We start from the raw sequence: 72,089 nt of genomic DNA on the forward strand, positions 1-72,089 counted from the left end.
AATTATGTGCATCTATGCTAGTGATCATGTTACAAATGTTCTTTTTGGTGTGTGTAGCAACTGGCTCTTTATTATATTTCTGTATTTTTTTGTAACAAACATAGCCATCAAAAGTTAAAAAAAAAATCAGACACCTTATCTCAATTTTTCACTTTTGTGAGAAATTTTTAATCCCCCAGAACCGTATGAATGGAGACACAAACCATTTTCTTTCTAGACCATAGAAAAGAATGGAGATGAAACCAGAGCTCCATCTGTGCTCATGTGATGTGAGACCTAAAATCAGTCTGGATTTGGGGAGTGTGGAGAATGGGGATCCCCCAATATTTTGATGGCAAATATTTAAAACATTTCATTCTTATTAAGAGTTTTAAACTACGTATTTTGGAGCCATTCAGTTATTGCAAAATTTAGGTGTTCAGTTGTCACAGTTTCTTAGTACCCTCAAGCAGCTCAGCATTCTCATAAATGTCACTTAAAATTTACAAAAAGAGTAATAATTATGTACTCCTAAATAAATCATAGCTACTGAAAACTTGGTTCTTCTTATATTTGACTACAGATAGTCTATTATTCAAGAAAATCCATTTTAAATTAGAGCCCTGTGCTTATGTTCTCATGATGTAATTATTCTTTCTGTTTCTGTATTTTCAGGTGATGCAAGCACACATGGTCTGTTGCTCACAAGACACCAGATTTTGATTAAACAGAAAGTATAGGCAATCTACATGTTACGGAGGAACACTTAACACTATTTCAGTTGAAAAAATCAGACTATGAGGTCAGTAAAAATACTGAAATGCTCTAGGAAATGTTTATCAGAACTTTGCCTGGATTTACAAGATCAGTACATTGCTACCAGAATTAATAGCAGCAGAGTGAAGAGGTTTATAGATTTGTTTTGCCAGTTCTAGAGATTTTTTTTTTCCTTTCTGACTAGATGTCTAATGATGGCAACTTATTGATTATTTTCAAGTTTGTATATGCCTTAAAAATCCAATGCCAGATTTGTAAGCAATTCAGGTTCAGCATCTTCTAAGTCAGAAGCAGGTAAGTTGTTTTTTTTTAAATTGTGGAGTAATGCTTCTTCCTTAAATCACCACCTTTAACAAGAGCATCTACAGTTCTACTTAAAGCCAGACAATCCTTGGAATCACACTCAGCCTTTCTGCCATGCTTGGACTTTCAGCTGGCACCAAATATATTAATATCATGTGACCTGGAACAGAACCGCTCAAGTTAATGTTGCATTCTACTTTGAACAAATATCCCTTTTAAGCATGCAAGTGGAAGGATGCTACTTAACATTGCTTCTCATACTCTTGCAGAATCTCTGATGATTCCAAGATGGTGAGATGCTTGATCAGGTCATGCGTATAAAGCAACAGCATGCTAAACTGGGTAAGAATATGGTGCTAATTTCTGTTAGCAGTGGAAAGTCTAATCTTTCAAAAATAAAAATAAAAGTAATAGTTGTTTTCCCTGTCCTAAATGCACTTCGGTGTACTGAAAGAGAGTAGAAGTGGCACATGCATTGCTACAGTGATGAAAAGTGAATTAATAATGCATGCATCTACTGAAGCTATTACAGGTTTTCTGAAGACTAAAAGAACTGTATCTATTCAAAATTTAGTTATGTCTAGAGAATAAAGAAATCTTGTATGAACACACACTCATGAATAAAGTTCCTTATATGTTCCTTCTGCTTTCCCAGTGCCAACAGGTCTGTAGCTGCTTTTTACATCAAATTGCACAGATATCTTTTCTTCCTGGAAACTTGTTTCATCTGACCTGCAAGCCAAGTTTCCTTTATGATTCAGGAGGCCATAAGAAAAAGGCTTAATGCCCTACAGAGGACAAGAACTCAACACTTTCTGACCAGTATTATTACTAAAGCGTTCTTTTATTAAAAAAAAAAAAAAAAAAAAGATAATCCTTTCCTTTAATCGTATGAGATTCTAAAGAAAATTCTAAAACCAATTAATATTAAACCTATCATTTAAGAATAAACAGAGAGGTACTTTTTGCTAAATTATAATAAAGACATGTCTCAGCCCAGTGTGATGAAACTTTCAAATGTGAAAAAGTTAGCACAATTTCAATTGATCTCTGTTGTTTAAATTATTATTATTTCCACTCATCAAACCTGCAGATACTATAAAAAGTTTTTAATAAATCAATCATGGCAAAATTTTCTTTAGAATGTTTAAGTAATTAACTGACACCTTTATTGAATGCTCTGTGGACTAAAAAGAGAAGGCATCAAATGAGAATGGCTTGAATGGAGAAAACAGTAAGAAATACTTCTCTGCCAAGCACTGCTTCCTCTGCAGTTATCCCTTGTGAGAGGGCCTCGCCAGAATAAATATTTTGCTCACATGAGGAATAGATTGAGTAATGATGCTGCTGAATCAGAGTTCTGCTGGGCTTAGTGCTCCAAAACAAAAATCCTCCCCCTCTCCCTTGACATTTTGTGTTTATCACCGACTCTGAATTTTGTTGAATTCATGCCCTCCATGTACAAACCACCAGTCCATAGTTTTCATTGAATGAAACAGCTGCCAATACCACTTACCCTTGAAGATATTTAATGTTTCAGGTGTATTGAAAAGCCTTTTTGTGATGTTTTGCATGGGCTATTGCAAGCATTTCTCTTGGCACTTTAAAGTCTAATCAGGGGAAAAATAAGGTGATATTTGGCCTTCCTGCTTTTGAATGCACTTGACTATAAAGCTTTAAATAGCACTCACGATATGCCAAGAGATGTGAATTAGGTCTTTATACTTCATTCAAATAAGGTCTTTAGAAATTGTGCTTATTTTGAAAAATGAATATAGGCTGTGATCAATGAAGCCAAACTCCAGCATTCTTTCACTTCCAGTTTTGAAAGTCCAGCAGATTCTCCAAAAAACCCCAACAAAAACCACGACCCGAAAACTGTCTAGATTAGGAATATAGAGCCATAATAGTATTTTTGGAGTGATTATGAGGCTGATGATCACTTTAGTATGTTTGTATGCAATTGCTAAATTTAACTGCCTCTGAATGCTACTGCATCTGTGCATTTATACCTCACAATAATTTGCTGCTGTTATTTGAGGGACTGAACATATTGGCAGTGTCCTTCATATTCCTCATTCTCTCCCTGCCACACATGAGTTTGGTGGCTTCTCTTGTTAGTTTTGGGTTTTGGGGTTTTCTGGATGGGTTTTCTTATGTAAAAACTTTAAAATGGTTTTAGAGTACTGAAAAGGGTTTTGTAGGCTTGTGTTCCTTGAAGAGGAAACTTCTGGGATATAGACATTTTCCTATGTATGGAAATTATTCTACAGAGGTTCCAAAATGTTGCTTAGTTCTGTAATCAGAGCAACTTGCTGTATTTATTGATCAGATTAAATGACTAATAACTGTATCAGGTAAAGTAATAAGCAAGAAGATAAGCACTTGGGAATTTGCTCAACACATCAACTAATGTTTTCAAATTCAGGCAAAGTTTTTTTTTATTTTTTCATTCAGAGCAGGACAGAAAGAGTGATAAGTAAGTGCTGCAATGGATTATTGCTTTGCAAATTATTCTGAAGCAGATCAGCAGTGGTTGTTGTCTTAGTCCTGGTCCCAAAATCACCAAGGGAATCAGATCAGCTTCTTTTACCCATGCCACCACTAAGTCATCAATCTGTTCAGAAAACAGGACCCATGATGCAAAGCTTCTAGCAGCTGTAACTAATGAAGAATGGTACTGGGACTTGGCATATACCTAAGAACTCTGTTCTGACCAACTAGTCTTCAGACAAAGGTAGCACAGAAAAAAATACAACTTTTCACTCAATTTTCTTCTGTCGATCAAGAAGCTCGAGGATGGAATGGGTGAGTGATAACTCCATGCCTGTTCCCAGGCCACAACATCCTGGGCAGCCTGAAGAAGAAAACGCAGCAATTTGCCATTAGAAAAGGAGACCAGTAAATTAAAAGATGGGCAAGATAGGAGGACTGTGACTCCAGGGTCTAATTTTAGTGCAGAGTAAGCATCAGTCTTATTCAGTACTGCTCCAAAAATTGACAGACCCTCACAAACGTTTACTTAAAACTAATAAAGTCTATTGTTCTTAATTTCATCTTATGTTTTACTTAATGTGTTTTTAATGTCCAGCATTACTAATAATAAACTGGAAAAACTTCTGCTCATTTCATTAAAGAAAATACATTATTTTTTTCTCTTCTAATACATTAGTTTTGTCTTGTTTCCAAGTTTATTTGCAAGCTGTTTGAATCTGTCCATGACATCTCAACTCTGGAATTATTTGAAATAACCTGTCAGTTGGACAATTGCAACCAATTTAAACACTTAAGCAGTTCCTAGTTTTCTATGTTCCTTGAATGTTGCATGAAACTATTTATGCCAACACTTAGGGATAATAGGATGCTTGGCTTTGCAACTCTGTTTCAGTGTGGATCTTGTTTTCTGTAAGAGTCATCTTGGTAGCCTCTGACTATGGCTCTGGACAAGTACATTATGCATTGTGTTAATATTTCTATTATTATCACATTAGACCTTCAGAGAATCTTTAGATATGTTTATACATGCATATGCACTTTTAAGTCCCATTTAAAGCAGCAGAAAATTGCCAAGAAATTTCTGTACCCATTAAAGAGCTCTCACTGTATTAATATTTTATTTAGTGACCTTTCTAAATCACATCTTCTATTCAAGAAAACACAAAAAGCTTCATTCTTGTGACAAAGTATTGGAAAAGCATGGACAAAAGAGAAGAAAATCATGCATATTTAGAATCATATAATTATTCAGACTTTGTTTATAGATGCATTAACAGTATTGCAGAAAACATACTGTTTGTAGCAGTTGTGCCTGGGAAAAGATATTTAGTGTATCTCTGTAAGTCACAAAATTACAAGCTCTGTAGTTGTGGGCATGCTTTTTTCTTTTTGACCTCTTGCTAACTGTCCTTAGTAAGGTGGAATATCTGCTACAGTCTCATATTCCACAAACAGTTCTTGGACATGTCAAACTCAGCTAAGATTAACTCCTCTTTGATGCTTACATGATACTAAACTATATTTCAGCTCCAGTTTCCTCTTGCAGCTCTCGTTTTCTTGGGCAATGATTACTTGCCTTGTTAGGGAAGACCTGAGAAATCTCTCACTAAAGGCTTTATTGAGACAGATCGTCAGCTTGCATAAATCAGACTAATTCCACCAACGCAATGAAGCTTCAAGGGTTTACACACCTGCAAAATCACACCAAGTTACTCTGTAGGGCCTGACATTCTAAGGATCTCTGTACTCAACTCTAGGATTTACCTAGACCTGGAAGTTGAAAGATTTGCTGGAGTAAAGCTGGACTGTTCCTCAGGAACAAGAACCCACATATATTTCCAATTAACCCATGGCTCATGTCTCTATTCAGAATGTTAAAAATAAATAAATTAAAGCCCCATAGTACAGTAAAATATGCGTAACTCTCTGAACTCTGTGTGACTGTTAAAACAATAACCTGATGTACTTGCTCCATCATTGCACTGGTAGTACATTTATATTGATTATGTATTACCAATGATTAATTTAAAAAGAAAACAACTTCTTTTTGCTGTAGTAGGAGTTTTTGAAGGAAAGGGTAGATCTAAGAGAAATAAGAAACACTGTTGGAAACTGATAACATTTTTACAGATGCCTGTTCTGCCATGTGTTCATGGGTGCTTCCCTCCATTTCATTTATCTTGAGCATGCAATTTATTCTCAGCTACTAGGTCTCATATGGTAGGACCAATCCTTGAAAAAACAAGCAGCACCTGTAAAGGAATTGAATAAATGTAGTTTGTTGAATTATTTTCCCTCAAAGCTCAAATCACTTTTTCTTCAGCCAGTCTCTTAGTACCCAGACTATTTCCTTTAATTCAGTCTTACCTAATAAAGTTTTAAGGATTGTTTTCAGGATGTGTTCCTTCAAGAAAGGAAAGCACATGTTATTTTCTTCCAACACAGTTATGGTAATATATGTTTGTGCTCTCAGTAAATTACTAAGCAGTGTTCTTGTGAAGGCCACCAGTTTAACATTACTCAAGAGCTCTGGGTCATAACTATTTGGCTAAAGTCCAAAAGTGACATTTTTGTGTACACATCCGCACACTCCACATTAGCAAAATATGCTCTAGACTATCGCTCCAGACTGCATACAAAAGCCAGAGGTGGGATCTAGTACCTGAGTCTTCAAGAACTTCCAGTTCAGTGTCCTGATGAACAGCGTCAGAAGCACTGCACCTGGAAAAAGTTCTATGATATAAAATCTTCTGCCTCTCAGCCTAGACGAGACTGCTCCTTCCAGCTAGGAAAAAAGAAGCAGCAAAGGTAACTACCCTCACCATCATATTTTTTGGGACTCCTCACATGACTCACAGGCCTATAGAGCACTATAAGATAAAGCCATTTTACTGGCTAAATCCTGTATCTCATGCCTGTGTTACACAGCCATAAAAAGTAACATTCAGTAATAGAAAAAATGGACAAAAACTATTCAGAGAAGAAAAGGCCTGAATTTATAACCAAACTTCAAACCTCCTGTGAAAACTTCCCATAAACTCAGGTGCAGATTTGTTTGTTTTCTCACACATCTCTGCAATGACTTTCTCACTGAGTCACATTTTTTCATTGAAGACTCAATGTGATAATGCAAGATAGACAGACTTAGTTGTTCATTACAGTGGTGTGTTTGGAAAGCAAGGTAGTGCTGATTCTATTTCCTAGCCGTACCTGCAGAATTACCACACCATGACTGACTGTCTGTAGTTTCTCCAGCTGACCTGTCCCTACCATCAGAGATGTAGTACCTCCATATCAGCAAGATTTTCATTCCACAGATGCTGAATTGGGTTATTCCAAAGAAATAACTTTCTAATTTCTCTTTGTTCCTTTCTCACTAATTTTAATGTCTGCTTAAAAATACAAAATATGGTTATTATCACTGGTGTAAACCATAATCTCACAATCCTCCAACAATGAAAAGATTTCATATTCCACTTAAGATAAAAATAGTCATCGCAGTCCCCATAATGAGATTTGTCAGTAACATGTACACACTTTACTGTCTTATCTTCTGCAGCAGTAGAACAATTACAGCATTAAGTGAGGGAGTTAAATAATTTTTATTTTCTTGTTTTATATTACAAACATAGAGCTGAAAAAAAGAAGACTGAAAATAGTGAAAGAACAGTTCATATTCATCCCTAAAATTTATTGTGCTTGGACTGTATTAGTAAATGCATTACTTGCTCATGTTCTTTCCACAGTTATGTTTTTGTGCTTGTGATAATATATAAAGAATCTTCATCACTTCAGTCCTACTTTTCTATGTGAGTCATATTTCCTCTGATATACTTGACAGTACAATTTTAAGTCCTATACGGTTATTTTTTAAGCTGAAGCGAACAGTGCTGTTTCACATGGATATTATTTTATTCACCAAGCTTTTATTTCATTCTTCATAGTTTTTAGTTTCAGGTAACCTTCCAAGTCCAGCAAAGTTATTCAACAGAACTTCAGGGCTGAGGTAGCTTAATGACAGATTGATCAGTTGAACAAGCAGCACAGTTGACACATATGTCTGAAAAAATTGTCAGGATTCATTAATAAAAAGGAGTAGATCATTTATAATACATCAGATACTGCCTGGCAGGAACAGAATGTGGGTTGGTTTGGTTGTTTTTTTAAATTATGTTTTTGGTGAAATTAGATAGTGAAAGCCAAGTGCTCCTCTCTCAAGCAGGATTTCATTTGGGTCAGTCTTTCCTTACTGTCAGTCTCATATTTATTTTACATGGATTCTTAATAAAATTGTGAATAAATCGTACCTAATGCATACCTGTAGAGTACAGTCTGGAGCAAAGTGAGCAAGAAATACAGCTAGTAATAGTGTCTTACTGTTAAATACATTTTGGAATGCATGAAAAATAAGAAGTCTGCAAAGCTTGTTTTCCAAACCTCAGATCACAAACAGCAGCTTGTAGTTGCTGTACATCAGTTGCACAAAGGATTACTTTAACTCAGAACACAAAGTCCATATTAGCTTGATGCTGTGTAAATGTAATAAGTTACTAGGCTATCGGGAGTTGTAGAGTGGAATAGTTCTGTTTTGGTGCTGCTGCTTCATCTGGTGTTAATAACTTCATCTCTCACTAGGACATCGGTAGGAACATTACATTCTCATCCAGCAGGTCAGGGAGGGCAGATTGTTAGAATATTATGTCTGCCTTACCTCTACATAAGAAAGGTGAAAATGCTATTGCAATTCTGCTCCTAAACTCTGCCAAATAAACAGAAACTTAAAATCACTGATGAGATGACCAAGGCTAACTTTTCTGTACACAACATGCTCACCTGAAATAGTTTACTTCTTTTTGCCTGCTGCTGTGAACAGCCAGGACTATAATACTGCCTTAATTAAGGCATTCCTAATTTCCAACTAGCAAAGAATTGCAGTAGCCAGAATTATGACCACTACTAAGTAATGATCTCTAGTTCCAGCATAAGAAGTAGGTAAAGTCCTTTTCAAACACATTCTCACCAGCCTGAATACTGAGGAAGATTGTACAGCTGCTAGTACTTGGCTTGAACACATCCTTTGAGTAATCCAAACTATAATTAGAATCCAAATATTATCTTCAAACCAGTATTAAATATTAATCTACCTCTAAGGTACTTCTTACTCATGCATCATGTAGTATCATGTAGGTCCCTATTTTAGTGTTTAAAAGTCTAATTCTGTGACTCAAGGCAGTAAAATAATAGATTACTATCACATAAATCTGACAACAAGAATAATAAAATAAAAACTAACTTGATGTAATTAATTTGAGAAATTAATGTAATTTGGAGCTTATAATATTCGTAGTTGATGAGAAAATCGTGGCATTCCAAGACATCATGAGCATGGAAGAGCTTCATGGATAAAGAATAAAATCTATTTCCTTCTCAGAATTAACATTAACGAAACAAGTTTCTGTTCTAGTGATTGGGATATACCAGTGGATATCTGTCTCATGTATTCATGAGACCTATCTGCATACTCTGATGGGCTAACCTCAGCTAACAGTCAAATTCCCACTTGGCTGCTAACTTTGCTCTTCAGCAGGAAACGAAGAAGAGAAAGCCTGTGGACTGAGATAAAGACAGTGGAATCACTTACCAGTTACTGTCTTGGGCAAAACAGATTCAATTTGGGCATAATTAGATTAAATTTATTTACAGTTGAAATAGATACATGTAAATAAAAACAAAAGGACAGGGATTAAAATAACACAACCTTGCCTCACCGTATTTCCCCAGTTCAAATTTCCTATTGTACTCCTGACATAAGCAATGGAAGATTATGGTCCATATGGGATCATTTTGCAGTGTCACTCCTTCATCTTCACACTTTATCTCTGCTCCAGCATGGGCTCTTCACAGACTGCATTTGCTTCAGAAAACATGCAACTGGTCCAGCATGGGGCTTCTCCACAGGCTGCAGTATGGATATCTGTTTCACCATGGAGCATCTCCATCTACTCGACTAAACTTGCTGTTGTCTCTTCTTTTTCACATTCTCTCTCCCTTTTCCCCCTTCTTTTCCTTTCCTTGCCATCTGTCTTCTGGTTTTTGTTCCTTCTTAAATACATATTCACAAAGGTATCACTAGTTTGATTGATGGGCTTAGTAATGTTCTACGGTGGCTCTTTTAGAGCCAGCTGGAATCATTGTGTCTGGCACAGGGCAGCCCTTGACCTCTTCCTGCAGAAGCCACCCCTGCAGCCTGTATATCCAGTAGACATACACTAACACGTGTATGTTTCTCTGTGCATTGCATTACATGCATTTCAAAGTGTACAAGCAAACTTGTTCCAATATTTGCAAGTTCAAAAGCAGAAAAAGGCGGGCCTTTTCCAAATATATTGTTCTTTTAAAAAATACTCTGGTAAATGGAACTAACTAGCTCCTAGAGTCTGTTATTTCTCTAGCGGCATTTGCTGGAGCTGTCACCAGGTGCTAGTGTATTAACTCCAGCCCTGGAATGGCTGCCTGAGTGAAGACTGACACTGTTTCATTCCCTGTGGAATGGTTTTCCCTCAGTCTGGAAATCTCCCTGCATTGGTATTGTGCACAATGAGGGGGTCCATACAGATGGGTTCTTTATGGGGATGGTAGCTGATGGTAGTGAGGAAATAAACACAACACACCCTCAGAAACAAATCTAGAATGTGAGCTGCTGTAGGATGGTTGCAGGGTCCGTGTGGGGGAGCAGCACCTTAATCTTACTTCTGCTCTTTCCAGCTGTGCCGAGGAAGTGGGCAGGTGGTAAAATAGCAGCAGATGTTGAATAAGGAGCTGAAGGATATGCACAACAAACAACATTGAAAGACAGATTTTTACCAGTTAATCAAGACATTAAACTTTCTGGGGTAGGTTTCAAAAATCTTATTTCAGCTTGTCTCCTCGATACCACTATCTCATGTTTCTGTTGTCCTTTCCTTTTACAGATTACCAGTTTTATAAACGGCCTAGGCTAGGAAACAATAAAAAGATTCTTTTCTCATTCTCACAAAACTTGCTATCATTCCTGCAAGTGGATCAATTTGAGATTTCTTTATATTGTCTAAAGCCACTTCTAACAATGGGGAATGCAGCTACATGCCCTTTTCCATCAGAATGACTATATTCTATCAGTATGTAGTTTCTATACAGAGTATGTTCATGAGGTATCAGATTAGAGCATTTATTTTATAGCTGAGGTTCATTCTTTACAATTGTGAAGCTGCTATTCTTCTATGAAAGGGTTTTTAGTTTCCAGGCCATGTTGCCTAAAACTAATCACTGCTGTCCTGATGGTTAAAGGAGAACTATGCCAGGGAAGCAGAGAGGAAGAATAATCTGAGAACCACTGGGAACATTCTTAAAAACATTTTTATATCATATGCACATATGTCAAAAACGTGTGAGGTAGGGGCTGAGGGATTTTTCAGTACTCTTTGTCAGCCTTGGCCAGTCCCTCCATCCCAAACCTACAGGAACAGAATTAAATTACTTATTACATTGCCCTGTATTTTTTCCATGTCTTTTCTGCAAGTATGTACATACACGACTATGGAGGAATTGTGTCTTTCTGTGTACAATGTTTATATGCATTCATGCACTGAATATCATTTCTTTAAGATCAGACAAAAATCAAGAACCTTATCCTCAAGGTTCCTATTATCCGTCCTGCAAAAAACATTACTGGAGATCAAAGGAGAACAGGAAATATTTGGCATATTTGTCAGACCATCTAAAGGACTAATGAAAAAGAAAATTATTATCCAACTGTCAAGAGGAATTATTTCTTAAATTTTTAAAGAGCATTTTATATTTTTCATGGTTTGATTTTAAAGTATGCTTTTAATAAGTAGCTTTAAGATTCCTTATTGTTTTAGAAATCTGGCTGCTTTTCACTGACATGTTTTATCTTTCTGCTGATATTTAGCTAGTGGCTAGGAGAGATTATTTTAGCTCGATTAAGACACAAAGTTAAATGCTGGAAATAAGACTTTGAGCCCCTGGCATTACAACTAGAAGAATCACTTCTCTAAATCACTAACTGCCTCTAAGTGGTTATTTTAGCTCCTTCACAGATACTCAGATTCACATATGGCATTAACTTTGCAATCCAAATCTAAATTCAAGATGATTATGTGAAGTATGATTAATTTTTAATGCAACAACAAAGCAGAAAACACAGGGAGAAAAAGTAGAGTATGTAGCCTGGCCTAACACTTTGAATTATCTTCTTTAAAAGAGAGAAGAATCTGGAAATGTTTGCAGTGGTAAAGAAATGCTTGTGATAGCATTTTTAGAACAACATGTCTTGTGGAAAGCGTAAGAAAAAAAGCAAAAGGCTTTTCTGCCTTTTATGTGTTGAGGGGTACTGATATCATGGTGGTATCAAGGTATATTTTAAAAGAGGTGTTCCTATAGCAAAGAGATATCTCCTTCACAATACATTTCTAAATGATTCTATGGCAGTAGTAGCAGCCAGCATAGTTTGGGCTGATACAACAAGAAAGAATTCTCAGACAGAACTAGGTCCAATCTGTTCGACAAACAGGGCAACTTTCTGTGCATAGAGGCTCTTCCTTATATCTGAAGTGATAGTATTTTTTTATGCAGCTTCTGCTTTAGACGTGAGAAAGCTTTTTTATCCCAAAACTTGTTCTGTTTTTCTATCCATTCTTTGGACTATGAAAACTGAATTACTTCTCTTTTCAAACTGCTACTTGTGAAAAAGTGAAGACTTTTTCTTTATCAGTGTGTATTTTACTATGTATTGTTTCTTCCTGCAAAAAATAATGCAATAGACTCTCTCTGGGTTTACAACTATAGAGTATTTATATATGTAGTAGTGTGTTAGACCTTGACCTCATTTACGCCAATCTAGATCCAAAACAAAATTTAGCTGAGATTTCAAAGAGAAAATATTTGAAGAAATATACAGAAATCCTCAAACAGACATTATTGTGGCATGTCTGGAATAGGCAAATATATGTGCTATTTCCCTTTGGAGGAATTAAAAATAGAAATAATGGAAATAACCACAAACTTCGGACTGGCACAGGCTGTGGTAGCTGAAATACTGCCAATGTACGGTGTACTTAGAGAGCAGTGGACCAGTAAATCCAACACCACATCTTATGTGCATGGAAAAAAAAAGAGAGAATAAGTAAATGTTCTTATGAGAATGAAGAAATGTTCAGTCCACTGGTATCAGGCAGCTTGTTTAGTCTTCCTGTAATTGCTTCCCTTGCATTTCATCCTTGGCTCAGTTTTGGGCTCTGATGCATTCATGTGAAGATGTAGGTGGAGCTTCCTTGGATTGGCTGGTGGGACCAGTCCTCCTCATGTTTCCCCCTGACCCACAGCCCCCAAAAATTGCAGAATGTATTGATTTACTTCTGTGTATCTTCTTGTGAAGTGTAAGACAAATTCATGGATGTGTTGTGGAAAGGGTACACAAAAGGCTAGATTTAGAGTGTGTGAACAAGAATACATATAAGCACCTCATCAAGGTCAGGTCCATGCCATGCTCATGGTGCAGCATAGGTAGACTGCATTAATTCATAGGACAGAGATTGATTAGGGAACAAGTGTTTCAGAAAGGATTTATTTCTTTCTTATGACATCCATTGGTACCTTATCAAGACAATGACTATAGAACTACAAGTCTTTTAGTCGTCTTTTCAAGGTGCTGCAGTATGGGTTGCCCATCCAGTTGTAGATTTGAGCCTGAGGAGGCTGAGGGGAGACCTCATTGTTGTCTGTGGTTTCCTGACAAGGGGGAGCAAAGGGGCAGGCACCGATCTCCTCTCTTTAATGACCAGGGCCCAAGAGAATGGCACGAAGCTGTCACAGGGGAGGTTAGGCTGGATATAAGGAAGAGGTTGTTTACTAACAGGGTAGTCGGGCACTGGAACAGGCTCCCCAGGGAACTGGTCACAACATCAAGTTTGACTGAATTTAAGAAGCATCTGGTTGATGCACTCAGTCCCATGCTCTGACTTGGCTGGTCCTATGTGGAACCAGGAGTTGGACTCCATGATCCTTATAGGTCCCTTCCAACTCAGAAGATTCTATGATTCTATGATCTGTACTTTCATAAAGTTATATTGTGGAGGCAGGAAATAGTTTTAGAAATTTTACATTATCAGGTACATCAGATCTTTCCTCTAAGTCTATGAATAAATACAAAATAAATTAAGACAAACAGAATTTTGAGCCATTTTTACCTCCTTTATTTAAATTTTCAAAGAATATGCTGTGCTCACACTTTCAGCTTTCTTTGCACATCTGAGCTTTATCTGAAAGTACCAAGTTTGTATATGGAAAGAATTCTCCATAGGTGCATCAGCCAAGCCAAAATGAGACTTCCAGCCTATATTGAAAAGGGATGTGTGCCCATTTGAATACAATCAACAGCCTCCTAATGTCTCTGCCATACATGTGAGCTTGCATCATCATTTCAAACAGTCCCACATATATTTTGTTCTCATTCCTGAGTGTGAACATGAACAGGCTTCAAATCAAACTAAAAAGACACTTCCTGGAAGCCAACCAGATGAAGAAAACATGAAATCTAGCATGTTGAAGCAACCTAAAGAAAAAAAAAAGTTATGTTGTAAAAGAAATTTTTTATCTCCTGATTGTTCCAGAGCAAAGTCAGCTCATTAAGGTTAAATATACATTTCTGGGACAGTCTTAATCTCTTTGGTTCCTGCAATAATTTTGCCTCAGTTCTCTTATCCTATAAACATAGAATCCACCCTATTTGCCTTTATTCTTGGAAACAAGATTTGCATCCATTTATTTACATGCTTATGTAGCATATCTATTTTTACTGCCAACAGAGACTGAGTAGAAATAAATTGGGTTATGAATAGAAGACAAAGAAAGATGGGTAGACAGACTCCAGTATTAAACCTTACATATTGCTGATTAGCCCTATAATGAGCAAGAACTATTCTATGAATGCCTTTTAGTATTATCCTCTTTATTTCTAAACAAACAAACAAACAAACAATCAAATTCTAAAATTTCTTAATTTCCACCAATAAAAAGTTGAGAATTTTGAAATGTGGACCAAGTCAATTAATGTATTTTATTTTTTGAACCTTTCTGTGTCAGTCTGTACACTACCAATGACTTTTTGTGACAAAGAGAGTTCTGTTTCAGAGCTCTTCTGTTCTAGAAAAATTTTGAAATACAAAAGCTATGGGAAATAAGGCCAATTATATTTTTCCCAAAACACAGTGTCAGAACCAACAAAAAAACCCCAACAATAAATAAAACCTATAGATAATTCTTAAGAGTCTTTACAGTTTTTGTTTGGTTTGGGGTTTTGTGTGTAACTGCTAACCAGTTACTATTAGCATCCTTTTTGGAATATACTATCTTATAAAGTTATTGTCATGACATTGAATGAAAAATAATAGAATTGCAAAATAGTACCTACAAGATATGTGACGGAGATAGTTAGATACTTTAGTTTTATATTATATGCTACGTAAACATGTAAATAAACCTGATCTGTACTATTAAAGTGAATCCATGTGACAAGAACAAGTTCACAAAGCATTAAGGTATTGCAAATGCCTGTTTTACAGCTGAAACCTTTCTAGGATGTGTGTGATTGGAATATAGATAACATCACAACAGTTAGAAACCTGGAAGCAATGAAAACATTTTTTGTTGTGATGATAATTGCACATTGGAACCAGTTGCCCAGAAAGGCTGTCCAACCTCCATTTTTGGAGGGTTGCCCTGAACAGTGTGGTCTAAATTCAATATTGATATTACTATGAACAGCAGGTTAGACAAGAGATCCCCTGAGGTCCTTTCCCATCTGAATTATTGTGCAATTTTAAGTCACAGGAAATGGATAATGCTAGGAAGTCATAGGTAAAATTTGGTGTATAAAACTAAAATTGAGAACATTTTTCTATGTTTTATAATGCAGGACAAATTTGGGCTGTCCAGTAATGAAATCAAATAGTTGAAGTATGTTTTCTTTCTAAACAGCTGACAAAGAAACTTAATTTGAAGAATTTTGAAGGAGGTTATTTCACTTGAAATTCATGTGATGTGTGAGTCTATCTTGAAATCATTTTTTCCCCTAATCATTTTTATGACACAGAGTACTCACCTTCATATTAAATACCAGAAGCAGATAATCCAGTAATCTTTTAGCCACCAAGGACAACTCTTTCCCAAAATCCTAAGTGTTATTAGGGAAAATGCATTGCTATTAATTTAAAATAATAAGAAAAAAATATACTTTGCCAAATAAAACATATATTAAGAGCTTGCCTTATGCTACTTGCTGCTTTCAGGTGGCCATGACTTTAAAAGGGATGTGCAAAGATTCTAGAGGTGTCCAGTATTGAGAGACCTTAAGAGACAAAAAAAAAGGAAGACTTTTGTTGTATGGCCTTAAGGCCACTTAAAAATTATTAAAGGACACTAGTAGTGGCAAAAGAAAACAAATAGCAAATCAGACAGAGATAACAAATACAAGCTAAGAAACTAAAAATTGAGCAGCATTATATATGCTTTGGGAATTACTGGTGAAAAAACTATGCATGAAAATCTTTCCTCAAAGTACTTTTTTTGTTTAAATAAATGCATTTTCAGCCAGGAAAAAAAAAATCAGATCCTTCCTTTCTCCTATTGGTGAAGATAAAAATATGAGAATTGATGAACCACTCAACAATTTAATGGTGTTACAGTAGACAATCAGGTGTAGAAAAATATGAATGGAAAAGAGGAAATATTAAAAAAGAACAATTGACACTTAATGATACCCTTCTTTCTCATTTGATATTCAGCTACAATCATTCCTTTGAAAAATTCAGACAGCAGCCTGGCTGTGTTAAGAAATGAGTAATTATTTCAGGGGACAATAAATGAGTCTGTCAGTTTACCTAGAAAAATTAAAAAACCCTCCAAAAAAACTCCTACAAAACCCCACACTTAGAAAGATAAACCAAATAAAAACCCCATAGAAAAAACAGAAGGGAGGAAAAAAAGAGAAGAGAAATTGAAGAGATGGCTGTATTGTCAGTCTTACTTTATAATATCAAACAGTTGTCTATATCTCCCATAGCCACTTCAGTTGTGTTGTAAGTGACCAGTTACAATGGGCCTAGAAGTGTAACAGCAGCCTTGTGACACCACAGTCCTGGGACAGTGATTGTTTGTTTCTGACAAACAGAAGACTGCAAAACCATGTTATTACCAGGAGAAAACTTTTTTTCTTATTAGAGGATAAGAGCACATACCTGTATGCAAACTACAGCAGATTTTTAAAATTCACACAAGAGTAGAATCTGCCAAAGACAGGACTGGAAAGTAAAGTGGAAAAAGTATTAAAACAAAAAAAATAGTCTACCTTTATTTGCTTGTATGGTCTACATAGGGCAAACAACAAACCACAGATGTCAGGAAATTCAGGTACCATGGTAGCTTTCAATGTGCTATGGTGCCCTTGCCTGTGGGGTGGCAGCTTGGGGCTGGTACACAGTGTGAGGTGTAGCTCCCTGGGCTCTGTCTGATGCTCACCATCCCCAGCACTGCCCCAGCACACAGGGGAAAGTGCACCACTGTTGATCCATGACCTGTTATTTCCTCTCAGGTGTGACCTTTTCCATCTTAGATTGCTACTGTGATAGACCCCAATTAGCCTCCATATTTCAAGGTTGCATTTTGCTCAAACGTATGTCAGGAAAGTCAGTCCGTACCTATTAAGTGAAAGAGAATCAGTTGCCTAAGGCATTTTCAGATAAGTTTTCAGTGTTTATTTCCTGTCTCAGAATGACTTAATTTCTTAACTGATGGAGTAGATGCAATTCAATTATGGAGTGAAACAAAATTACTTCATTGAAAATGTGCATTTTCACTTCCAAGGTAAAACAAAACATCATAAAACACTCCTTTTAACTTATTAAAGTCTTTGAGGTAATCTGTTCTCTGACTTGCAAATACTTGAGATCATTGTTTCCAGATAAGCTTAATTTGTTACATTTTGATATGCATTGCTGTTGTGTGTATGCTGCATTAGGTCAGTGCTTACATACCTGCTAGATGCAACAGAATGATTGGCAAATTTGAACTGAATATATAACCAAAGATTCAGCTTTGTCTGAAACTAAGACTGTTGTGAGATACTACGCATCAATACAATTAAGATGCCGCAAGATTCTGAGGTAGCATTATGTTAAAAAGATATTAAAATTTATCTGACAATTTGTAAGCAGCTACGTATGCTCTCATTGTAAGGATTTTCAGGATGTTCTTCTACACTGGAATACACTGTTGTCATTATATCCCAGAAAGACTATTGGTACATATATCTAAATATCCAATTAGACACTTCTGCTATAGGCCACCTCTCCAGGAAGAACAAGCAGATCAGACACCTTACAGACACATAGAAGTAGATTCAAGTTTGCAGACCTTGATCTTCATGGGTGTCTTCACCTGTTATCTGCTGGAGCGACAACACAGCACGACAAAGGGAGCCCAAGCATGTTACTTGGTATTCAAGGATGACCTCCTTCAAGCAGTACATCCAAATGAGCAGGAGTTCAGGCAAAACAAGAAGAGGTTTGTGTAGATGAAGAAAGAGCTCCTACTCAAACAATGTCTAAATATCCAGAGATGCCATTTGGTAAGCTAAAACCCAAATGGAATTTAATCTGCCCAAGAACATAAAAGGCAACAAAAAGGGGTTCTGTAAGTACACAAGCAAGAAATGGAAGAGAAAGGTAAATGTGGGTCCATTCAACAAGACTGTGAATGTGGTTATGGAAGACATGGAAAACACTGAGGTATGGAACACTTTCTTTGCTGCAGTCTTTAGTGGTAAGACTGGCCTTCAGGAATCCCAGGTCCCAGAGAATGGGAGAAAGGCTGTAGCAAGGAATACGTACCCTTGATGGCAGAGGATCAGATCAATAATGGGTCCAGTCATGTTTACCATCTTCATTAATAATGTGGATGATGGGGCAATGTGTTCCCTCAGCAAATTTGTGGATGACATAAACCTGAGAGAAGTGGCTGATACACCAAATGGTCATGATGCCATCCAGAGGAATCTTGACAGGCTGGAGAAATGGGCTGACAGGAACTTTGTGAAGTTCAACAAGGGAAAGTGCAGAGTCCTGCAGCTGGGTAGAAAAAAAGCGTGGTCACCAATACATGCTGGGGCCACCCAGCTGGAAAGCAGATTTGCACCTGAAAAGTGCTTGAAGGTACCCTGTAGGAGAGGAAGTTGAACGTGAACCATTGATATGTTCTTGCTGCAAAGAAACTAATGGTATCCAGTGATATATTAAACAACAAATTGCACAGCACATCAAGGGGGATGATTACTGAGCACTGTCGGGACCCACCTGGAGTGTTGTGTTCAGTTGTGGCCTCCTCAGTACAAGAAAGACATAGATATACTGGAGGGATTCCAACAAAAGGACACAAACGTGATTAAGGGACTGAAGGATCTCTGCTATGAGGAAATACTGAAAGATCTGTGACTGTTTCACCTCAAGAAGTTTCGGCCAGATCTTACTAGTGCGTATAAATACCTGAAGGAAATGAATTGGAGCCTGGCTTCTTCAGTGGTGCCCAATGACAAGACAAGGGCACAAACTAAACACAGGAGGTTTCCTCTGAACATGAGGAAACACTTCTCCATTGTGAGAGTGACTGAGCACTGACATAGGTTATCCAGAGAGATTTTGGAGTGTCCACCTTTGGAGATACTCAAAAGCTGCCTGGACATGGTTGTGGGCAACTGGCTCTAGGTGGTCCTACTTTGGCAAAACAGTTGGACCAGATGACCTCTGGAGATCCCTTCCAATCTTAGTCATTTGCTGATACTGTAATACTAAAGTTTTCCCCAGGTATCTGCAAAACTGCCGTATGGAATCAACAGGGGATTTTGGAGCTGTAAATCTTCCCTCATCCCTTTGTGGCACTTGATAGAGTTAGTTAATCAATAGTTTAATAGATTTTACAGACAGAGGGGATCGTTATGATCATATAGGCTCACAACATGGACTGTAGAAAGTCACAAATTTCTTTATCAAAACTATAAATACAGGATACATTTTGGAAAAAAATTCTGTTTTCACTTAGAGACTGGAAGTGATGAAAACACCATCATTTGCCCAAGTAGACTCTTTCAATACGTAATTACCCACATTTTTAAAAACCTGTGACGTAGTCTAGATTTACCCTTCTGTTATTGTGTTTCTCATGACAATTTCTGCTAGAAATTTCTACACTTAGTGGACATGGTCATAAAGAAGGATGAATTATTTCTAGATATCTTGGATTTAACATCTTTCAACAGTAACTGTAAGAGTCCTTTCAAGATCACATGTACAGGTCTAATCATGTGAATAACTCTTTCTTTGAGACATCACATTTTTTAACTAGCATTGCTGAACTCAATATATCAGAGCAAATATTTTGTCAATGGTCTTTCTGACAGAGTATAGCTTCATATCCTGAACCATAAAAGATTTCATAATCAAGGACCATGTTCACTCTCTTAGCTATATACTGTGCCCAGAGTTCCCATGCAGTTGTTCATATGTTAATACACCATTGGAACATCCTAGCAAGAACACAATGCTCCATCTTACAAATCTGATGTACATCCTTTACTCCTAAGCAGATAACCCTCCTGGATCAACTGTGCTTCCATAGTGCTCCATACCTGTCCCAAAACTCACACAGCCCACAAAATGTTACTTTATGCCCCCAAAATATTTTTTTCTTTCTCACACATAAGCTGTAATTCAAGTCCCCTGGAGCACTTCTGTTACCTTCCAGGTGATTTAAATGTCAAGGACAGGAGGTACAGATCCTTTGAGAGAACATACTAGTAACTGAGCTATGCTTCTTGTCTCTGCAAACACCGGTTCAGTGACTCAAGTCTTCATAGGCAGTGAGGTTTGCTTAAAGCCTGTCTCTGAAACTTATTATTGAACTGCTTGCCAACCAAAACTGATCATTCTCTTCAGCTGCTGAGTGACCCAGACACTGGGACTTGTAATTGGCACCTGGGCTCAGCTGCCTGTACAAGTTGCACCAGTGTGCAGCCCAAACCATATTTAGAGCCTGTCCAGGGCTTGCCAACAGGGTTTCACATATATTCTTTTTCCCTCTGTAGGTTTGGCCTTCATTGCACAAGTGTAGAAAAGAATCAGTTGTAACAGAAGGCAAAAAATGTAATATATGTTTGTCTGCACCTGGTGTGGCTTACTGCCTCAAACAATGACAAAAAAAACAGTGAAGGATGGAGTACATAAAAATTTTTCACCTATTGCTCTGAAATGTGGTTTGGCTTCCCCAAAGAGATTGTGGAGGTTCCACCAATCTGAATGCCTGTTGTGGTTTTGCCTCAGCTGAGAGTCAAGCACCACACAGTCACTTGTTCTTTAAAAGCAAGTGGGGGGGGGGGGGAGTTGAGGAGTGGGGCAGGGGGGCTGGGGAAAGGGAAGAGAAAGAGAAAAAACCCCGAAACCAAGGAATCAAAACCTTGTGGGTTGGGATAAGGATAGTTTACTAGAATAGCAGAAAGATAGATATAACAATAACAGGACTTTATAGTAAAAAATATATGAAACTGGTGACACATGGTGCATTTTCTCACCTAACCACCCAACTCATTCTGTACAGCCCAGAGCAGCCCCCAAATAATGGATATTCCCCAAAACCGCATGTTTTGGAGCTGCCTGCTCCTTCCCCCACAATCCCCCCTTTTATGCTGAGCATGACGTAATTGACATGGAATACCCACTTTGCCCAGTTTAGGGTCACCTGTCCTGGCTGTGTCCCCTCCCTTCTCGTTAGTAGGGAAATACGAACAACTGAAAAGTTCTTGATTGCAGGGCAGTAACTACAAAAATCCCTGTGTTATCAGCACTGCTCTCATCCTAACTCCCAAACATGGCATTGCATCCTCTATTAGAAAAGAAATTAACTCCATCCTAGCTGAAACTAGGAGAATATCATATTATTAACTTTGAACTAGAGTCCAAGCTTGTAGTGGCAATTGATAATTACCTCATTGATAACTCAATGCAGAAAAGACTGGACCATGAAAGTTACTGACACGGTACCTCATTAGGCTCCTATCATACAGGAAAAATATAATAGTACTTTCTATACATGTTGATCTCTTAAAAAACTCTTGGGTTTTGAATAGTTATTAGTCTTTTCATTTGTCCTTGAACAAAATACTAGATCATATGCTACAGAAGTAGGCTGAAGTCCACAGTGGTATCAACTTGGATGTTTGGTATTAAATGCTAAGAACAAGGTGGTAGGTGGGAAGGCAGGACGAAAAAAGATACTATCCTTCATTAATTGGCACTTTTTTTTTTCCTCTTTGGATGGGATTTTTTAGAAGCAAATTACACTTCTACATAATGCAAAGGAGCTTTTGTGACATTAATATTTACTACAAGGTAGGATTTTATTCTATAATATTTAATAAAAAATATTTCCTATAGTTACTCTAAAACCCGAACTAGCAGTCTTTCATATGAGTTTTAGAGGCAAGTTTTATATAATGTCCAGTCTCATATCTACAGTTTTGGCAGACCCGCTGCACAAGTTTCTAAAATCAGAACATTTGAGGTACTGCTGATGAAATTATGTCTACTTCACAGAATCATATTTTCTGTACTAGTAAAAGGCCTCAGAACAGAGATTCCCTGCAAAAATAAGAGACAGAAAGAATCAAAACACAATTCTACAAAGTTAAGTTTTTTCTGAGGTGAGTCACTCTTTCCCCATTGAGGAAAGCTTAAGGTTGAAAATAGAAAAAACTGTTAAAGCAGTCAAGGTTTGTGCCTATACCAAGCTCATCTGTGTGTGTAATTAATTATCAGTTGCCCAGGCAATTCAAATGGAAAGGATCCTACCAGAAGCCTGAAAACACCATTCAAGTGTATGAAACACAAAGATCCTTTGTCCTGTGCTTTTTGGCAGTGTTTCCAACACTTTTTGGAAGCCAAATATTAAATATTTCATTTAAAAATAAACTGTGTATGTGCTAATTCAGCTGTATTAAGTTTTCAGAACTCAGTAGATGTCTTGTAGACAAACACCCAGTACCCTTTTCTTTAGGTCTTTAGACATCTCCATATGAAGTAGTGTTTATAGGAAGCAGTTGTTTTATGTTTTCCTCCAGCTTATCTGAGAAGAGTAAAAAAGCTGTAAACAACCTAATCCTGCAGTAATATTTTCTGACTTTTTAAGTTATTAGAAGCTTATATAAAAGTGTATTCAGGGTTAGGGATATTTTTTTTTAAACCTTTATTTCAACATTGCAGAGTGTATGTGAGTTAGGCATAGGGAGGTTGAGAATAATGAAAGTGGCATATGTGTACTGTAAGCCTTTATGTAAATGTTCACTACTACCACATACAATTTTTATGTGCTGCCTAACATACTCAGTGTGGGTATTCTCACCATGGCCTCCTTTTGCAATAGCAGGGTAATGCTGCGCAATGATCTGGCAAACATTCCATCCATGCACATAGAAAGAGAGAGGGGTGACAGCGCGGCCAGTTTGGCTTGGTAACAGCAGCCTTCTGTAAAGCCTTTCAGGAGGCAGGCAACGTTCAGAAGAGGGATTGGGCTTTTCAAGCCATCAATATCACATTATACTCTAACCTCAGATCCCTGAAATATGCAGCCACGTATTACTTTTATGTGGAATGTATAACTTGTGGTAGCATGAAATTATGCAAGTGCAGGCAGTGTTTACATTTATCTGTATAGCTTTAGGACATCCACAGTATTTCAAGGTAAACAAAACAAACCCATTTATTTTTCTCTGCCAGAATGCATTTCCCCTCTTTCTAAACTTGATGGGGAGTAACTGAATGTATTTATTACATTTACTTGAAAAAAATTGCGAACCCAGTTAAAAAGCAAGGAAAAAAATTTAACCAGCGGCATCTATTCATTTGAGTACTATCATTTCCTTGCAGTTTGTCATTCAAACCGTATCTCCCTACTGTTCAGGCTGTCACACCTCTGTGTATCTGGTGATTGATGTAATCATTGTGTAATCAATGGGGTCTCCCTGGCAATTATCTAACCCTCTAGAGCACTTTTTAGGATTGTGTTGTGAAGTAGTTTAACTGTTCCTCTTTCCAAATGATGCTTAAAATCCCCCATTGTATCTCTGAGAACTGACAACACCTACTTCCGGTCCTGGCTGCAATTTCCCAATCTCAGCCAAGATTTATAAATTAAGACAACTTTTTAACCCTTTTTCATTGCACTCCAGAAGCCCAAATCATCCCTGATTCTTGTGGTGTAAAAAAATAAAACATATCTTCTGTCAGCTTTACCACAGAGAAACCTCATTTACATATTGTGGTCCGTGCAAGAGTGATGATTCTTTCCAGCTCTTTTTTATAGCAGATAAAGATGAGTAATATATATGTTTTTAAAGTTCAACTACACACCACTTTACCTTGTTGTCTTTCTTTCCTGTGACTTACAATCTTTATCCAAAGAAAGAATGTAGGTAATTTATGTTGTGGGTTAACCCTGATTGGCAACTAAGCACAACCAAACAGTAAAAAATTTAAAATCCCCATTTATTGTATCTTTGAAGGTTCCCTGGCCAGGAAAAGATACTGTCTCAGGTATGTGCTATCCAGAGGGACACATTACAAAATGCACAAATATTTTTAACAGTAGACATGAGCAAAGTCCTCCTGTTTATGTATCACTAGATGCCATCGTCAGTTAAATTATGTATTTGCAAAATTAGTCCACGTCTGCGCCAAAGCCAGTGGTAGCAGTTTCCAAACTCTCAAAGCCCAAAGCAGAACTTCTGCTAATCTAAAATTCTATTGTGAATTTGGTTAAAGTGCAAATCTCCATTCTTTCAAACAAAATGTCTGGTGGTTTTGTGTTGAAGCAGTATCCTTCTTCAAATTTTGTAAGATCAATTTTTTTTTTCTCACCATTTCTTTACCTAGGTGCCATATTGGACTGGGATTTAAAATTTTAATTTGCTTTTATCAGGTAAGATGAACTGATCTGAGAAATTGGTTTACTTGGAGAGATAATTATGAATGCTATCTCACTTCAGGTCTAGAAGATTCATTAAGCTATCTCACATTAGTAAGAAGGAGCAGATTTATTGCAGTGGCATCACACTCACTGACTTTGTGTGCAATACTACCAGCGAGATGATGCACTGAATCTTTCCACAGTCCTTCATGTCATGAAAAAACACACTGTTAGTGAGAGTCAAATGCCATCAAGTCCATTTCATTCTGTTTAATACCATTATTCTTCTGCAGAAATATATCTTGGCCACTGTGTATATTAATTTAGTCTACTGTGAGTTATGTAAGTAAGGTCTGTATTATGATGACTTCTCAAAGCTTTGGGCGGATTGAAGGGACCACAGTATAGCAGTCCTGACCTGAACATACAAATCATATAAAGAATTATGTGAGGAACTATGACTACCGTAGCTATGTTGTCCAAATCAAAAAACATTCTTCACTTTAGGTGCTTTTTATTGATTTGATCTTTTAGAATTTATAAATTTATTTACCTGAACTTATCACTGTACTTAAAATAAACAGCAAAATTAACTTTTCTCTATCTTTGTCCATTATCTTAATTTCATTACCTGCTATTCTGTTATTCCTTGTATCATCTGTTTTCTTGAAGACTTTTAAATTGCTACTTTCTTAGCCTAATAGAAGATTTCAAGCAATGGAAAATTCATTAGGGCCAGATATGTGGGTTGTAATAGGAAAGCTACTTAAACAGCAGACTGAAATTCCTGACTGCTGTTCTCAAGAGACTTCATGCCCCCCAATCGTTTTCATTTCAGATGCAAATAATGTGTCACAGGGTTCCTTGTGCTATACTGTACTGACTTTTTCCCTCTATTTAAAACATACTTATTGCTTTATCATTGTTGATCCATACTTACCAAGTAATCTAGGTCTTGGTCTGAGAATATTCCATTAACAGAAAAAAATAAATTAAAAGCATGTCACCCAAATCATGGCTCATTTAGTGCCCAACCCAATGAGCTTTGTTAGTATCTTCCAGTTAGTCAAGAAGACGCACCAAAAAAAAGCCTATGAATGAACTGTCGAAGTACCTATGGTACCTGTGGCAATACCCCCAGACTTTCTCCACCATTAAGTTTTAGACTTCAGTTGCTGAAACATTTCATGCCAAGCCTGGAAAGACTCCTCTGAAGATTTTGTGGACTTCTGACTATGAAATTATACCTACAGTTTTAAAGCAGACAGTGCCCAAGAATAGGTCTTACCAAACTGTTAAGGCAGCCCTTGTTTTGCTTTGATCATTTGACATTTTACATCTTTTTGTGGACCTGCCCCATAAAGACACATGTACAATATCTCAAAGCTTAATTACTTGCACTTTTAAACATGATCATAAATGTGGTGTCAATCCATACATGTCTGGCTTTCAAATATGGTGTCATCTTAAGCCTTTGCTGTTCTAACTCTCTAATCAACACATGGTATACTCCGATCAGGAAGTGTTATAATGAGAAAATAGGGCCAAGCAGATTTTTTTTTTTCTTTTTTTCCCTTTTTCCCTTTTTAATTTTTTTTTCCTAGGACCACATTCTGATTTGCAATTCCTTATATAAAAGAATTTTACAATACTAGAAAGCAAGTAAAATATAACTAGTGTATGAATTATTTAGATAATTTACAGTATTCTCATGAAGAGAAAAGAAAGTTGTTTCTTTTCTATTTTTATAGGGACAGCTGATTAACTCTAATTACCTATGATTACACTGAGTGCTACGAGCAGGAGGTACGCATTTTTATTTTTCATAAACATCAACTGTGGATAAATTCAGTGCAGAGTCAAGCAACCTCTTCTACCTTCTCTCTATTTCCATTCCCAAACAGACTACCTTTGGGACTACCACGTTTGGAAGCAAAGACTTTTGAAACAGCAATGAACAGCAGTGTAACACTGTAATAGAGAAAAGATTCAAAAGGTCTGTAAATGTTCCATTTTATACCATGTAATGAGAGCAAAATAGTTTTATTATGCTTTGTAACTCATGGTGAAAATGTCAGAATAACAAATGACAAATTGTGGGAGAAGTAAAACTAATATAAACTATTGATATTAAATCAAGTATCATCTTATTTTTCATTTTGAAAAAAAATGAATTTATGCATCTGATAAATGCAATCAAGTAAAGCAAGTGGCTTTATGTTGTTAACAACTCAGTGTCTTTTACCCCTACTCCTACACAGTTTCCTGCAGACCATTAACATCGTAGACTTAGGGACTGAGAGCAGATATATGGGGCAAGGGGTGAGGGACATTGTACGTTTATCATACTCAAAGACTTGTCACATCTGTGAAAATAAGGAGACTTCAAGTTTGTAGTCTCAACAGAAAAGTTTAAAGAGAATTTTCTATTACTCCATTACCTACTCTTCTGTAGCTGCAACACAGTCTGACTTCATGGTGAGATGCAAAAATTTCTAGCAAGTACATTCGGTAGGTAGATTTCTCTTCTTTAATCATAGCATTTATTTAGAATACTTAATAAACTTGAAAGCACATCTGTGAAGAAACCACTTTTAGGTCATTGAAATTACTTTGAATATTTCAAGCATAATTGAAGGTGAAGACCTGAATGGATGGACTATCTTTCTAACTGTATCACATGTCCTATCCAGCATTTTGGCTGAACTAGTAGCTTTCAGACTTTCAATCCTTGTTTAGGCCTGAAAGACAGTAGTGCTGAGGTATGTAGTCTCTGGGCTTCCCTTCATTCATGGAGCCAGAAAGCCTCAGTTCACCTGTGCCCTAACCATTGTCAACAAATTAGCTTCCCTGCTGGAATTAAAACAAAGGGACCATTTAGGAGACATGTGCAGAAGATCCCTAGGGCCTTTTCTTTCTGCCAGACAAATACAATGATTTTAGTATAAAACCTCCCATTCTGAAACCTCAGGAGGAGATTTCTTCCCTCGCCTCCTGCATTCTCACTGCTGACTCCTTTAGGGCTTTTTGGAGGACTCTCTTATATCTATATTAAAGGGGTGGTGCAGGCTGTTAATTTACTGGACTCAGGGATTTTAAGCGGCTGCTAGCTGTTTTACAATGGTGTATGTTTCAGAATAAGCCAAGAAGGACTGTGAGCAAGGGAGAGAGCTTGGCAGGTTTGCACATTTTTTGTGTTTCATCATGTCTATTTCTGTATTTGCACCACTTACAACAGCAAAAATTTATGGGACCTAGGAGTAAATACAATGGGAACTGTTCAACTTTTAGCCTACCATTGCTGCAAGTGTTCACACAGAAGTGTGGTGCTTTAAAAGGAATAGGTAACAACAGTCCTTTTGCCCCTTTGTGATTAGCCATCATTTTGAGACATCTCTTAGCTACTTGTTTAACTAAAATGGCCTTGTCTATAATCTGCAGGGTGTGCTGGATGATGAACATTTTCAAATTACATGGTTTGCAGTTCCTAGTTCCACTGAATTTACAGCTGCTTTCAGACTCAGTGAACTGCATTTGATAAGGCTGTATTCAATCCAGAACCTTTCTTTAGGTACATAATTGAAACTATTCTACCAAATCTGTTTCACTTAGACTACAATCATATTCTGCCAACCACTCAAAAATCCCCCATCCTGCCATGAGCAGTTAGTGGTGGGTGTATAATGTCGTTTAATCATTTCCCTCTAAAGCTCTGGCACACGTGAATAATACTGTAATGATGATCAGGTATGTGTCCAAGCAGCAGCACAAGGTATTCCAGTGTGTGTGATCTTGCTGTGTGGCAGTTATAAATTCAGAGACACAGATGTCCCATTAAGGGACAGTCCAGACTTCGTGCTGTCATTTAGAGACTGGCAGGTGTCTGGTAAAGGACTCAGTGGAGTCTTCCATCTGTTTGACCAGCTACAGACTGCATCATGGACAGCTCTCCCTTTCTAATTGTAGCATTACAGGGGTTTTTAAGTCTATGTTGTGATATTTTGCTTATAAATCCTCAGAGTGGATTGTTTATTTATTTCTCCCCTCTGTCACTCTGCAGAAATGAGTCCAGCTTTACAGATTACTATGGTGCTATGTAACAGACATATCTATGCTAGGAGATTTTCAGTTCTCTTCCAGCAATCAAGAAAAAAAAATCCACTTATATCCACTGTATTCTAGTGAAATTATAAAAAAATTAAAAAAAAAGTTGATGTTTCATTTTTTCTATGATCTGCTAATTAAGACACATAAAGGGTATTATAACTTTATCATAAAGTAAATGAACGAAGAATGTATGAAGCACTATCTTTAGATGATGGATTTTAGAAATACAGCAGGAAAAGGAACAATCTTCTCAGCTGTAAATGACAGTCCTAGAAGTCCAATTCTACTTTCTATTTTAAGAACACTGCTTTTATTAAATTTTTAACTATGTCTGAGGACTTTCTTTTCGGAAATGATTGGGCAGTGGTGAGCTCACCTGAGGAATAGTTGATCACTTGTGTCCAGCATAGGAGTCTAGATTTGGGATGGATGATGATGCTCTGCTTCCAGAGAAGGATGCACTGCACCTTCTGCTGAAGAACATCAGAAGGCAAGGAATGATCACCTACATGCTGGAAGTTACTGTCTTCAAGAACTCTACAGGAACTCTGGACACATCACCTGGGTCAAAGACAGCACTTTAGGAAATTAGGCACTCAAAAGTAAGACTTTCTGTCACAAATATCCTTTTCTGGATCTATCACCCAGTAGTGGTTTTATTCACTAAAATTGGCAGGACAATATAGTCCATGAACATTGTCTGTGTATTGTCTGTCACTCTTTCTGCTCCTCAGCTGCAGTAAGTAAACAGAGCAGTAAGACCAGCAACTGATGTAACCAAAATTATAATGCTAATTTTGCTTTTAGGAAATGATAAGATATTTGATCATTAAAAAATCCACTGAGCTAATAAATGAAGCCAATTTGTTGTAGCATTTACAGAAAAGTCTGAAAGTGAAGTAAAATGGAAGGGGGGGAGTATTTTTAAAAATGCATGCATGTTTATAGATGAGATCACACAATCACACAATCACAGAAAAGACCTTGGAGATCATCGAGTCAGCCATACCTGTCCTCTACGAAACCATATCCTTGAGCACATCATCTACCCATCTTTTAAATACATCCTGGGTCAGTGGCTCAAACACCTCACTGGACAGCCTGTTCCAGTACCTGATAACCCTTTCAGTGAAGAATTTTTTCCTGTCTATTCTGTACTTTCCCTGTCACAGCTTGATGCCATTCCCACTGGTCCTATCATCTGTTGACCAACACCCATCTCTCTACAACTCCCTTTCAGGTAATTGTAGGGAGAGATAAGGTTTCCCCTCAGCCTCCTCTTCTCCAGGCTAAACACTGTCTGCTCCATTTACTGAGATGTGTAGCGTATTGCTTTTCTCATGAGCTGTACATAGTGAATCAAACTCCACAAATGCCCTTAACAAGTCTGTAAGTCCTATTTTGAACATAGGCAAGGCTCAACATAAAACCTGCTCTAAAGAGAATGTGAGTCTTGGATGTAAAACAGCACACCAGGCCACATGCAAAGGCCGAAATAATGTGCACCTAACAAAAAGATTCTGTGCTGCAGTTGTGCTGCAGTAGAGCAGAGTCAGGATCTACATGTTCAGAAACATCAGTATTTCCTGGGTCTTTTTTGAATTTGGATCAACAGTGTGCCATTGATATAAGAATTAGACAGAAAATTCAGATACAGATAAAAAGATACACGTGTACATTTAATAATACATGTGCAATGTTAAATCTTTTTTGCCTCTTTTTTTTTTATTTTTGCAGTCTTTTATCCTGAAAGTGAACAAACCAGATTAGTCTGATTCTTACTTCTACAGTAGGCAGAAAATCAGTGCTAAGCTACAACCTTTTATATAAATTTCACAAACATTCACAGGCATTCATAAAGATATATAACAGGAATGACATTTGCAGGCTCTGGGCAAGGGTGAAGAGGGTGGCAAAGGGCAAGAGAGACTGATTGAGCACTTAGAAAGCGGGAAGTAGGACTTGATTGTTTTATTAGAGAGAAGGTTAGGGGTTATAAGACAGGGAGAAAAGATAGTTCCTCTGATGGGAAATGAAGAGAGCCATTGGAGTCAATTAAGTGTGTGGAGGACTTTCCAGATGGGGAGGTGTTGGGATGGTAGGTAGCCTGCTGCTAGGAATGGGGAAAGGAGGAGGAAGGGAAGGATGCATCATAAAATCAGGGAAGGGCTGGGGGGATTGATGCTGTAAATCACAGACACTGCCTTGCTCTCATATGGAAAGAGAAGAAGATGAGGTCAGTTGGCTTCACTTGGGCTTACACATGTTGTATTACCTTGGGTTGTCAAATGGATTTAGAAACAAGCAGCTATTAAGAGCAAGCACTTAGGGACAAGGTTGTAATGTCAATATTTACTGTGATGTTTACTGAAAATAGGTTGATCCCAAAAAGAAAGGGGTAATTCATGCAAACATACCTGGAGGCATATTGTAAGTAGACGTGTCCTTGGGCTTTTTTGGTGGTTTTTTTTATTTTATTTTCAAAAAAACCACCCCAATAAACCTTTTCCACACAGATTCTTTTTTAATCCAGTGCATATGTTGACTCACTGGCCTTGAGAGCTTCTAGCTTAATGTTTATAGTCTTCCTTTTATCTTTCAAAAATTGGTCTAGAGGATGCAGTAGGGAGCTATAATAAATTTAAATAACTAAATAAATATAACTGTACAGTCATGATCACTCGTGTGTGTTACTGCCCCATAGGGAGAATACGCATTTCTGGCAGTGCACCTTGTGTCTGCCAGTGTTTCCCCTGTGGAGCAGTAATGTGTTCAGGTAGTCATAACTATGTCTAATAAAAAGTGCAAAATAACAACTTTATTCCTGAAAAAAAAATAATCCTAGCATGTACTCATGCACACCCCCACCCCCCACACCCTCACACTCTCTCTGCCACACTCCTCCACTACACACTGTATTGCTAAATCCATGTCTCTCTGCTACTGGGGAGCCAAGAACTGGACTCAGCATCAGAAGCTGGTTAGAGAAGTAGATCATGTCCCTGGACCTACTCACAATACTCTGCCTAAGGCAGCCCAGGAGACTATTTGCTTTCTCTACTGTGAGGTAACATTCTTGTTTCATGTCAGTCTGCTGTCTACTAGGTACTCAGCTGAAGTGCCTTCTGGGCCATCAGCTACCCGCATTTCCTGGTGCACATGTTATTCTTCCACAGATGCAGAAACTTTTGTGTCTCCTTGTGAATTTCACTGCGTTTCGGAAGGTTCCTGTCCTCCCAGTTCTACAAACTGTTCAGGTTTATCTGAACAGCAGTAAAACCCTCTCATGTAGCAGTGTCTCCTAGTTTTTCGTCTGCAGATATGTCGAGGGTGTAGTTGGTCCCATTGTCCCTTAACGTACATATTAAAATGAGAACGTAATTGAGGAAGATCTTGCTGTTATCCTACAATTAATTCAAACCAAATTCTAGCCACACAGATAGGAAGGACTGTTTAGGAACTGTCACCATTGATTTGTTAAAGGTCATCAAGTCTTGTGATAATGTGATAGGATTTGTGGATGAAGAGAAAGCATTTTCCTCAGTGCTACCAAAGTTTCTGACTGTCTCACAAAATACTTTTGTATCCAAGGCAGGTTGTTATGGTCTGCATAGGTGAACAACCAGATGGATGAAACACTGGCTGGATGATTGGACTCAGGGTTAATGCCCGTATCAAGGGGATTACTGCAAGGGTCTGTACAGGAATATAACCTAATTGTGACTATGTAATTTGGAGGAGAAGTGGGATAACACTTGGGTAAAGATTGCAGTTGACATGAAATCAGTGGGACTGATGGGTGTGTTTGAGGATAGGGCTACTATCCAGAGGAGCCTGGACAGCCAGGAGGAATAGGATGATTGAAATCTAAAATTCAACAAGGACAAATGGAAGCTCCTGAGAGGAATAACACCTCCAGCAATACAGTCTGAGGTCTGCTTGGCTGGGGCCACCCCTCTGGAGGAAAAACTTGGGGATCCTGGTGGGCAGGGAGTTAAGCAGAAGCCTGCAGTGTAAGCTATAATGACAACTGCATTCTGGGCTGCATGAGCTAGCCAGTGAATTAAGGGACAGAATTGTCTGCATTGTTTTGTCACTCATTAGGCTACACTGAGATGCACAGTTTGTGATCTCCAGTACAGGATAGACATCAATAAACCAAGCGAGCTCAGCAGAGGTCCACTGAGGTGGTCACGGATGAAGGACTCACCCTGTGAAGAAAGTCTGAAAGAACAGCGCTAATTGAATCTGGACGGGATGTGACTCATGGGAGCCCTGAAGAGCAGACCTCATGCCTGGCTCTGTCATGATCAGTGCCTTGCACCAGACTTCTCCCTAGTTCAACCCCCACCAGAGTTTTCTTGTCATTCCTAATTCAGGCACTGAATTATGTTCATATGATATTATCTAAAAAATCCTGGCTGATAAAGGTAATTCTTAGACTTCAAATGTCAGGCTTAAAACTGCATGAAATTTTGATAAAATACCCCGTATCAGCACAGTAACAGTACACGGTTTCTGTAAATATTGATCAACAGTCATACACCATTTAACAGGGACAGATAGTAGAACAAACCCAATTTTAACAAAATCCAGGAAAAGACTAATCTAGGGGAAAAAAACACCACTATATCATACAGAATGGGCATCTATATTCTTGAAAGCAGTGAGTGATCTGGAAGGATTTAAAGATCATAGAAATGAAATGATTTTGCATGAACGTCTATGACTTAAAGTCTGAGGTGATATGTATAATCAGGGGAATAAAAAAAATAGAAGAAATAAAAAGGTACATAAACCACTCTATGTGGCATATGACAGTACTGCCCATGAATATTGTTTACAGTTTTTTCCCACAGCTTTAAGAATAGGTGGAAAATCAGAAAAGGCAAATAATCATACTCAAGAACTCAGGAAGTTGTTTTTTTGCAAAGAACATACAGATCTTAATCTATTTACTTCATCATATCACTTAAGAGACAGATTGTTTATGGTGTCTAAGTGATACAGACGGACAAAATGCCTGAAACTAAAGAGATCTTTACCTATAAAGTGCATAACAAGAGAGAATTGGTCCAAGTTAAAGCTGCTCACATTCAAATCACTAATATAGCACATATTTAAATGATTCTGATTATCCAGTAAAATAATCCACCAATAAAAGCAATGGATTCTCTATATTTGAGTGAGGAATTATTACTTTCCTGAAAATGTGTTGTTGGATTTATACATATGACTGCAGGTGTGTGACATAGGACATTCAGAGAAATTATGAGCATTTGGCTGGAAGGTATACTGACACAGAAACTAATCCTGTATGCAGACCAATTTGTTGCAAATGTGCTATAAAATGCTAACCTAAGGTGTTGTAATGGACCAGGATCATAGGCACATTTTAATTGGAGGGATGGTGAGCTAACTCAGTTGAGCTAACTCAAACATCTGCAAGAATGTGAGAATAATCTTAGATATACAAAACTGTAATGACTTCACTTGAGTGGAAATCAGACAAAATGTAACACACAAGCAGACAGATGGTAAAATGTTCATTCCTAGTCTTAAAATTTCTTGAAAATATTTTTGAAAAAACCCCACAAAACCAAACCTATTTTACCTGTACTTTAGTTTACTCAGCTGTAAAAGCATGATATGCCTGAACACAGCAATGTAAGATTTATTTGAAGTATATTAAGTAATTTCAGAACTTTAGATTAAATCTGAATTATAATTATTATGGTTATTACAAATTAAATCTATGCCAAACAAAACTGGGGTTATACCATGAAGTCATGATAGGAGTTTGTTGATTTTTTTTGAGGAGGGTGTTTTTTTTCTGTACAGTCCTATGCCAAAAAGTAAATCTCCTTTGCTATGGCAGCATTTTCAAGGTGGGCTCATGCGAGATCTCAGCAAGCAGGACACATATCAACCATGCTGCTCAAAGAGGCTGTTTGCCTCTCTCCATCCTTGACAGCTGTGGATGTACTTCGTGTCAACATCAGTGTTGCTGGGTTTCAGAGACAATGCTTTTGGCACCCTCTGGCTTTAGGGTCTGCAGCACCAACAGCTGAAACTTGCAGTGAGATGGAGAAAGATTCTTCACAGATTGTGTTTATTGATATAAAAGCCGTAAGTTATTTTTTCATTATTATACATTATTTGTATTAGTTGAGCAGGTTGGTGCATTCACCGACTTACTGTAGGGATGAGATCTGTGCCCCACTTGCAATTTAACAAAGAGGGAGAAAGTCTGGCTGTGACAAAACAGGTAAGGAGTGAGGGGAAGAAGTAATGACACAGTTGCAGGAGTACAAAAATGTTCAGCGCTCCATTAAAGACAACATCTAAGACCGAGGAGGACCCCTCAGCTGGGCTCCTGGACAGCTAACACATTGGTGGTTTTGCCTTCTCTTACATACATTAATTTCCTTTCTACAGTACCTGTTTGGGGCAGTGACATCTTTTGTCCTTTGGAAAAGTGGTAGTGTCTTGCCCCCACACCCACACCCATGTTTCACATCCTCCAACATTTATTTATTTACTGCAAATGGCCCTCACACCAGCACTAAGCTGGCAGGAGGGAGCCTGGTGCTCTCACAGATTTGCAGAGAGCCAGGCATGGTCACGACAAAAACCACTGCTTGATTTACAGCTTCTGCTCAAGATTGCAACAAGTTCTCATTCTGGCTGAGACTCAGCCTCTCCCTGCTAATAGCGTTGAGAGCCTTGGAACTGCAGGCTGTTTCCAACTCTGATCTTTCACTTTGCACACTTGGTAGATGGGTGCGTTCGTCTTTTATGAGAGCTGCTCTGTTCGGGGCATCTAAAATTATTTTTTTTCTTCATACTCTTTGTGCAGATACACACCTGCAAAAATGCAGCATTTGAAAAAGAGCACATAAGCATTTACCTAAGTTCTCATTACAGCTAGAACTAGGTAAATATTCCAGAAGAATTTTACTTATATTTTACCTAAGAGAAGAACTTGGGTGGAGCTGTACTATAGATAGTCTTTCTAGTCCTACACTAAGAAGTCACTGCATAAATATTGGGGAATCAAACAGGATTTAAGAAAACTGTTTTCCACACACTGAATTTTAAATAGGAGGGATATTGGTTTTCCCCTTGACTTCTATTTTCCAGGGCATTATCCCTAACACAGGTTTACAAAAAATAGAGCTGAATGTTTTACTACTAGCAGTGTGATTTTATCACTTTGGCTGAAGGAAAAGAATCAGAGAGGTAAGCCACCTCGGCAATTTTAAGAAATTTAAATTCACATTTTGACCTTTTAGGTACTTTAATGCCTGGTTATCGTGTGACAGTGATTATGTTTCATAGGATGTTAGAAGTAATTCACAAAGGTTATGTAGATAGCACTTTTTAAAGTAACCTAGTGGATAATACCCAGAATATGCGACATTTTAATCAACTTCAGCCTGTCTAATGGCAGTAGAACTGTGTCTGCCCCTTCAGCTATTTGAATTAGCTGGAAAAAGGGGGGAAAGTGCTAGAAGCATTTTACTGTTCGGCTGTTAGCTTCCCTCTATTCTCTGCTAATGCACTTGAACCCTAGCCCGCAGTAATCGCAGGAAGCCTGCTGAGAAGGTAATGGAGTTTCTCTCTGCTCAAGGTCACTGCTCAGCACTTGTGCTACCTGACATGACCTAGAGTTTCAGAGATGCAGGCAGATGATTGTAGAAAGCAAGATGAAGATGAGATGGATTTATTGACTGGAGAAGTAGTTATTGCTTAAAAGAATAAGTTGTGAAGATAATATCATACATTTGAATTTAATCATAGAAGTATTTAAATGCATTGAACTGCTGTTGCAATTATGGGAGTATAAACCTGATCTTTACAGGAACAAGAGGTGGTTTAGATGAAGGTAGTAGGTCATATTCCTGCATCTGCGCAGGAACCAGAATAGAAAAGAAGAAACAAACTGCAAAACAAACAAAAAAAACCCCTAGACCAGCAATGTTCACTTTAACGAAAAAAAAATTAAAATACTAGGTCATAGGGATGAAATCGAACAAATTGCTAATGAAACAGTTTAGCAAATTTATCTACAAACATGCAAATTAAATTCTATATTTTTCCTCCTCTTTATTTCTAGAGCATATCACAGCTTGAAACAGCTACACCCTGAAAATGGCACAGAGCCTTAGCAGTGACATTTTAACAAGCCTAAATGATTTAGAGTCTGTACTGATCTTGTTATTTGATTGGACACAATTATTACGAGAGATGCATGCTTGAGTGCACTGAGTTGTGCACTAATGGTCTGACCCATTAAGGGACTTCGCTAGGAACTATGTGTTGCTGTACTGCGGGCAAATAGGGCAGTCAGCAATTTCAGTCATATCACTGAAAAGGTGAGAGGTACTCAGGTGATGCTGGCTTTCCCTTTCCCCACAGTGACTTTATCTTTTCTGACTATTCATGCAACATCCATGAGCAAAGAGATGGCAAATAACATGGCTGTAGTCAGAATCAATAGGCTGCAGTCAGAAAAGGATGAAAAGTGAGAGTTTACAGAAAATTGTAACATGCAGCAGATAGGAATAGGAAGCCAGTTGGGTACTAGCAGGAATCTTACCCCTCGACCTCCTTCTAGTCAGTGACTTCCAATGCCTTTTTTTTGCATTTTTTTTTCTTTTGAAAGTATGAAATGAAGGACAGTCTGTTTTCTTTGCATTCGACCTCAAGTGCCAGAAAAATCAGACTTAATGAACACAATTAATCTTATGAGATTTCCCAGCCCAATTCTCTGGGTTTCAAAGTGCATTTTTTTTTTTCAATTGAAAAATGACTATTACACTTAAAACAGTTGCCTGCTCACTGAAACCCATTCTTCTCATAAGCCTGGGTTATGGTTTCATATGAACATGAGAGGCATTTGGAGCAAAGTGTTGTTTTCAGTATTTGAAGTATCTAGCCAAGACATGATTCTTTCCCATTAATATGATTTCTACATTTTTTGCCTCAAAAGTTAATATAAACAATGAATAAACATTAGGCCAAATCTGCAAGTACAGTCACAGGTTGTGTTACAAAGATTCTTTTTCTGTTTGCACCCAAGAGAACTCCGGTGAACAACCAAGTCCCAGTTGATTTCCATTTCTTGGCATAAGAGTGGAATCATGCTTACTGGGTTTGCTCCACAATCACCCTTGGAGATGGTGGTTTTGCTCTGTGTGTGTGTACTAAGCTATGGCTGTATGAGGCATTGACTACAACTTTCCAAAAGCATCTAACTGAAATAGTCACAGTAGCTCCAAGGACAGGGAGAAACTGTCATGACTTGGGTACTGTTTGGTCACTGATTTACATAACTGAAGCTTGTGGCTGATTCCTTAGTCAAGAAATCAGAAAGCTAGGAGGTACAGAGAAGGAGGGAAAAGGCCGGAGAGAAAAAAATCCTTGAACCACAGCTGATTTCATGATAGTGTGAAGAATGAACCAACACAGTTTCAAATACTGACATCTGCAAGAGCCAGAATTAAATCCCAACAAAGCAGTTAGTCTTCCAGTGAAATGTCAATCAGCATGAACAGGGTTTTCTGGAAGGTGACTATTGTAACACTGATTAAGATGACGTTCCAAAATGCTGCAAGAAAGGTAACTCACTGAAGACAGCAGAGAAGCAGAGTTTGAGGTTGAATTTTATATGGAAAAAAGATACAGAGCAGTGTAATAAAAAAAATTCTATCTTCTTTGAAAAAAATGGAGAAGATCTGAGGAGTTAGGGTAATTTGCAAGCATCTCCTGAAGCTGGCAGACCACAGACAGAGAGGGCATACAAAGCAGGCAGGTGTGATGAGCTCTCCATAGAGCAATAGAAAAGATTACAACCAAAGGAAATCAGAGATACAGCCTGAAAACAAGTGTGGCATTTATTAATTTTAAGCTGGCACAATTCAGTGTGTTGCTGGTGACAGTTATTGGTACTGGTGGGAAAGACATTATATTGGAGGACAAACATTTGAGGCTAAGTGAACTAAATGCAGGTTAGAAAGGTTTCAGTATGTTAGAGAAACAGAAGAATATGTGGATGGGAGAAAAAAAATTATTTAGGGCTTAAAACCTGTCTTCTGTCCTTCCCCTTGTAAGACTGTAGGAAGAGTGGGGAATGAAGACCACTCAGCAAGGGCTGGAAGACACCATCTGGCAATGGGCTGGTCCTTGGATGGGCATTGCTGGGATGTTCTGTTATCCAAGTATTGCAGAACTTGTAGTGTGGGTTGTGTTCACATGAGTCATTTATGTGGCTTGTGTTAATAGATTTTATCTTGGGCAGTATGATAACAGGGACTGTAAATTTAATGAGCACTCTAGACAGTGTCTGGCAAGGCCCAATGTATTATTCCTGTGGTCCTGTCCAACCAGCTGGGATAGGGGCTGTTGAGAGGTTGATCCCTGCCAGGGCTCCTACGAACTGAAGTACACCCTCTTCCCAGGCCAGCAAGGGACCAATGGGCAGGGCACCCACCAGCAGACCCTCACAGATGTCTTCCTAACTGACCCAGAAACTATGAGGAGACATTCAAGCTCTTAACCAGGATACACGAATATCTCAAAACTCACCTCTTGTTACACTGTCAGGAAAGAAGCACAGCAGACAGATGGAGCAGCAGGAAAATATCCATTACACAAAAGTGAAATGAGACAAAATGAAAGGTCTGTGTACATGAAAGAATAATAAAATAAATACAACAAAGCTGGCAATTAAAGAAAAGAAATGTGCAAAAGTCAATATATCATGGCAGGTAAGTAGTATTGAGAAAATGTGCCAAAGTCTGAAGAGACTGTTTGAGAAATAAGTGAGAAACTGAAGGGACTGATTTCTGAACCTGATGAGCTTGAAAGTGTTAACACATTTCCATTTCATTTGTAGAATTCTTTAACACTTAAACAAAAAAATCTGTAGGGGCTTGCCCAACGGAGAATGATATAATTTAAGAATTTACTTTGGCAAGACTACAGTTATTGCTTGAAGGATTTCTGTGGAAGATCTGGAGGGGAATCAGTTTTAATAAGATATTCTAATTACCACAAACATATTGTGAGAATCTGGGCCATGGGTCTAAGCAGACCTGTGTACCCCATAGAACTTAATGTTTTCCATTATTTGAGGGATAAGTATCATTTTGCTTTGCTTTTGTTAAATTTTGTAATTACTTAAGTAGCTTTGCAGTAGGGAACCTTTATGGATGATGACTCATTTGGATCCAGCAAGTCTCCCTAGATCCTTTGAGACACATAAGAGAGCACGAGTATCTCATCAGCTGTGTTATTAATATTTGATTTTTCTCTATAAAATTGGTAATGCTGCCTTGTGTGATTTATATGAATACACAAGTCCTCAGAAGAACATAAAGTGATAAACCTAGGTAAGTTGCTGTATGTGAGTTAGAAGACATTTTCTCCTTTAAAACCAAGCAGTTCATCAAACAGTTTATTGTAAACATAATCTCCTAGCCCCCTGTACTTCTCTTTATATAGCACCTAAAATAACTCTTTTTGTATAATGAATCATAGATGAGTAAAAAGTAAATGCATTTCAGCAAAGTTCCAATTCAAAGTCCCAATTCAAAGTCCCTATTCACCCTGTTTTGGGATCAGGCTCTTGGGATTCATCCCCAGTTGAAAAAGAAGACCTGTGTGTTGAAAAATGGTATATTTTGAACAAATTCCATGTGGCAAATTTAATACCTTTCTGTCAATGCATTAACCAGTTATGTGTTATCTCTTTACCCATTTCCTGCAAATTCTTCTCTGGTAATTTGTGATATAGATCATACAGCTTATTTTTAACAGGGGAAAACCCAGTACTTTTATAAGGTGGAAATGGAAAGTAGATCACCATGCAGCAGGGTGTCTCTTTAGCAGGATACCTCTTTTATTCCAATCAGCTGACAAGATGCTGATAGTAACTGAAGGTGCACCTTTCCTAATGTTCCTGCATATCCCATACACGTCTGCAGAATACGTGTACTTGTTTTGTGCCAGTGGACCTACTTCACCAGAAAGGAGATTTTCACTAAAATATTCATACACTGAAATATTATTCTCCCTAGCGGTTCTGAAAAGCCCTGAAGCAATTACAATTCTAGTATGTGCTGTCATCATGGTATATGTAAAAACACTTTTAAACTTGATAGTCTGTATCACAGACATCTTTTCTAGGGCAAAGCAATGTTGTTATGGCAAGGAGAATTATGTAAGAGATTACCTTCCAAATAGCTACCATGTTGACCTATTAATTTCCTCTTTGAAAGGGAAATAAAGCCTTTATATATTCTCTATTTTCACACTATGGGCCTTCTTCTCTCATAAGTCAAACAAGGTCAGAGTCTCTCTTTTAAGTGGGCAAAGACTCAGCAGATAATATCAGTAAATATCATCTAGAACCATTGCAGGTGAAATAAAAGTTATCAAAGTCATGCCATATGAGCGATTATGGCTGCTTTCTCCCAGCACAGACATCCGTCTCACACATGTTTTGACAGTTGCTACAGGTCAACTGCCTTTGAAGTCTAATATCAACTATTTTGTTAATCATCTCCAGGGTGTGAATACATGCTGTTGTGTCCACCACAACTTTCTTCTGTTTGACACTCTTGATAAATCTAAGACAGAAAGTAATATCCCTTCATTTTTCAGACAAGGCTTAGCATCACTGTTTAGACAGGAAAATCACAGTGTTGCTAAGTCCATTATAAAACATTTCCTGTGGAAGGACTCTAGTCTGTGTGTGCTAAACAAATACAAAATAGGTTGAAACATTAGAAAATTTGTTTCAAAACCACATTATTACTTTACACTAAACAGTCAATAAGGACACAGCCCACAAGGTTTAATTATCCGTACTTGAGTGTAAAACCTGCTAGAAGATAAAGAATGAAGTTTCTTGCAAGTTAGGGTGTTTGGTTTGTTTTTTTTCCTGCAACCCAGCTTTGCCTGTTGCCACAGTATATTTCAAATATTCCTTCTTCTCATTTGGCCCAGAAAGTATTTTTTGTAGTATTTAAATCAGACAAAGAGGAAGTAGTGATTCAAGTGTCCATGAAGGACAGGCATAAAAGGAATAAATGATGTGATTTAAAAAGAGAGAGATACCTCACAGTGTATGCTGCAGGTGTATCATAGCGTAAGAATTTGTCATTATTTCCCACCAGGGCAGGTTTGACAGTCTGCAGTCCGCTCAAAAGCTGTCTCACAGCCTGCTTTGCAAATGAACATCAAACACTGAGAAAAATCTCTCTTACTTCACATGATCCTGGACCTTTAGGCGGACTTTTTAATGAACTTGAATCCAATCTGTCAGGTACTCCAGAGTACACAGCTCTCCTGTACTTCTGAGCTTTGTGCAGTCATTAGAAATTCTATGGAAACATTTTAAAGGAGGAATGATCCAAAAATCCAGGTTCAACAAAAGCAAGTGTAGAGTCTTGCACCTGGAAAAGAATAACCGCTTGAATCAGTACAGGCTGGGGGATGAGCTGCTGGAGAAGAGCTCTGTGGAGAAGCACCCAGGGGTCCTGGTTGATGACAGGTTGGCCATGAGCCAGCAGTGTGCCCTGGTGGCTAAGAGAGCCAATGGGATCCTGGGGTGCATCAGGACGAGTGTGGCCAGCAGGTCGAAGGAGGTGATCCTCTCCCTCTACTCTGCCCTGGTCAGGCCCCACCTGGAGTGTTCTGTCCAGTTCTGGGCTCCCTGGTAGAAAAAAGACAGGGATGTCCTGGAGAGAGTCCAAAGGAGGGCTACAAAGATTATTGAGGACCTGGAGCATCTCCCCTATGAGGAAAGGCTGAGTAAGCTGGGACTGTTCAGGCTTGAGAAAAGAAGACTAAGGGGGGTCCTTATTAATGTTTATAAATATCTTAAGTATGGGATGCAGGGGTGAATGGCCAGCCCCTTTTCAGTGATCTGTGGTGACAGGACAAGGGGCAATGGCTGCAAGTTTGAGCATAGGAAGTTCCACACCAACATACAGAAGAACATCTTCACAGTGAGGGTGACAGAGCCCTGGGACAGTCTGCCCAGGGAGGTGGTGGAGTCTCCATCTCTGGAGATATTCAAGACCCGTCTGGACGCCTGTCTATGCAATATGAGCTGGGGAGCTGCTTTGGCAGGGGGGTTGGACCTGATGATCTCTTGAGGTCCCTTCTAACCCCTATGATTCTGTGATTCTGTGATTCTAATGTGATCGGAATCTGCCCTGGTTCATAAGAGCTATAGTCAATTGGTAATGTTCACATACTAGTCATATACTTAGTGAAATACAACATACTGCTGTTCCTAACTGCTGAAACCATGTTTAAAGCACATCTCAGAAGTTTTCTTTGCCACTCGTGCTGGAGTTTATCACCCTGTCTGCAAGATGTGCTAAAAAGACATGCCTTGAACATTCCCATCTTTGAGTTCTGGCCACAGTATGCTGTGGAACAAAATTGAACGTTTTTAGCAATTGCTGTCCTGTTGCTCTAAACCATACCATGATTCACCAAGTTGTCCCTGCCCTGACATCCTTTTAAGGTGTCACAGTTTTGCATAGCTGGGTGCTGGCAGAGAAGGGGAGGCTAATGGCTGCTGCAAGAAGCAGCCAGAAGCTCTCCAAAGGCCCCAGAAAGTAAACATCAGCCAATTGAAGGCCAGAGTCATTGCTGACCAAGGACGAGCCAATCACCAATAGTCACAGCGCCTCTGTGAATCGCATTTAGGAGAAAAAAACCACAAGGAGTGGCATTTTGCCACTGGAGAAGGGAGTGAGAAAATGTAAGGAGTTGTGCAGGCACCAAGGCCAGGAAGGCAGGGGAAGATGTGCCCCAGGTGCCGGAGAGAAAGATGCCCCTGCAGCCTGTGGAGAAACCCGTGGTGTAGCAGGTGTGCCCCGCAGCCCATGGAAAAGGATGAGACCCCACCTGCAGCCTGTGGAGAGACCCCACACTGAAGTGGAGACATACAGGAGATGTTGTGACCCATGTTGGAGCAAGCCCCTGCCAGCACTCGCAGCCCATGGAGAGAGACAGACACAGAGACATGAGTGAGTGAGAGACTCATACTGGAACAGGTTTTCTGGGGGGAGGCTTGTGACCCCATGGAGGACTGGGACTGAGAGACATTGTGATTTATTACTGTCCGCCATAGCAGTGACCCACACTGGAACAGCTGGTAATGAGCTAAAGCCCTGTGGGAAAGGACTCATGTTGGAGAAGTTTGTGAAGGACTGTCTCCCACGGGTGGGACCCCATGGGGCAGCAGGTGAAGGGTGTGTGGAATGAATGCTCCCCACCCTGACCCAGCCAAGAAGGAAACCAACTTGTGAGGAACTGACTGAAGCCCCCATTTTCCCAGTCTCTGCCCCTCCCTGTGCCACAATGAGGGGGAAAGAAGGGAGTAAAATCATGAGTAAAGTGAAGTCTGCTAAGAAAGGGGAGAATGGTGGGGCAGGAGGTAGAGGTGTTTTAAAATCTGGAAAAGGAAAACAGCTCATGAGGAACTGACAGAGAACCCCATGTGCCCAGTCCCTGCCCCTCCCTGTGCCACAACGGGGGGAAGAAGGGAGCAAAATCGTGACTAAAGGGAGGTCTGCTAAATGAGGGGTGGAGAGATAAGGTTCTTTAATATGTGGTCGTGCTTCTCATTATCTGACTCTGGTGACACTGTGTGTGGTGTAGTGTAATAAATTAGAGAGTTTTCTTTCCTTCACTCTGTGTAGAGTCTGTTTTGTCCATGATGTTGATTATAGAATGATCTCTCCCTCTCCTTCTCTTGATTCCTAAGCCTCTCAATATATATTTTCTCCCCTGTCCAGCTGAAAAGAGGAGTGATAGACTGACTGTGGAGGGCATCTCGCCTCCAGCCAAGCCTAAATTGGCACATAAGGGAATAGGACAGTTTTCTGATTTTAATACAAGGGATCTTCAAGAGCTTATCCAGCAGAGTCTAAAAGCCAGCACAATTAATAAATGAATTAGAATGAAACATAACTTGTCTTGAATCCAATTTGAATTATCTAGTGTAGACCTAAAACTTAAGAGTGCACGGAGAACTTCTGTGGATCAACCAAGATGCAGTAGCTCATTACTTAACAGTAAGCACTCTATGTGTGTGTAAAACATTCATTCCTATCTTTGTGTAATATTCAAGCCTTCAATTTGACCCAGCCTGCAGCATGGGACCCTGGGAAGTTTAGTGCCCTACGAGCTTGCCTGCAAGTTTCCAAAAAACTGCTGCTGCCTATGAAACTTTACTTGCTCTCCTATTTTTACTTCCTAAGAGAAAAAATATTTTCTATTAATCATATTCCATTCTATTTTAACCAGGTCAATATAGACCAAAAGGCATAAAACCAAAATTAATCAAAAGAAGAGCATCACTGAAGCAGCTCAGCACTTCTGTAACCACAGAAGTTGGGAAGAGAACAACTGAAAAGCACCTTCAGATTTTCCAGGAAATATACTATATGAATAATAGTGATGAAAACCAACTTTATATTTGGTAGTTCATCATATTTAACCCATGTCATCTGCAATTAGGCCCAGAGTAATACTTATATACTTACCAGTGGTACCTGGCTTAGAAATGAATAGGGTTGACATTTGGCCTTAGTTGTGATTTTTAAATAGACATGTATTTGTGAGTATTTTAAACTATTTTAGTAGAAATTATAAATAGATCAATTACTTTTTATATTCAGTGAGATTGTTTATAGTTCAATTTATAAACTGATTCTTCATCTCTACATCAAAATATAAATGTATAACATATTTTAGAAATGTGGCTTCTTTAAGAAGTAAATTTAATGGCAATGTATGTATTATTAGTAGACCTTGAATGACCTCATAAAGTAGAAGGCTATTCTTTGTCTTCATGTTCCTCTGAGAGCTTTCACCAAGTAGCAAAAAAAGGCTGCAAATCTTGCTTTATACAGCTAACCCTGTCATCACCTTATGGACATTGTCATGAAAGCCACACATGAGCAGGTTATTACAGCGTGTGAAGAAACAAATAGAAAGGACAAGAAATCCCTCAGAGCTTTGGTTACACAGCTCCTATTGTCCTGCAAAGCCTGTGAGAAGCATTTGGGTACTCAGAACATTAAACAGACTTTCTAGCAGGCCCACAATGCTCTCTTTTAGTGTGGTTTTGCAGAGAAGTGTACTACCCATGAAAGCAGGGAAAGGAAAAGACACAGAAAGTGACTCTAGGCATTACCATTGTTTATGTTTAATGTGACTGCACAAAGCACTCCTAACATCCACTGGTTTTATTAAATTAATTCTAATTCCATCAGAGAAATACCCGCAATTTGTTTAACTTCATATACATGAATAGAATATCAGATCTTCTTGGGTAACTTGAATGTCATCTGCAAAACATAGATATATGGTGATCAGGTTGCTTCTTTGCAAACAGAACATTTGCAAGAGGCAAGAAAAGGAATGACAATATACTTGTATATTGTTATTTTAGAACAGGTTTCATTGATTTATTTTTAATTATTTTTCATTTATTTATTTTTCATTTCTAGATTACTAGGTATTCCTTGCTCCCACCGTCCAAGAAGGGAATTTTGCCTTCTCAGAAGTTCTTATTCAATAAAGATCTTTTGAATAATGTCTGTCCCACCGATATAATAGGTATTGATGCTAATTGAAGAGCCACTCAAAAATATGATTTAGTAAATGGATCTGTGAAATCATACTACTCTTTCCTTCTTCTGGTACTAGGTGACCATTCTTTTTGATGTATGTGAGTGCATGTGCACTTTTTGCTGGACCCAAACCAATTCCTAGCAGCAAATCAATTTCCAGCAGCTGAGGTGACAGTCCTTTTTTCTATCTTTTAATACAAGTCACATCATTTGGCCATTCAATAATGCAAATAGAAGAGCTATCGCCAAAAAGCATAACCAGGTATTTGATGTGGATGACTATGCTAAGAATTCCAGATTAACAACTTGTTTTCTCTTGAATATAAGCACAAAGAGCAATTTTCCTACATGAAAACTTTGAAGGTCATTTACTTTTTTAAAGCATTTAATGCCTGAATAAATAAGACCTTTAGTACTTCAGTAATACTTTAATTTCTATTTGTTTCCTAAGAAATAGGCATACAGCAAAATAAGAATAAATTTTCAGAGTTGTCCGTAATTTATTTATCAAACAACAACCAGCTGAAATGGTTGACAAGGATTAATAAAATCCCGCTATATATTAGTGTAGTCTTACAGTTAAGGGAAAAGGAGATGCTGACACACTTATATCAATCCTGTTTGCCTCAGTATTATTACAGCTATGAAATTTCATTTTGGTTGAAACATGGTTTGTGAGGATTTACAAGTCAGTTAAAAATTGAGATCTGAATTTTTAAGCATGTTGTTGCAGTGGTCTAGTGATAAATTCTGAAACTGCCTTTGAAAAGCTTAAGTGATGATGATCCCAGGTCAGACAGGACAGCATCAGGTAGCAATCCCACTTCTACAGTGTTACGGACTTTTTTCCTATTAGATGAAAAATCTGCATCTCTGCGGAGTACCTGTGAAGGCTGCAGGTCTCTGCATAACAGGAAATTTGATAGGAATCATGGAAAATATGTAGGAGATTGCTAGAAGAGGAAGGTGCTCACATCAAGAAAGAATCATAGAATCATACCATCCTGAGTTAGAAGGGACCCATTAGGCTCGTTGAGTCCAATTCCTGGCTCCACGCAGGAACAGCTAAGTCAGAGCATGTGACTGGGTGCTCCATCCAGGCGTTTCTTGAACTCAGCCAAGCTCAGTGCTGTGACCCCTTCCCCAGGAAGCCTGTTCCTCTGCCCGACCACCCTCTCAGTAAAGAACTTCTTCCAAATATCCAACCTAAACCTTCCCTGCCGCAGCTTCATGCCGTACCGTGGGGTTCTATTACTGGTCACCAAAAAGACGAGATCGGCGCCTGCCCCTTTGCTCCCCCTCCTCAGGAAGCTACAGACTATGATGAGGTCTCTTCTCAGTCTCCTCTTCTCTCTCCAGGCTGTACAAACAAAGGGACTTCAGCCTCTCCTCACAAACTTCCCCCTCCAGCCCCTTCCCCATCCTCATTGCCCTTCTCTGGACACTGTAATATTTTTATGTCCCATTTGTCCTGTGGTGCACAAAAGTGCACCCAGTACTGAAGGTAAGGCCTCACCAGCACAGGAGTGGGAAAATCACTTCCCTAAAGGATCAATCACGTCCCTGGAGCATCAAGGGCTCTGTTGGGTCTCCATTCTATTGACCAAGGCCACTGTGCCAATCACTTGGCAGCCTTACACAGTTACTATGGTTTCCACTAGGCTGTGAAAACAAAAAAAAAAAATAAAGCAGAAAAGTGAAGAGATGAGGAGTTGTGATAGCTTCCTTAAAAGATGCTGCATTCCTGAAATATGTGCACGTATGTATATGGAATTTTTTCAGCTATATGCCTTAAACATATGGAAAAATAGATCTTAACAATTACTGATCTTACTGAGATTATATATACTTTTTGACTTTTCTTAATGTTAATTTCATAAAATGTTTAATGGTTGAACATGATGCTAATATGCAGAAGCTCTTTTACATTATGGCACATCATGCCCTTACTTATAATCTGTGTCTCTGCATCTGAAAAGCTCACTGAGACACATGTATATGCAAGCAATAGAGTTGTTTTAGTCTTCTGGGCAAAGCAGTGAAAAAGATCCTCACTACTGCTGAAGTACAAGGGATGGGAATTTCATTCTGATAGATTAAAAATAGATTATTTTTTTTTATGAACAGAATTTAATCCCATTTCAGCTGTCTCAAAAGAATATTATTTTCCATTTGTAGATATTTGAGGAGAAAATATTAATATCTAAATGGTATTGCACTTTCTGAGTTGTTATATTGGTTTATCATAAAACACAAGATTGTTGTTCCAAATGTTATATTTAAAATTTTGAGTTAGTGGGTTTTTTTCCCAAGTTATTTGGCTACCTTTGACATGTTCACAGATCCTGAATTATATTGGGAGTTTGAGAAATCCCAAACATTGGTGAAATTGTATTTGGTTTGAGGGAGGTTTTAGTTGGTTTCACTTTCTGATTGAAAATTTTCTCATTGAGTCAAGTTTTAAATAGATAGATAGATAGATAGATAGATAGACAGATAGATAGATAGAATAATGAAACATTTCTAAGTGACCCAAATGAAATCGCTTTGCTTACTTATATTTAAGAGGTCTGGCTATGATGAAACAATTGTAAGTTAGCAAACTTACTTGTCTAGTAAAATTTTTGGTTTTGTTTATTTGTTATTTGCTTCAGTATTATTATTATTATTATATTCTTTTTTTCATGTCACTATCTCAGATTATTGTTAAACAAAAGAAATATACTTCCTAGCTTTCTGTTACCACTACTCTATTATGTCTCAACATCAAGGTAGATACAACTACTTTATTAAAAGAAAAACCCCAACAAGCGGTTGTTCATGTTTTGTTAAGTTTCTTTGGCAAGTTACTCTTAAGAAAATGCTATCAAGCTGTGATAGCAGCACAGGGTTTCTCTTGTGAGCTTTAACCCTAAGAGGATGCTGCTCCTGGGTGGTCTCAAGCGTGATTGTATAGTCAGCAGAAGCAGATAAAGTTGGTTTATTATCTGTGAGAAAAATAAAGATAGTGTTTACTTACAGTTACTAGCAAATTGGCACACACTTTCAAATACTGTATGTGATAAAAAGTGAGGATTTGAAACTGGTACTAGGTAGCTGCCCATTATGTGAAATATTTGGACTATCTACTTGTTCTACTGATTATTATGCAGGAATAGCTACTAATAATAGTGGTCTAGACAAAGGAACACTGTCTAGTTCAACTCCAGACAGCTTACACAGTTTTTACAGAGACATTAATTCAATATGATCAGTCACCAAAAAAGAAAAAAAAAAAAAAAAAGCAGACTTTCTTATGGAAATAAAAAACCCGTTTACAAAATACTTTATTGTAAGGCTTATCTCTGCCTGAAGCTCAGTGTGAGATTCCAAAAGCTGACAATTTTTTGAACCTGATTTAAAACAGCATCTTTCATTACCTTATATATTTTAATAAGTTTTGTTTCAGTCAATTTTCAAAGACTAAAGACCCAGCTGGAGGTTTAACTACATATTAATAAAGCCCCTGGAATACTATATTATCAAAAAAGTTTACTTGTAAGTATTTTATCCTTTTAACACTGTTTTTAAAATATGCTTTTCTAGCTGTTGCAAAGTCCAGGAAGCTATTGCGTTGGTTGGTTTATTTTAAAATAGTATGTAGTCCTTTTTATAACCTTGCTTTCTCCTGAAAGTTACAACTGCAGCTCAAGTAAATCAACAGAACTAGTCAATTGTAATGAACTCAGTTACACTCCTTCAGAAGCTGTGCCTGGCTATCTGAAACACTGTTCTCACTCGTCCAAAAGTCTGTAAAGCCTGAACAGCTCTTATCACTAAACAAAAGAAAAAAACCCATATGAAAACACCCCAACCAAACAAAAAAACACAGCTGTGGCTCAGACTGCAGGATGTGGGGTCTAAACCACACACGTCTGTGTTAGCTGCTAGCCTGTATAATTGGACGTGGAAAAGTTTCACAGCCTTATGAGACTTTCTTCACTGATGAAAAGGAGGATAAATTAATAGCAGCATAAAATTTTCCCATGAATAATCAAAGTTGAAAAATAACAAGTTTAAACTTAATTTATCAGTGGATTAATAAAGTAAGAAAAATATGAGAATGGATTTTTTTCAGCATCTGTCCCATTGAATGTATACATAGTCATGCAAATAGAGCAATGTGTGGCATTGAAGAAGGAAATATCTGATTTGTTTGCCTTGCAAAGATGATGACAATAGGGAAAGCTGTACTGGAAGGGACAATCTTCCTTGTTTATAGCTAAGTTGAGTAAGCTTTCACGTTAATTGTGTTCATGTTTTTGCCCTTCGGAAGGCAGCAAACAGAACATACATATTCTCACTTTTTTAGGCTTGTGTTTATAAATAGATTGTACCTGCAGAATGCATCCAGTGGTGTTTTCAGAGCTGGCCAATTCACTGTAAAGCTACTTTCTAGCATCTTTGAACTGTTGTTTATCAGCAGAAACCCAAATAAGTGGAACAAGTCAAATGTTAGAGAAGAATATAGAAAACACAAGCCAGACAGTCTCAGTTTAACCTCTGTTCCTCAGAAAACCAGGAAATAAATCCTCACAGAAGCTGTCTCCAAACACAAAAGGAGAAAGTGGCTATTGAGAACAGCTAGATTGAATTTACCAAAGGTGTGTAGTACTGTCAACCTAGTTCTAACAATTAATTTACTATGGTTTTATGAAAAAATAAAAAGAATATAATTTACCTTAATTCTACCAAATGTTTCAATACAGTATTATGACAGTCATTTCAAAGAAGTACAGTATTCTAAGTGAGTAAATAAAATTGCTAAACATCTGAGCTTATAACTAGCAGCTGTTTGTGAGCAGTGTTTCTCAGGGTCTCAAACTGTTGAGTATATTCTTCAAAGACTTTGACAGGAATGTGATCTCATCAAATTGATGACAAGTTATGGTAGAGGGAAAGTGTAGATAACACAAGACATAAAGCAATGTACCTATAGGATCCAGATAAGTTAAAGGAATGAGCAAAGAGGGACCATGTAAAGTTCATGAACTCATAGAGAAGTTCTGGACCTGGGATGGAGCAAGTCCATGCACTAGTACAGGTTGTGGAAATTATTATTCCTCTCTCTTCGACACTGATGATGTTGTTTATGGAATATTTGTGTTCAGTTTAAGACTTCCCAGTGAAGACAAACTGGAGTGAGACTGTGGAAGCATCACAGATTTGGCTAGGAGTCTGGGGCAGATGACAGTTGAGAAATTAATGGAACTGAATTTGTTTGGCCCAGAAAGAAAAATGCCAAAAGCATGCTAATTATCGCCTTTCTCTACAGAAAGTTGGGGCAAGTGGGGCATGGAGAAGACAGAACCAGATTCTCAGAGCTACACAGTAAATGGACCAGAAGCAACAGATACTGTTTACAGCAGAGGAAATTCTGACTGTAAATAAGGAAAATCCATGCACAATGAAAGTGGATAAACCCAAGTATATGTTGCCAGAGAGGCTTGTAATACCTTCATCCACGAAGACCTCCTAAACTTGATGTGACATAGTCCCAAGGAGCCTGATGTAATTCTAATACTAACCTTGCTCTTGAGAGAGTTTAGCTGAACTCTAGAGACTCTTTTCAACCTAAATTTTATTGTAGTCTTATTGACTCAATGGTAATATGTGTATATGACATATATTACTCTAATCAATGAGTATGAAAAAAGACTTAGTCTAGGTAATAAGGATCTAAGATAGCTTACTAGTGTAGGTAGGATCCAGCCCAGAGATGCTACACCATAGGGTGGGCAAGGGAAAGACAAGGGAATCCAACATGCATAAAACTCCGTGAAGTCGTTAGTGTAGACTTTGATTTACTTACTCTCACTAGCTGTGTGGCTGAAGTAGAACATCTGACATCAGACACATTGAAATGCAACTCTTTCCAAAACACCTGAAAACAGTCAAAATACCTTTTTCTTACTAATACTAGAAACTCTATTTAACACCAATCTTTTTCTTACAAGTATTTTATCAATATTTGAAAAGGGAGGACGGGGCAATTAAGTAATATATCTGCACTAATTATTGACAAAAGGCTACCTTTATACAGGCCACCCTGACCAAGGAGTTTCTAGGAGGGTTTTTTTCCTGTTTTTTATTAAGTACTTGAAAAAACAGTCATGGTGTTATGGTTTTCTTGTTTTCTAATGCTGGTACATGCTTTTTTTAATTATATACTAGCTTGATGCACCTTTCCAACAGAAAGGACTCCAGACAAAGTGACCATAGTTTTGATTTTGAAGCAATAATTCTAAACTATAAACCAGATCCCATTGTATAACATGTCTTTAATACTGTGAACTTCAACAAATTATTTAAAAAGCTTATGCCTTCATTTCACAATGATTAATAAAAAATGCTGTATGTATAAATTTGAAAGTGAGAAAGATAATATTTTAAGTTGAGGCTTTGGGGAATAAACACCTAGCAAGGTTCAGGTCATAATGAAGTAGGTCACCAAATCAAGACACTGTGTATGACAAAGATGTCATGACCTCTAAAGTCATTAAATCTCATTTCTTGCTATTTGAGATTGAGATGAGAAAACCAAGCTGAAATAAACTAATGATCTTTGAAAGTTTCTCTGGAGGCTTAATGAACTCAAGGAGAGGAAAGGACATTTCACAATTTTTATAGCTCAAATATTAAAGTTTATATTTCATACAGTTACTCTTTTAACCAGAAAGCCCAATAAAGACTCCCAATGCACAGCAGAATTGTATTTCTATTATACAGATAACCTCAAATAGTATAATTTCAATGATAAATGGGTACTTCAGCAGACTAGCCATACTAGAGAACCTCCTTATGAAGAACACAGATGCTACAGAATTCTTACCTGAATTGCTTCTTTAGGGTTGTGTTCCCATCCCAGACCCTCAGCTGGGTAATCCCCAGTGTCAAAAGACTTATCCAGCCTGCATTAGCCACTTAAAGTCTAGATGGAACTCAGATTCTTCTCCAAGCCTGGGGTGGATACACAGGTTGTTTAAAATAGTTGTTAGCAATTGCTTTTCTAAGCCTTGCAGCTTCTTCCAGTCCTTTATCTGCCCTGAGTTCCCAGGGTCCTAGGCAAGCATCAGACCTTGCCTCCTCTCCAGTTGATAGATCCACAAGCTAGCTTAGATCCAGCATACACTTAAAATTACTTTTCATCCCCCTAAACATCTCCAGTGCTAGAGTTTTCCAGCACCCTCAGGATGTGACAACGAGAAATGTCTAACCAAAGGATACAATAGGAAAGGCTTATTGCAGCACTGGACTTGTAAGGTTTTATTATGGATGGAACTTTCTATCTTCAAAATCTATTTAATCAATATGCAAAAGGATTGTGTTTGACTTCAGAAAATTTCGGATAATTTTCACAAAACTTACTTTTTCCATTCAGTGTAGCTGATGTCTAATGATGGCATTTAGATTATAAACTTGTTTGAATCTGTTATGAGGACTAACAAATGTAGCAGAGAAGACATTGCATTCATTGCAAAGACTTTCAGCAAGAATGCTGCCTTTACTCTGCTTCTTTTGTTGTTTTCACCTTGATTATGATGACAATACTTGCTCTTGTTTCTATTGTAACAAAATTTATTCCAGATTTTCACACAAACATACAATTGTGAATGTTGGAAAAGACTTTCACTATAACCAAGTCCAACCATTAACCTGGCACTTCCAGTCCAACACTAAATCATGTCCCAAAGTGCCATATTTACCTGTCTTTCAAATACCTCCAGGGACAGTGACTTAGCCACTTCCGTGGACAGACTGTTCCAATTCTTTAAAGCCCTTTTGCTGAAGAATATTTTCTTAATATTCAAACTAACCCTCACCTGGTGCAATTGGAGGCCAATTATTCTTGTCCTATTGCTTATTACTTGAAAGAATAGACCAACAACTGTCTGGTTACAACTTCCTTTGAGGAAGTTGTAGGGAGTGATATGTTTTCCCCTCAGTCTCCTTTTCTCCAGGCTAAAGAACCCCAGTTTCCTCAGCCACTTCTCACAGGACTTGTTCCCTAGATCTTACACTCATTTACATTTGCTCTTGCCCCGTCTTGCAAATAGTGTAAGAGCTTTAAAATTGTATTCAGCTTCTTCCACTCTGATCACAGCACCTCCTCAACCTCTTCTTTTAGCAGGTGTGATTGTAATGCACCTGTATTTACCTGCTTCTGTTACCTTTTCCTATGTCTCCATCAATCTAATCTCATGTTTTCCTCAAACATAACATTTGCAGAAACTTAGGAGAGTGGCAAAGAGGTGAGAGATTTTTTCTCTGCTTCACTCTGCTTCCTAATTTGAGTATCATGTCTATAGCAAAAATTATATAATTTTTAAAGTGGAAAATATAAAAGTTTGTGGGAACAACCCCTTACCCCTTTGCTTTTATATATGATTTCAGCTTTTGCTTCAGAATTCCTGAAACACATTTTAGTATGTTAATGGAAAATGAGTTTTTAAGCTTTTTTGGAAAAGTTATTCCCAAGAGTCAGTCTAAAATTTTTCAGAAACATTTCAAGAAACTTTAATTTTAATTACGTCTTTAATTCCTACTGACATAATTTCTTATTTGTCATCATGTGACCCAATAGAATCATGAAGTTAAGTAGTCATATATGACAACAAAAATTCAACCCATAATTTTCAATAGAAATAATGAAAGCAAATTAAAATTAACCATATTCAGCCATTTCTGAATTCTATTATGCCCAGAAAAACACTACGGGATTAATGGGGTTGAACAGATAATAAAAAAGAACAAGAATTGGTCCTATATATTTAATTATAATATGTCACCTCTTACTAAACACCTGTCATGATGCTAGGAAATGTGAATTAACTGAGAAGAAAAACCTGTAGGGTTCCTGTCTGCTACAGATCTATTTAGCCTTTGTAGTAATTTTATATCACAAGAAAAAAAAAGAAAAAAAAAAAAGTCTAACATGCCTTCAAGCCATTGCTCATAAAATAAAGATCTTCTGTGTCATAGATTTGTGCCAAAGAGCATTCTATCATTGCTGAAACAGTTCTTTAAAAATATGGCTCATATAAAATAGGTTTACGGGGGCAAATTTTGCTTATAATGTGATTTCACCAGAACTGAAGTTAATTGAATCTGAGAAGTGCCAGACACCACTAAATATAGTCAAAACAAAGCATTGAGGGCTTTTCAAGCTAAAAATCAGCCCAAAGTTTCAGCAAATACAGTTTACAAGTACCAGGATTTCGACTTGCAGTATTAAAAAAAACAAGGAAAAGCAGAAAAAACACTTTGATCAGCAGATGGTTTAATGATTTTATAGGCACCCATTGCACTAAACTTTAAATTATAAAAACAATACTGCTGTCTGTTGCTTAGAGAATGCTATGGGAAAGGACTTCATAACTAGCGTAATAAAAAAACCCTAATCCTAAACCAAAACTCAAGACTGTTAAGTACTGCAGAATTTTCTGAATCTTGTAGGTTTATAAAATAGATTTTCAATGGTTTTGACTTGTGATTTTTCAGGAAATCAGTTGAAATTGCTTGCAGCCTTCAAGATAAAACAAGTAATCAGGAAAATAAGTCTAGTCAGACCCTGAATAAACCATTTTTTCTCACATTATTTTTTGCCTTCCATCTGAGGCCATGTGAAGGTACCTAGACATTAGTTAAAAGTTACCAGAAACAAGGAGTATTCAACTGGAACAAACACCATGTTACTTCCTCTTTTTTGTATTAGTTTACCTGTAATACTTCAGTCACTCATTTGTGCTACATGGTTTTTATAAAACATAGTGCTGAATTTGAAACAAGAGTTGAATGAACCAGAAAGATTTAATGTAATTTTTACAGTGATGGAAAATTACAGCTTATATTGCTGCACTCTGTGTGGTTTTGATTCCCTATTATTACAAAAGTATTCACCACAATCAGCATTTTACTCTCCTAAATATTATATAGCTTTAAAACAAGATGTAAATTTACCAGAAAACTGTCTAATTCAATATTCATAATCTGTTTTCCTTCTGGAATCATATCTTTTAGTAGAACCTTATTCCTGTAGGTTAACAACCCAAGCATCAACTAACATCTGGATCTCAGGGGCATTGTTAGAAACCTACCAAGTCACTCTCTGTGAGTCATTTTCACCATTGTGCCTGGAATGGGTGGGAGGCAAAAATGTTTCTGGATTATCTGAAAAAAAACCCACCTTAATCTTTTGTCAAGTGTGAGAGAAAATTATTACTATATGGTAAGATGTATTGTAAAACCCTACAGATAGATGAAAGTGATTAAACATAGGTTGAAAGCATTTTTCTAACTATAGTGATTCACAAGAGCTCAGACCTTCAATTCACATAAATCTGACTACTATCGTGCTTTTTCAGCCTTGACCTAATTTTAGCAGAACTTGACTTGTCTTGCAGGGGGTGGGCTAACGGCAGTGCTCCCTCCCATCTTACAGATAGAAATTGCTCACTCTTACATACATAGGCTGGAGAGCTAACCATTTGAATATTTATTAAGTAATGTGACCATCTATGAAAACCCTTGTAAGAAAACACCTGAAGAGAAAAGAATAATCTATTTTGCTTAAATCAGATACATATCTACATAAAAAAGAGCAAAAGACCAGATCAAAGTGTTATATTTGTTGCTGAAACAAATGCTTCACACAATTTGAATATATGTTTGCAATAATGCAACAGCAATCTAGTGATAACACCTAACTTCGGCTTTCATCACTTATGACCTAATCAGACAAATTCTTGCCCTTGCCTATATCCTTGAATCCTGACTGAATGGTTTAGCTAGCTCTGTACTTGCACAGCTATTTGTAGCTGGTTACTCAATGATACATGATATTAGAGGAAGTACAAGAGGAAGAGTGTTTGTACCTTTTGAATCTGACCTCATATATAATAAAACCCTTTTGACCTCATATATAATAAAGGCCTGTTCCAGAATAAAATAAAAAGAAGGGAGGGGAGGATAAAAAAAAAGTCATTTAAGTGTATCCCCTTCGTATAAGAATCTGAGTTAAGGTACCAAAACCATGATGGCCTGCAGATGTACACCAAGCATTTGGCCAAGGACTTCTCAGAGCTAAATGAGCTGCAAAGGAACTTCCATAAATTTGTGATGCTCAGGGACTTTTGAACCCTTTATATCTTTGCTATTTTCTCTATAGTGACTGTAAAACTCTGCCAACTATTCTATAGGAAACATTGACAGCTGAGAGGATCTTTAACCTAACCTGAGAGTCTTTAATCTAGTAATATCATGAGACCTAATCCTGTTAACACTGCGGCTTAAATCCTATGAAGGATGACTACCACACGTAAAAGCTCTTTCTCTAAAGGATGAGGATGACTTTGAATCTGAACTTTTAACTCTAATTTTGTGGGAATACAGAAAAGACTCATTGTTAATTCGTTCCCTTCTCTGTAATGGGCAAAAACTACAGGGTCTTGAGAAGATTCTACTCTGTAATAAAACTGTCTTAGCAGCAGTATGTAAATATGGAACAAACACACAACAGGTTTTGTAGAAGTATCTTCTTCACTCAAAACTATTTCAGTATTAAGATTGTGGAGTCTACGTTGGTACAGACTTCCAACAGCTTGCAATCATTCTGAAATATCTTTGGTATATAACATATATTTCACTATTCAAAAAGCCAACATAAACTTGCCAGTGTAATAAATCAAGGTGGAAAACCTTAATTGTCTGGGCATATCCTTCATTACTTTGCCAAATTCCTTTGTGAAGTACTTTTAGAAGTGTTTGTGTAGATGAGGAGCTTGATCCGTAATGGCTTCAGCTCTGTCACCTGGAAACAAATCTATTTTTTGTGTGCAATTAACCTTCTCATTCTTGCATGGCAGTAGTTTGAAATGGAGTGTCCATTCCAACATATGGGATCGAAGAATTTGTAGCTGATAATCCATAAATTAAGCATAACAACAGCATGGTAACTAAACACCCATGTTTTTTCAAGCAATCACAGAGATCAAGACATGAAGATGAATCATCTCAGCCAGTTTTATGTGACCTCTAAAATGCCTCATTAGAACTAGGAAGCATGCAAGTGAACAGAAATACACTCGAAAAATTGCTACCCAAGTACAATTTGACTAAAGACTGCTTTTAACTCGTCAAAAATCGTAGCCACTTGATGATTCTGTACTAATGTAAAAAAAAACTATGGGAATATTCTTTTGATGGGGGAACATACGCAATTCAGAAACTTCAGGTGTGAGCATAGCTTATTTTCTGATCATACTTTTTTCTAGATCTAGACAATTTGTCTTCAACATACCTTTTGAAAAAGCCAAAACATTATGTTCAAACTTTTGGAAATTTAATGAAAAAGCAGGCTTCATTTTTTTCTCTGAGTTTCTCTTTTACTCTACATTACAACTAGTTTACAGGACACTGAAAGTACCTAAAAGTTTGTTGCTGATGACCAAACCTGGTCTTCACTTTCAAATCTGCCTTCCTAAATCTCAGTGTTACTGACCTTTTCTCTCTCCTAAATAATCCAGGTTAATGTTCTATTATTACCTTTGCTGATGGTGAAGACGATTTTCCAAATTGACAAAGATGCAGGTAAAAGCAGCTTTGGAAAACTGCTTCTAACTCAGATTTTATCTTGCATGATTATCAGACCCTTAAAGCACATAGCAGTTTCTAAAAGTGAAATTTATGATTTCATTTGCTTTCTCTTTAAACAAATGGCATGGTTTCGCTTCACAGGTAAACTACAGGGAAGGTGCTGACTGCCATTTGCTACCTGTGCCTCACAGACTGTTCATTGAACAAGAGATGGAAGTAAAGGATGTCAAAGAGGGCAAAAAAACCACAAATGGGTTTATATTACTTCCAGTACTATCACCAAGCTACTTTGCAGCACACCAGTGAAAGGCAAGATGAATTCCATGGGCAGGTCCTCCTCCAGCTTCTCCTCTGACCATTGAGCTCAGTATCATTTCTACACTCAGAATTTGATCCTGGGTCACAGGATGAACTTTGACAGGTGATGTGATCACAGAGCAGGGTCAGAGTATGCAACACACTGAAGGGCTTCTCAAAAAGTTTTCTAGATCATAGATGGAAGAATAAGAGAACAACAAATGTTCAATGTTTCTTCTTTAATTTCTGTGTGATCTGGGTAACTTGAAGTACTCCAATGCATTATCAGACAACTGAGTCCTAAACCTCTAGTTAAACGGAGGTCACCTCTTTAAATCTATGTGTACAAAATAGGCATGCCAATAATCCAAATCCTTTAACTGCAGTAACCTTAGGTTTATTTCAAATGCAAGAATAAAAAAACAAAAATTGTTTTTTCTGGACATTAGCATTAAAGGGTAGTCAAAGAATGTAATTCGTTTGAAGTTCATGTGAATAACAATTACAGCACCAAGTTTAATCTTTTTTTAAACCCATTTGCATGGAAAATGAATTTATAACAAGCTGTTAAGTCCCATAGGATGTAATAAATTATTGTTTTCTCTACAGTTTTGGATGTTTTCTCACCCTTCATTGCCTTCCATATATAAAACTCATAATGTAAAGCTCTTAATAAGTTACAGAAAGTATAATTCTATGAAAACAAAATATTAAGTGGTGTGTCATACATGGATATCAAAGGGAAATATTTTTGTCAAAAATTGTCTTCATCTTTTAGAAGAAGAACAAAGAATAGTCCTAATAATTCACGGAAATGTCCCCTCAAAGCACATGCTCCTTTTAGACATCCAAATGGATGCTGAGATCAAAAGGTGAGTTGCATGCATTACAGGCAGATGTTGAGTCGGCAGCTCTCGTTCAGTTTAACAAAGACGTATTCATGAGCATGGGATGAAAAGACCATTTTGCACATGATTACAATCAGCAGTGGTGGAGAGTTCTCATAAATAAGGCCTTCCCCTCAGGCTGCATGGCAAACAGCTGGACCTGTACAAAAAAAAGATGAAAATCTTTACAAGATGCTGGAATGCTACCCTGAATTAAGGTTTCTGCATATACTGCCTTTCACTCCTTGCTTTCTGTTTAATTAGCCCTACTGAGATGCAGAATACATTAAGAAAGGCAGAACACAATGTTAATATGCTGCCTTGTGTTATGCAGCATAGCACTGAGGATAGAAAGTTTTTCTTCTCTCCCTAAAACCGAATTCTCTGAGTTATTCATGTTCCACCATGAATTATAACTAGGGATGACCAAGAAAAGTAATACACTTAGAAGAAGAGTAAAGTCTTTTGGCAGAAGCAGGGACAGAAGCATTGCCCTATTCCCTAAATCTAAAAGGTCATTTATAGGGGAAAAGGGTGACCATGCAGTTCATTTCATTGAAAGATCACATTTATGCTTTTTTTACTCCTATTTGTGCTTGAAAATGCTGATTTACAGACATCTGTTAAACCAGGAGATGGTTGTTTATCTATATATGGCAGCTGTAAGGAGCACAGCAGGTCAGAGCCCCATTCAGCTAAGCACTATTTAAACAGATAGCAAACGACATTCCCCTCCCTGAAGTCGTTAGAGTCTAAAATAAATGTTAATAGAATAACCTTCTAAATACAATTTATGTGAAGCAACTCAAAGCATTCTATTTTAAGAGAGACATATGGGAAGGACGAGATTGCTAATAAGGTTACTTCTACACAGAAGGTTGCAGGAAGAGATGCATTTTCCCACTGTTGGTCTCAGCTGGATGTTAGCCAGCTCTGGCCTGGTGTAACCAGGACAAGCCAGCCTAGCATTGTGGTGGTGGTAAAATCCTTCAACTCTCAGCAAAACTTGGTGCTGAAGCTACTGGGTTTATACAATGCAATGACTGAAGCAAGGCCACTCAGAATTAGAAAATTTAAATGGGAGTTATGGATATGATAGGAAAAGTGTTAGCTCAATACTGCTTTAACAGGAACATTCTTAATGATGTAGGAACCCTGAGCTTTCTGACTGCTCGCCCCAAATCTGTATACTTTTGTCTTCTTGGTTGTCTTTAGTCAAATGACAATATTCTTCTGTAGACAAGGATTTAGAAAAGGATGTCAAGATATTCTTCTCTCATTTGGCTTAGATGAGTTGTGATTTTGGACTAGGATCTGTCTTTGCATTTACCGTATTTTATTGACTAGATACACATAAATTGTTATCATTGTCATAAATATCACAGTAAATAAACTTGGGATTGTGCAGCAAACATGCTTTTCTTTTATAGTAGATATGAAAATGGATGTGATGCTCATTAAGGGCAAGGTGCAGTGTCTCAGCTCTCCATTACTGTTTATCTTCCTCCAATTTTGATTACAGAAAAAACAAACCAAAAAGTCTAGGAAACGTTCAACATCTAGAATGAAGTAATTGGACTCACTATAGGTGATGGTGTCCCATGGAGATCAAACACTCAAGAAATTTGCTACAAAGAAATATGCTCTCATGAGGTCAGTAGTGCAGTATCATTATATGATTATTATGGAAATAAGTAGTGAACTGAAATCTAGGCAATACTGGGGTACCTTTGCTTAATTAAAATCCTATTTGAATATCTTTAAGATCAAAGATAATCCTAGCTTTGCAGTATGTTGAATTTGCATTCTTCTTAGGTTATGAGAAAATAGAAGGATGGGGCCTTGCAGGGGGAGTGAAGGCATTGTAAAAAGGAAAGGAATAATTATGATGGATGACAGTATATACAGATCAGATACTTCCTCTTTTCTTCTTTCACTCCTGGAAAGTCTATACTTCATGCACAGACAGAAGTGGAGGAGCAATCTTGACTGAAAAGCATAGAGGAAGCTGGAAAGCAAAGCACAAACAAATGGATTGTCCCTGTCTTTCCAGGTTCTTTCTCTACTTAACTCATCAACTTTGTCTGAAATTCTTCCTTTGGAAAAAGACAAATCTCATTACTTTAGGGAGTATCTTTGCTGTCATTTATCCACTTGTTTTCCTCTTAAACGTCCTATTACTCTTGTGATACCTTTGAATTTTAGGCATCTGCAAAGTTGAATGTTAGCCTCAACACTGGGTTAAAGTTGACTAAGAGATATTTTATATCTGCCAAGCTGTGACAGACTGTTTTCTGTGACCTGAGTATCCCTGCTCCCCTGAGCTGCAAGCACAGAGAAGTCTTGGATGGGTCCTAAAAGTTATATATCAAAAGCAAAGCATTTAATCCTGATTTAGGAGCAGAGAGGCAGATGGTTACATTTCAGTTAAATCAGCAGTAGAATGTTGACCATTAATTTATAAATAAGGAGACCTTCACCTGTCTGTGTGAGTGGTGACCACTCTTCTGGGAAGTCATCTAAATCCTACTAGAAACCATGGGAAAATGTCACCAATTACTTAGGTGAGATTTGTATCAGGCAACCAAATTCAGACATGTTTTTTCACACACTAAAAGGTATCATTATTTTTCAGACATTGCTTTGTTGGGTATACTTCCAAACACTAGGATACATGCTATAGAATCATAGAATCACAAAATAGTTTGAATTGGAGGACACCTTAAAAAGAATCTAATTCCAACCTGCCTACCATGTGCAGAGACACCCTCCACTAGACAAGGTTGCCCAGGGCCCCATCCAACCTGGCCTTGAACATTTTCAGGGAAGGGGCATCCAGAACATGTCTGGGCAATGTGTTCTAGAGTGTGACCACTCTCACTGTAAAAAAATGTCTTAATTTCTTCCTTAGATCTAATCTAATTCTACCCTCTCCTCGTTTAAAAACATTACCCCTTGTCCGGTCACTACATGCCCCTGTAAACAGTCCTTTCTATAAACAGAAAATCCAGGTTCACCAAGTGTATCAACAAAAGAGAAGTCTTGGTACATTTTCACTGTTGTATGAAATCACCACTATAATTGCTACCTCAAAGATAGTTTTCAGGTATCTATCTATATTTTTCTGCTGAGGCAGATGTGGCTGTATCCATAGGCTTATATAAATCTTCAGGGGCTTAGACAAAACAGGCTTTTCCCTATTTTTCAAAAATCTGGGGTCAAACCCATGCAACTAATAATTTATATGCATATGGTCACATAATTTGGTCATGTAATCATAAGATTATTTTTTCTCATACATAAAATTGCTTAAGATCTAAGGCCAGCAATTTCAGTTAGTCAAGGGAGGCCTTGCGGTTACAAATTATGATTAAAAAAGACATATCCTCTTTAAAAATTATATCATGAACTCCACTTTCATATAACTACAAGAGAGGAGTCCAAAGAAGCTATAAAGCCTTTTAGGAACACTAACCTTTTGGCCACTTTTGTTATTTATAACAGATTCATGTTAACTTTGCATCTTTCAGGCTGCCAGATAATTCCACCCTCAATCATCAAAAATACGAAAATGGGTTAAAGCAGTAACATAAAGTAACAGCAATCCATAATTAATTCAAATGGCCACATTCCATTTGAATTGTTTGCAGCAATGGTATGGAATCAAGAGACTTCAATTAAACTGTTATGCATCATTTTAATTTCCAACATGGTACATCAAAAAGCAACAAAGTAGAAGATACTGAACAAGGGAAATAATTACCTAGCTGCTTGAAACCCAATGTGAAAAAAAAGCCCAAAACCAAACAAAAAAGCCTAATGCTGGCACTTCATAGTAACTATCTACCTAGGTAAGAAAAGACAAACCACCATGACATACACAGAATACACAAAACAGTGCAAGTTTAATTGGGCTGAGTTTCTTAAAAATACAGGGATAGATGGATTTTAAAAGAAAATACATCTGATTTACTATAATATGCTTCTTGTGGATGTAACCCTCAAAAAAATATCTACTTTCTTTTCCATGAGCACTTTCAAAAAAATGGAGACAAACCCTGAAATATCTTCCCCAGAACTTATGTCTTTCAGGATCTTTCTTGTTATGCTTCACAAAATAAACCATTTTACCCCTTTCTATCACCATGCGCAGAAATACGTGCATTAGTGGCTTCAAGAAAACTGTCTTTACTATCCTGCACACAATAGTCAGGTCCCCTGTTGTAACATTCTTTAGCTGACTTGCTCTTCTGCAATCTGTGATCCAACTTCTGAAGCTTTCAGCTATTTTGTACAGTATGTTCAGAGCAGGGCTTTTTCAAGGCCAGATACATTAGTTAGACTGCCATACTTCTCGCTGTTGGTGTGTCGCATTTTTTTTCCTATAATACTTCTAATTCACTAAGACAGTTATGACAGGAGGCTTGTTGTCAGCATCAAGGACAGAAACACAAACTTGACCCTAAACTTCCCATTAGAATAGATTCTGATATCACAGAATACACACACACAGAGAAATAACACACACACATGTGCATACATAGGTACGTAGGTACATTTATGTTGTATAATGCAGCTTCTGACCTATGTCTTACTGTGCGCTCCAGGCCTTGACCCAGTACTATATTTGTGAACAGCGATGATCCACAACAGTGAGAGTGTTTAACATTGAGTTCATTAAGTGATCTCAGGTACTGAAATTAAGCACATGGAGAAATTGTTTACTTAGCTGACACTGCAGGTTTGATTAAATGTCTTGTCTTTGAATGATTCAGAGTTAGTATATAAGTAAAACTAATTAAAATTACATTTTAAAAGACTTTCTGGCAGCTTGTTTTGCTTCAGTTTTATGAGAATAAATAATATATTAAATAATTTATAATCTGTTTTGCAAGTATTATGCCACTGACCTTTGACTGTCCATTTGCAAGGCAGATAAGTAGGTATCATCAGCTAAAGTATTGAACTGCTTTAAGAAGGTTTAAGAATAAACACATCATACTCTGTTGCACAAAGTTAGGTATCTAAAGTATTTCTCTATGTAATACACTCCTTTGACTGGTAATAGTTACTAGCCCAACTCAGTGATGCACACTTTCATAATTAACTGCTTTTTGTGATGAGAGAAAAAGGTAGATTAAGATGCTGAACTTTAGGCCACTTATTGCCAGGTTGTTTATTCCAAGCCAGAGCAGAAAGTGACAGTGCCAAATTGTTGGGTCAATCCTCATTACCAGTACAGGCTGGGGATGATGCGATAGAGAGCAGTCCTGCAGGAAAGGGCTTGAACGTACTGAAGGACAAAAATCTGGACATGAGCTAACAACATGCACTCACAGCCCAGAAAGCCAACCACATCCTGGGTTGTATCAAAAGAAGATCGAGGGAGGTGATGTTCCCCATCTGGAGTACTGCATCCAGGCCTGGAGCCCTCAGCACAAGAAGGACAAAGACCTCTTGGAGTGGGTCTACAGGAGGGCTATGAGAATGATGAGAGGGCTGGAGCACCTCTCCTACAAAGGCAGACTGAGAGAATTGGGGTTGCTTATCCTGGAGAAGAGAAGGCTCCGGGAAGACATTATAGGGGCTACAGGAAAGCTTTTTAGAAGGGCATGTAGTGATAGGATGAGGGGCAATAGTTTTAAACTAAAGCAGGGGAGGTTTAGATTAGACATTAGAAAGATGTTTTTCACTCTGAGGATGATGAGACACTGGAGCAGGTTACCCAGAGAGGTACTGCAGGCCCCATTCCTGGAGACATCCAAGGTCAGGCTTGATGGGCTATGAGCAACCTGATCTAGTGAAGATGTCCCTGCTTCCTGCAGGGGGTTGACTAGATGACCTTAAAAGGTCCCTTCCAACCTAACACATTCTATGATTCTGTGATTCTATGAAATGAGAACACCGTAAAGAAACAGCAGGATTGCCACAACACTGTTACTTTCATTACACCAAATTTTCTCTCCTGGTCTCTAACAAACAGAATTGCAGCTACTTACCCATTTTAAAACTATGAGAAAGGAAAATTAATGTCTATTTGCAAGTTAAATGTGGGTGAATATTTTAGAGGCTATGTCTGTGATGAAAAGGCTTTATTAACATTTCTGTAATATACACACACGGGGAGAAAGTCACCTTCAGAAATACAACTTGTGATTTGCTTAAATTCATACTGGCTTTCACACTATGAAAATTATTTCTATTTCTCAGTAGTTTATTTCTCTATCTTGTTCTGGTTTGGTTTTATATGGAAATCAGATTATAATAAAATAGGCAATGGCGTTTTCACAGTCACATTGAGGGGAATGTGTTTGAAGCATACACAAAAAAGTTCACAGGCGCTCAAAGTACAGCAATATCTTGATATCAAGATAGTGAAAATAGGCTTTTTTGTTACATCTGCTATGGGGATTTTTGGAAGTGCCGTAGCAAGTTACTAGACTATCAAAGTCTTCTAAGTCTTTGCTGCTGGGCTATTGACTTGGTTCAGAAACTGAGCAGTCCCAAACTATACCTTTCTTATCATTCACTGTACACATCTGGAAATGAGGACTCATAGCCATCGCTTTCCAACTACTCAAAACTTTTTAACTGTCTCTTGAAATAAACAACACTCAAGAAACAAATTTCTCTGACATGATGTGGCAAATGTTTATCTTGGTATTTTTCTCTGCTTTGTCCTCATATTTCAAATCAACTCAAACAGGATTAAAATCATATATCACAATTTTAAACATCACAATCTTGAAACAGAATAGACTTCATTACTTCAGGTATCAAATAGGATTTCTAAAGTGATTTCACTGTAGGCCTATGAAGGAAGAAAATGTGCTTAAAAGGAATTTTTTTCAACTCCCTTTTCCCTTCAATGACAATGTTTCAGCACTAGTAAATATAAATTACTATTTATGTAATTCTCTTCACCCAAATATTCAGACATTTATAAAATTGATACCATTAATCTATTTGTTTTAAGGATTAGAAGGGTGAAATAATTTTCAAGTGATGCTGTATGAAGCTGATGCTATTTCTGCTTCCATCTCTTTGAGCACACTGTCTTCTGTGTTCAAAGGGGCTCCTGGAGTTAATGCTGCAGATTTCACCACATTGCACTGCCATTCTTTGCACAAATCCAGAGCTCATACATCTTCTGCCCCTTTTATTGACTCCTGTATATGCATATAACATCAGTGCTGCATGTCTCTGCTGGAGTCTCAACAGTAACAAGACTATTCTCTGACAATGCAGCACTGTCTTGGTGACAAAAATAAGTGAAGTGAGCATTACTGGGAAATGGTCTATCTATAGCACATGTAGCCAGTAGGATATGTAAGATACCTGCATGAACCTAGTCCTAACCCAGAGTTTTATCATTGCTGTTAACATCAAAGAGGTTTTTCACATTTTTGTGTGCTACATACGTAATGCAATTCTGGTTTAATTGTTGCAATTACTCCTTGAAAAATGACACAATGAAATGCAACTATTCCTGTGCTTTTTGTCAGTTTTATATCATCAGACTAATATATTTATTTCCTTTTCTAATTATCACTGAAACACTGAGAGTTAAAATGAAAAACGTTAACATTGGAGTTTCCAAACTATGTAAAAAATGACATTTCTCAAGTGCCATTGAGGGCATAATTGCAAAGTAACAGGATTGCATAAGTGAGAATTAGTCTGCTGACTTGTTACAGCAGTAAAAAAACCACACTGTTTTCCATTCCAAACTGGTTTTCAGATTGACAAAAATGAGCATTTGTGTACTTGGAAGGTAGCATAGCTATGTATCACCTGCAAATAACACAGCACTAACAAGTGCCATACTTTATTTGCAAGATTGCATTTGCTAACATCAATGAAAGATATTTATGTTGGTGCAGGACTGTTTTTCCCCCATTTTGTGCTCCTGAAAATTTGCTTAGATATATTTCTCCCTTATATAGAAAGCCATTTCTGAAAGAATGTTTCGTTATATTATTATTACATGTTTTTCCTGCTTCTTATTAGGAATTGTTTGAATTTTTTAATATTTTTGATACCTGTAACTTTTTAGAAAGGCAATTACAGCTCAGAGTCTCAGAAGCTTTCTTCTTTGTTATTGGGCATTTTGTCAGTGGTCTGGGCAGTTACTTGACCTGAACAGAAAGGAGGGTAACCAACAGGTAATAAGACCTTCACCCAGAAGACTCTCAGGAAAAGCAAGAATAATTCTTCCAGTTTAACAGAAGTTTATGTACATATACATTGACTAGAGAAAGTTCTTTGTTAGTAAGTACAAAAACTCAGAGAGGGCCTTTTTTTCCCCTTAGAGGCCTACCAGAATGACATCTGCCTTCTACACAAAACAAAGTAACTTGTAAGAAAGGAACAAGAACACTAATTCGGTATTTGTCATTTTTCACCTTCCACATAGAACATGGAGGATTTGAAACCCATGTCAGCATTACATCCTTAATTTCACCTTTTGATTATGCCATGGGGTGGCAACCCAAGCATCTTTCTTGAGTGCTTTTACAGGCCCAGTTTCAGGGCATTACACCAGTTTTATTTACACTTCTTATCATAAGGACAATTTCCTTAACTTAAAACATTACTGGGAGTCCCTAAAGATGACTTTTTTTGTTCACTAACAGGGGTGGCTCTCCTGGTCTTTCAATGGAAGCCATGAGAGGCACTGACCTGTGAGTTGGTGATTGGTTCAGTTGAGTGCAATCATAAATCAGGTCTGAAAACAGGCCCTAGCTCAGTGAGATTTAAATGAGATTCACTAAAGAGAAAGATAATGATAGATAGATAGATAGATGGAAGAGAAAGATAATAATAGTTTTCCAACAATGTTACAAAAGGACTTAGAAACCATTAAGGTGATCGTTTCTAAAGTGGTTTGCACAAAGCACACATCTGTGTTACATCTGCTCATTGCAACACAAATTGCTTATAAAGCTAATACTTTGCATTTTGATATCTTGCTAATTGAAGAATCCCTTCATCCTTTAAGAATATAAATTACAGCCTGATGCTGTGCCTTGCTAAATGACAGGTGTTCAGAGGACAGTTACTTAAACAGAAGCACTTTTTTATTCTCACCTTACTCATACATTAGAAAGCTTATGATCTTACTGTGCTCAAACACTAAAATTCTATGAAAGTCCTTCATCTGCTACTATAATAAATTGTTAATCAGCACATAATAATAATTTTAGTCTAAGCATAAACTAAGCCAGCTTGTTGACTGCTTTGACTCAGTATGTCTAATCATACAATTTCTTAGAAGGTTTTAGTTTTCACAATGTGGCACTAATTGTTCTGAAATCACTTTGTTTTAATTGCTGGCATTTCTTTTCTAACTTTAAAAAAACCTATGTTTCCATTAATAAAAATTAGCAACAGGGGGAAGGCAGAGGGTTATTTCACCTTAGATAGGCAAAAAAAATTAATCCAGGGACAGATGATATGAGAAAACAGACTTTATGAGGTACTTTTATTTATTATTATGCCATACAAGTTGTGCCTGATTTAATGTGCCAGCTAAGTTTTTATTATTTTCTTAAATTACTGACATAAATTGGACAAAATTCTAAGTGTACATTGATCATACTGACCAATTCCTTCATGCAGAGCTGAACAAAATATATGATCAAAAGCCATAAATTTTAATAACTAAAGACTATTATGATTGTTTTGATTTCTATGTTGTTGCCTGATTGAATTATGATTTCTCCTTGTAGGTAATGTGGAAATTAAACCATGTTTCCCACCTGTCTTGTAATGAAGGAGTCAGTTCTATAGGAAAGAAATGGAAGTGAGATCCTCCACACAGACAGTTCTTGGTCTTGATCTCTGGAGTAAAAATATTGAACATTTGGCAGTGTTCTATACTTCACACAGTGAGAACTTCCCCTTAGGATTCATATTTTAGCTGTATTTTATTTCATACTATGTTTAATGCGTTTATATATATTTATAGTAAGTATTATAGTTAGGTCATATTTTGGCTATTTTAGCTAATATTTTTGATATTTTCCCATCAGATGATACAGAATTACAAGGTTGGAAAAGACCTTTAAGATCATTGAGTCCAACCGTTCCTGTCCTATGCTAAAACATATCCCTTTTTTTAAACACATCCAGGGAAGGTGACTCAACCACATCCCTGGGCAGCCTGTTCCAGGCCCTGACAACTCTTTCAGTAAAAATTGTTTTCTAATATCCAATCTAAACCTGCCCTGGCACAGCTTCATGCCATTTCCCCTTATCCTATCTCCTGTCACCTGGCTGAAGAGACCATCTCCTACCTCTCTACAACTTCCCTTCAGGTAATTGTAGACAGCGACAAGGTCTCCCGTCGGCCTTCTCTTCTCCAGGCTAAACGTCCACCACTCCCTCAAGCCACTCCTCCTATGATTTGCCCTCCAGCCCCTTCACCAGCCTGGTTGCCCTTCTCTGCACTTGCTCAAGGACCTCAATGTCCTTCTTATGGTGGGGAGCCCAGAACTGGACACAGTAGTCAAGGTGTGGCCTCACCAATGCCGAGTACAGGAACAGAACAACCTCCCTAGACCTACTTGCCACACTATTTTTGATATAAGACAGGATGCATTTGGCATCCTGGCCACCTGGGCACACTGCTGGCTTATATTCAGTCAGCAGTTAACCAATACCTCCAGGTCCTCTCCACCTGACAACTCTCCAGCCAGTCTTCCCCAAGCCTGTAGTGCTGCACGCGGTTGTTATGTCCCATGTGTAGGACACTGCACTTGGCCTTGTTGAACTGCATCCCATTGGTTTCAATCCGTCAGCCCAGTCTGTTCAGGTCTCTTTGAAGAGCCTCCCTACCCTTAAGCAGATCAACACTTCCTCCCAGCTTTGTGTTATCTGCAAACTTACTGAGGGAACATTCAATCCCTTCAGTACAATACTATCACAAGCAAAATTTTCTGTGGGATATTATTCAAATTAAATACATTACAAAGTAATTTAAAAAAGGAAACAAGGCAATTCAGAGAAATCAACTTTATTCAACCTTGATGCAGAGAGATGCTCTGGCTTTTTTCCACTTTCTGCATTTGTATCAAGGTTTCCACATTAAATTATTCCAAGTAAGTTGGCACTGGTGACACTGGTGATTAATAAGATTTTTGGTTTTGTTGTTGTAAACTGCATTTAAATGAAAATTAGCAAAAGTTTTGTGTGGTTCTATTACAGATGAAAGTGATTTTTTATGTTTTAAAGTAATCTGTGAAATAGGGTTGAGAGCTTCAGCATGGATCCAATGATAAGAAAGATCATTGAAATTAAGTGCATTTTGGGGGCAATAACGTAAGAGAAACATTGTGGGAGGAGTGCATATATAGATCCTACATATAGAGGTGTGGTGTTTGTGTGGTGTTTTAACCCTGGCTGGAGGCCAGATGCCCACTAAAGTCACTCTATCACTACCCTTTTCAGGTGAACTAAGGAAAAAAATATGTATTGAGAGGCTTAGGAGTTGAAATAAGGACCAGGAGAGATCATTCAGTAATTAATGTCACAGGCAAAACAGACTTACATGGAATAGAAAAAACTCGTCTAACTTATTACACACACACAATGAAAACAGAGTAGGATAATGAGAAACAAAACCACATCTTAAAACACCTTCCCCCACCCTTCCCTTCTTCCTGTCTTCCACTTTATTCATGTTTGATCTCCATTCCCTCCCCGCTGAAGGTAGCACAGGAGCTTGCTTCAACATGGGTCACAGTGCCTTCCATATGTCACCACCAACTTCTGCATGGAGTCCTCCACAGGCTGTAAGTGGGATCTCTACTGCTCATCATCTTCCATGGGCTGCAGGGGGACAATCTGCTCCACCATGGTCTTCTGCATGGGCTGCAGG

The 72,089-nt window shown here is 37.7% G+C and overlaps 1 long non-coding RNA gene across 1 annotated transcript; it reads left to right on the forward strand.

Annotated features, from left to right (window-relative positions):
* Positions 1–6,316: 6,316 nt before the first annotated feature.
* On the forward strand, positions 6,317–26,424 carry LOC311204142. Its single transcript, XR_014618004.1, has 3 exons — positions 6,317–6,363; positions 24,585–24,630; positions 26,370–26,424. It is a non-coding gene; the product is annotated as an uncharacterized lncRNA (long non-coding RNA).
* The last annotated feature ends 45,665 nt before the right edge of the window (positions 26,425–72,089 follow it).

This window comes from Gallinula chloropus (assembly GCF_964237585.1).
Source record: "Gallinula chloropus genome assembly, chromosome: Z".
NCBI classification, from domain to species: domain Eukaryota; kingdom Metazoa; phylum Chordata; class Aves; order Gruiformes; family Rallidae; genus Gallinula; species Gallinula chloropus.